At 43.4% G+C, this 61,652-nt stretch overlaps 1 protein-coding gene across 1 annotated transcript; it reads right to left on the reverse strand.

Moving 5' to 3' along the window:
- Positions 1-37,854: 37,854 nt before the first annotated feature.
- Positions 37,855-60,641, reverse strand: tcf19l (transcription factor 19 (SC1), like; the record flags this gene model as incomplete). Its single annotated transcript, XM_079998174.1, has 5 exons — positions 37,855-38,197; positions 41,378-41,906; positions 45,287-45,668; positions 46,479-46,648; positions 60,353-60,641. The coding sequence occupies 5 exons, from the start codon at positions 60,639-60,641 to the stop codon at positions 37,855-37,857; spliced, it is 1,713 nt and encodes a 570-aa protein (XP_079854300.1).
- Between the last annotated feature and the right edge of the window lie 1,011 nt (positions 60,642-61,652).

The raw sequence follows: 61,652 nt of genomic DNA on the forward strand, positions 1-61,652 counted from the left end.
CCTCTCGAAACACTTCATGACCACCGAGGTGAGGGCCACCGGATGGTAGTCATTCAGGCAGGCAGGAGAGGCCATCTTCGGGACAGGAACGACGGTGGACCTCTTGAAGCAGGATGGGACCACTGATTCAGCCAGGGAGATGTTGAATATTGTGGTGAACACCGGAGCTATCTGGTTAGCACAGGTCTTCAGTACTCGCCCAGATATGCCATCTGGGCCCGCAGCTTTCCTGGTGTTCACCCGCATCAAAGCCCTCCTGACCTCGTGCACGGACACTGAGAGTGCGCGCTCATCCCCAGTGGTGTAACTCCAATTAGCCGGCGAGCTAGCGGTGCTGCTGCCAGACTCGAACCGCGCATAAAAGGAGTTCAGTTGGTTGGCCAGGGAGGCGTCCACACTCGTGGCTGGGGAGGAGCTGCTCTTGTAGTTTGTTATTGTTCGCAGCCCCTCCCACAAGCGTCTGGTGTCCCCCCGCTCCATCGGCATCTCCACGGTGTCTCTGTACGTTCGTTTGGCGTCCCTCACCGCCCTCCGCAGATTGTACGACGCCGCTTTGTAATTGTCCATGTTACCAGATACAAGTCCGTCGTTGTAAGCGGCCGTGCGCGCATTCAGAGCGCAGCGGATGGATTTATCAACCCATGGTTTCTGGTTTGGAAATATCCGAACTTTCACCGTGGGAACGATTTCATCCGCGAGCGTAGCCACAAAACTTATTACAGCCTCCGTAAACTCGCTGACGTCACTTGAACTTGTTTGGAACATGTCCCAGTCTACGTCAGTCAGAGCGTCCTGTAGCGCAGCCTCTGATTGGTCCGTCCACCGCTTCATTTCCCTCGTCATCACCAGATCCCGCGCGATCAGAGGCCTGTAAACAGGAAGCAGCGAGATCGCGGCATGATCTGATTTCCCGAAAGCAGGGAGCGAGACGGGCTTGTATCCGTTCTTGTAAGGAGTGTAACAATGGTCCAGAGTTCTGTCTCCCCTGGTGGCACACGTGATGTGTTGGTGGAAATTCGGCAGAACTTTTTTAAGGTTGGCCCTGTTAAAGTCCCCAGTCACCACCACAGCCGCGTCGGGATGTCTGTTCTGAAATCCGCACAACACATCGTACAGAACCGACAGCTGCGTCGGTGTCCGCTTGCGGTGGGATATAAACGGCTGTAATGATGACCGTGCTGAATTCCCGGGGGAGATAAAATGGACGGCATAGTATGGTCAGCTGTTCCAGGTTCGGCGAGCAGGAGTGGGAGAGGAATTTGGTGTTGTTGGCGTTACACCAGCGGTTGTTTACCATTAGGCAGACGCCTCCACCTTTGGATTTCCCCGACTCTCCCGTTCTGTCGCCGCGGAACACGGAGAAGGCCTCGGCTGGACGTATGGCTTCATCCGGCACCAGTGGGGTCAGCCATGTTTCCGTCAGGCAGAGGACGCAACAGTTCCTCGTGTCTCGCTGGAATTGAATCCTCGCTCGAAGTTCATCCATCTTGTTCTCCAGGGACTGGACGTTGGCAAGAAGGATGCTTGGCAGAGGTGGACGGTAAGGTTGCGTCCTCATTCTGACCCGAATGCCGCCTCGTTTACCTCGGTGCTTCCTCCGTGGGCCGGCTCGTGGAACAGCGACTCCATTTTTGTTGTAGTTGTTGTTGCGAGTGTTCCCGCGTAGGATTTCCGCCGGCCACTCTGCTCCCACGGATAAAAAGTCCCAAAGTTGTTCGTTTAGGGAAATTTTTATATCCATGAGTGCATCGCGGTCGTATGAGTTAATTGTCGATGTTTTTCTGGCGAACATTGTGATAAAAAAAGGAAAAAAATACTAAAGAGTGAGAAAGTAACCGGAGCGCCGGCGCAGGCGACCGCTAGGGGCGGCGCCACTATCGCCACCTGACATTTGTCCTGTGTCCCACAAACAGACGGAATGTCCCGCATTTTGAACAATTGTCCCATGTCCCACAACCAGACTGGATGTCCCGAATTTTGACCAATCGTGCCACAACCAGTGGAATGTCCCGCATTTTGACCAATTGTCCCGCAACGAGACAGGATGTCCTGGATTTTGAGCAATTGTCCCGCAACCAGACAGAATGTCCCGCATTTTGACCAATTGCCTCATGTCCCACAACCAGACTGGATGTCCCACATTTTGACCAATTGTCCTACAACCAGACGGAATGTCTCGCATTTTTACCAATTGTCCCGCAATTAGATGGAATGTCCCGCATTTTCACCAATTGTCCCACAACCAGACGGAATGTCCCGCATTTTCACCAATTGTCCCATGTCCCGCAATCAGACTGGATGTCCCGCATTTTGACCAACTGTCCCGTGTCTCACAACCAGACTGGATGTCCCACATTTTGACCAATTGACCAACAACCAGACGGAATGTCCCGCATTTTGACCAATTGTCCCACAACGAGACAGGATGTCCTGCATTTTGACCAATTGTCCCGCAACCAGACAGAATGTCCCGCATTTTGACCAATTGCCCCATGTCCCACAACCAGACGGAATGTCCCGCATTTTAACCAATTGTCCCACAACCATAAAGAATTTCCTGCAATTCGTGCTGTGTCCCACAACCAGACGAAATGTCCCACATTTTGACCAATTTTCCTGCATCCAGATGGAATATCTGCATTTTGACTAATTGTCCCACACCTGGAAAGAATTTGCTGAAATTTGTCCCGTGTCCCACAACCAGACGGAATATCCCTAATTTTGACCAATTGTCCCACAACCAGAAGGAATGTCCCGCATTTTGACCAATTGTCCCATGTCCCGCAACCAGACAAAATGTCCCGCATTTTGACCAATTTTCCGGTACCCACAACCAGACAGAATATCTCGCATTTTGACCAATTTTCCGTGTTCCACAACCAAACGGAATGTCCCCTATTTTGACCAATTGTCCTGTGTCCCACAACCAGACGGAATGTCTCACATTTTGACCAATAGTCCCACAACCAGATGGAATGTCCCACATTTTGACCAATTGTCCCATGTCCCACAACCAGACTGGATGTCCCGCATTTTCACCAATCGTGCCACAACCAGGCAGAATGTCCCGCATTTTGACCAATTGTTCCGCAACGAGACAGGATGTCCTGCATCTTGACCAATTGTCCTGCAACCAGACAGAATGTCTCGCATTTGACCAATTGTCCCATGTCCCACAATCAGACTGGATGTCCCGCATTTTGACCAACTGTCCCGTGTCCCACAACCAGACTGGATGTCCCACATTCTGACCAATTGACCATCAACCAGACAGAATGTCCCGCATTTTGACCAATTGTCCCACAACCAGACAGAATGTCCCGCATTTGACCAATATTCCCTTGTCCCACAACCAGAGTGGATGTTCCACATTTTGACCAACAGTCCCATGTCCCGCAACCAGACTGGATGTCCCGCATTTTGACCAATTGTCCCACAACCAGACAGAATGTCCCGCATTTTGACCAATTGTCCCACAACCAGAAGGAATGTCCTGCATTTGACCAATATTCCCGTGTCCTACAACCAAACTGGATGTCCCACATTTTGATCAACTGTCCCGTGTCCCACAACCAGACTGGATGTCTCACATTTGGACCAATTGTCCCACAACCAGACGGAATGTCCCACATTTTGACTAATTGTCCCGCAACCAGACAGAATGTCTCGCATTTTGACCAATTGTCCAACAACCAGACGGAATGTCCCGCATTTTGACCAATTTTCCCGTATCCCACAACCAGATGTAATGTCCCACTTTTGACAAATTGCCCTGTGTCCTGCAACCAGACGGAATGTCCCGCATTTTGACCAATATTCCCATGTCCCACAACCAGGCCAAATGTCTCGCATTTTAACCAACTGTCCCACAACCAGATGGAATGTCCCGCACTTTGACCAATTGTTCCACAACCAGAGGGAATGTCCTGCATTTTGACCAATTGCCCCACAATCAGACTGGATGTCCCACATTTTGAACAATTGTCCCGGAACCAGACAAAATGTCCTGCATTTTGACCAATTGAAGTTTGTATATTGTGATATATACATTTCTATCAAATTTTCCCGTGGATGCTGCGCGGAGACTCAGTGCAGCAACAGCCTCTATGAGCAAGATGTCTCCTCTTTTCTGCACTGTCAGACTCTGGGACAGGATTGGGAGGGTGAGTTGCTATGGTTACAGGGACACACACACACACACACGCACAGGCATGCACACACACACACACACACACACACACACACACACACACACACACATACACAGGCACTCGTGCTCTCTCTTTTCTCGGCCTCCCTGACGGAAAATTAATTCTTCATTGTCCATCTACTGAATAATTGTACTGAATTATTTCTGAAAACAAATATTTTCTTTTGAAAATTATATAAAAACAGATTTTTCAACAAATTCTCATTTTTTTTCTCCATGTGCAACAGAAAATCATCTGGCGACCCCACAGGGGTCGGGACCCATAGCTTGAGAACCCCTGGACTAGACGCTTTTGCCGTATCTCGGTCACCAGCCAACATCTTCTGCACCGGGTTTGAGGAGGAAGGAACAGTTATCAGAGAAGACACGACTGAGTCGAGGAGATATGGAAGAACTCCCAGAACTCAAAAGAAAATGGCGCTTGGTCCTTTCACCATGTTCAGTCACATCCGGTCCGAAATCCCTGACTTCCTGTCGCCCGAGGAGGCCTTTGCCCTGAATTGTTAGATGGTCTAATGATCAGACCGAGGGCTTTAACTCCAACCTCCTCCATCCCCACAAGCTGCTCCAGGTACGAGGAGGATGCCTCCAAGCCTTTTCCACTCTCCTTCTAATCTGTGTTTATTCCCAAATTAACTCAGAGAAACAGGCCAGCTCCACGTTGCTTCACTACTTTCTGATCTTCTTTGATTTGTCGCCAATTGGGGAAAGCCAGGCCCACGTTCCCTCCCGCAGGGACGTCCTCCACGCACTCCATTTTTCCCACTTTCCTATACCTGTGTTTGCTACAGACAGTACATCCACCATCGCCAGTTTTGTTCTTGTTTTTCATCACAAACAGACGAACCTACTTGGTTGCCGTAATCAGCTTCATAATTTCATAATTAGCTCAGATCATCTGAAGAACAGAGACAGAATATCCTCAAAAAACATTTGTTTGGGTTTTTCCAAACGGGCTGCGGAGGCGGCGGCACTCACAGGGAGCGGCTTCGTTCCATCCACACGTCTACCTGCGCAGTATAGTAGAGCGATCAAAAATGTGAGACAATAAAACGGGTAAACATCCTTCCACTCTTTGCTTTTAAAACGTGAAATGAGAAAGATAAGGGCAAAATAAATCGGTGGAACCATCGAATCCGCTTCTAAAACCGGCCGAGCCGACACACAGTGTTTTCCGGCACCGCTCCCTTCGTCAACACACCGAGAAGGTTAAATCCACCCCTAAAAAAAACAAAACAAAAGTAACACAAATGTAGAAATCATAAAAGAGGCAGTAAGAAATAAACCCCAAAAATAACAAAAGTTGGAAAAAAAAGACTCCCCAGCGCTGGAGTGTTCCCCCCGGTGCAGGTGGAGCTGCATAGTGGGTTCAGAGGCTGCAAATCACAGATCGAGCAGCATCCACTTTCATCCCCATGTAACGGCTTGTTTTCAGAGAGGGTGTGTTTGTTTTGTTCATCCTTAAATGCACTCTCTCTCAGATACGCCTGCGCACACAGGCACGCACACACACACACACACACACACATACACACACGCACACACACACACACACGCGCACACACACACACACACACACACACACTCTCAAATGCAGGCACACACACATACACACAAGCTTGACCAATACACTATCTGTCTATCTTTTTTTTAGACATCTATGCCTAGATGGCCGTAATATCTTTCATTTAATTGTATTTGACTGTTTGACTAATTCATTCGACTGTTTTTGTCTGTTATTAACATTTTGGTAGTTGAGGCAAATAACAAAAGCTTGAATATTGAATTATTTTAAGCTAAAAGTGCACTAAATGTATGTTCATTATGTGCCCCAACACACACACACACAGACACACACACACACACACACACACACACACACACACACACACACACACACACACACACACACACACACACACACACACACACACACACACACATATCCAAATCCATCTACACAAGTGAAGAAACAAAATCAGGCACACACACAACTTGAATCTTCAGGGAAAATGGACATTTTCAGAAACAGTTCTTTCGGATTGAGGCCAGAGAAGAACTGTTTCAAGTTCCACACCACCTTTCAAGCTGAGTTTATTCTAGTTTCTAGAATCTATCCACCACTTTTGCGTTGACATTGCTGTTACATTTTTGTTCACTGTTCTTGTATAATATTACGCAATATATCTAAACCAGTAGCCACTAGGAATGGGATACACCAACAGCATCACAAATTGAAAGACTTGTTTTTCCTTCCCAGCGGTGCACACTACAGGATTTATCAGTACGGTGGTCACAGGGGATCACACATCCCCGGATTCTAGAAAAAATGTAGGAGCCAAGTCTTAAGCCTTAAAACTCCAGATGATATCAAACCAAGCGGATGTTCTCTTGTCCAAGAGTAGTTAGTTAGTCTGAGACTGGTCACGAGAGTTTCTGAGCATTGTTTGTTGAACGATGTCCTACTGAATTGTGGAGTTGGACCGTTAAACTGTTTCTCACCATTTTTGTGGTCTGGAATTTTTTAGGTGGGGCCGGATGACAAGGCGCAGTCATACTTGGTATGGCCCCTCCCCTAACACTATGTAAAGCAGCTCCGATCAGAGCGGTCTTTTGCAAACACTTGTTTTCAGTAACCCGCTTAGTCTCGTTCACCCGACACTCACAAACTGACTCGCAACCCCCCCCACATTTTGACCAACTGTCCCATGCCCCCCCCCCCCCACCCCACGTGCCTTTAGCGTCTTCAGCGGACACGCCCCCAGCATCTCAGATCTTTCATCTTTCACGATTTTTAAACCTAATTTTATATACTTGGCGATTTTTTTTTCAACCATTCAAATCTGGCCTGGCGGTAAATAACACAATGTTCTGTGGTGCTTTACAGGAACTTTAACGACCCTTAAGACGAGAGATTTCCATGTGACTTTCTTATGATTCGTAAAATCCAAGCGAGTCCTTTGGTGTATAGAAGGCCGAAGTTCCTTAGTAGATGTGTAATCAATCTGAAATAAGAACTAAGAAGCAGTTAATATACCAAAGAACCGCATGAGGAACATGAAGAATATTAAGTCTTTTTTTTGGTCCGTGTTGGTTCTTTGTGGGGCCACGGAGACATTTAAAGACAAGCCCAGTTTTCTATGTAGTTAGGACTCCGGAGCGTAATTCCACTGTAGATCGACCGAGAGGGGAAATGATGAGGCGCGGCGCCGCATCGCAGCATACGTCCTCACGCCAGTGAACACATGTAAATACAGCTCCACCACCCGGTTGACAAACATACACAGAAGCACAACAACGTTAAAAATAGTCCTGGCTCCATTATCACAGGATGCAGCCAATTATCTGGAGTAGTTTCCGGGCAGTTACGTTTCTCCAGAGGCTGCAGTGTTCTCACAGATCCACCGGTGTGAACAGAGAGCTATTAACCACCAGTTTACATTCCAGCATCTGTTGTAGAAACAGGTTTAAAGGGACATTCTACCACGGTACAGCTCTTGCATCAGTAGACATGTGGCTGACCCTCGTCCTGCTCCATGTTCCTGCTCCTCCATGCACTGCCACCATGAGAGGTTCATTACAGGGTCTCTTAGGCTATCCAACTCATTATCTAGCAAGCTAATTTACCAGATATCCTGCATTTTCCATGATGGACTTTTAGGTTTTAACCTGCAAAGTCGCAACTCCCTTGTTGCCCCAAAACGTAAAGTTAAAAGATCTTTTGTTTCTTCAGAGATTGCACAGGTTCTTCTGAGATGGTTGAATTGCTTCCTGTACAAGGTGGGCCCTGAAATGGTCCCATGTCTATCCCAACAGACAAACATTACATACATTTTTTGGGGAGGGGTGGGGGGGTTAGGGTTAGGGAAGTAAAAGAAGTAAAGTGTTCTTACTCCTACGCCTAAAAATTGGACCTAATTTGCTTGACTCTGAGATAATTCATAATTATGGTAGGTACGGAGGTATTTGCGGATCGCTCTGACCAGTCCAGAGGGGAGACAGCCATGACCTTTTAAATGGCTTAACTGGTGATTGACAGTGGGATCACTCAAAAGTAAATAACTTTCACACATTTGACTGTTTCAAAATAACTTGCAGACGACAAGTCATTTCAAGTTATTGGCATTTGAAACGACATCACAGGTGATTAAACATTTCGGAGATAAATGGACACATTTTGCAAGTTTTTCTCAAAGGGGACTCGAGATCGGCCTTGTCTTCAATAATTATTAAAAAAGAGCTTTACTTTCCAACGCCGGCAATGATTTTGTTATGATTAGGTGTCATGCCTTTCATCATGATGGAGAGAACATTTTGGAACAAAAACACTTTACATGTAACATTTTAGGATCTTATACGACGTAGTGCCTGGGCATCTAGACACAATCTCTCTAACGGGAATTTTAATTATTCATTCATATTTGAGTTATTTTGACCTACTTTCTCATAAAAAAATATATTTAACAATCCCATATTGTAGGCCCCGTCTTACCTCCCACTGCTGTATAACAATACAATCGCTAAGGAAACAGTGTTTTGAAGAGCTAGGTGTTAACCTTTCTAGCAACTCTCACCTGAGAGGTGTTAGTACATCTGGCAACCCTGCTTCAGACCATCTGGTTCAAGGTGCGGCATGTAGAATTTAGTGGCATCTCGCGGAATGGACAAGAAATGGAACATTGATAAGTATGTTTTAATTAGTGTATATGGGAGCCAAACAGTGCGTTCTCAGAGGACGTATATTTTAACAATCATATGCATTCTCATACATACTGTATTGTGCAGTAGTGGCAAAACCACAAAATTCAAAAAGAATACAATAATCCCATCAAAATAAAAATTGTGTTTTTGCTTCCTTAGAATGAGGGGTTTTTATCTACATAGAGGTAGTTTTATCTACCTGGGGTACACTTCACGGAGGCCACAATGTTGCACCGCTATGTTTCTACAGTAGCCCAGAACGGACAAGCCAAACAGAGGGAGGGATGGAGGGACTTTCGTGTTTTTTTCGTGAGTTTCCACCGTGAGCACTCCTGCACGCTTGGGAGGGGAAGGTGAGGAGAGGAGCAGGTGGCCATCTGCAACCTCACCATGATGGTGATGCCTCAAAATTCTACACGCTGCTCCTTTAACTCATATTTTGGGGATTAAACAAGTTCACCTTGTCTTCACATTTTTTAGGTTATATTTGATAACAATAATAATAATAATAATAATAATAATAATAATAATAATAATAATAATAACTTGGATTTATATAGCACCTTTCAGGAACCCAAGGACACTTTACAATGGAAAAACAAAAACAAAAAACAAACAAATTAAAAAAAAAGATAAATAACAGAAAAAAAAGGGTCAGGGGCAGCAGGCCTCGTTGAAGAGGTAGGTTTTTAGCAGACTTTTGAAGGTGGCCAGGGATGGAGCATTCCGAATGTCAGTGGGGAGAGAGTTCCAGAGAGTGGGGGCTGCCACACTGAAGGCTCTGTCCATGAAGGTTCGGAGGCTCATGCGGGTGGAGAGCAGACCTGCGTCCGAGGACGGCAGCTTCCAGGACGGGGCATAAGAATCTGACCAAGGGGGAGCATATAAATGGTGAAGAGGAGGGGCCCAAGCACGGAGCCTTGAGGCATGCCTTGGTCAACTGTACCGGAGAGGCCAAGGTAGCCAGATGGACGGTTGAGAAGGATAGAGTGTCAAAGGCAGCTGGCACTGAAAATGATGAAATAGTGCAGCTTTGCAGTTTTGATTTTGCAACACAAGTGCTGGTTTCCATTCTTTATTATTTTTTAAGTGGAATTTTAAACATTGGTTGAAAAGAAAACTGCCCTCATGTTCACACTTCCTGTCCTCTTGTTATCCCTCTCTCTATCCCGCTCTCTGTTTCTTTCTCTCTCTCTCTCTCTCTCTCTCTCTCTCTCTCTCTCTCTCTCTCTCACAATTCAATTCAGTTTCAATTCCAAGCGGCTTTATTAGCATGGCAAACAGTCATTTACATTGCCAAAACAAGTGTCAAATTAATAACAAAGAAGAAAAACATGTGAAAATGTGCAAACATACAGGAAGCGTAAGTAAGAAATAACTTAAAATAGAACATAAAAATGTACAGTTGCAGTAAAATAAATGAGTAAATGGTAAATATAAGTGTAGTAATTAAATGTAAACACTGCGAATTGTTGTGTTATCAGAAATATGTGTTGTGTATGTATGTATAGCAAGTGTGTCCATGTACAGAGGTCACACAGAGGTCACATTTGCTGGACAGTCTATATGCTGTTTGTATTCCATTGAACGCCCTTTTCCGGTCACAGCAGCTCACAAATCTTGCTGCTGTGTTTGTACAGTCCTGTATTTCGCCAGGCAGATAAGTCATTTTTTTCAAGATTCAGGATTCAATATTTTTTATTTGTCACATACATATACATACTTTCATACATATATGCAGTGAAATGTAATGTTATTGGGCATGTTTTTTAAGTCCTTTCAGGTGCTTGTAATCCCTGGCGAGTATGTGTCTCTGATGTCTTGGTGCAGTTGGCAGGTGGTTAGAAAGTGCAGCTGGGTTTCCGCCCCCCGCTATGCGGTGGGTGCACGGTCTTTCCTCTCTGGGTTGCCAGGTCTGCCTGTGGAGGGCCTCTCTCCACGGCCAGGCTGTGTGTACTGAGTCTGTACATCGTCAAGGATTTCCTTAGTTTTGGATCGGCTACAGTGGTCAGGGAACCTGCCGCTGGGTATTCGCTGTTTAGGGCTAAATAGCATTCCAATTTGCTCTGGTTTTCAGTTGATTCTTTCTAATGGTTCAAATTGTCTTGTTTTTGTTTTCTTATAATATGGTTTAGTCTTATGGGGTTTCTGTCTGGGGACTCTGCTTGTGATTGTACTCCAAGAAGCAGCAGGCTGAGGGGGCTCCTCCCTGAAGTCTCTCTGTAGGTCAGGGCTTTGTTATGGGGCGTGTCTGGGTCACTTTCTTTTCGGTGATAATTAAATTTAAATTATCTCTTTTGAATTTTTGTAATTAATGGGTATCGTCCTAATTCTGCTCTGCATGTATTATTGTATTATCTCTCTCTCACCCTCTGAGTGGATGTTGGGCATGAGTGTGCTGAGCTCTGGAAGCATTTAGCGTGACTGTATTTTCTTCTAACTTTCTATTTTTTTCTCTTTCTACTTTTGTTTTGTTGCATTCCTCATGAACCCCGTTTATTTTGTGGTGTGTGTCGTTTGTGATCGTTGTTCTAGTTCAGTTTGATTGTTGTGGTATAGTGTGGGGGGGGCTGCTCGAGCTCAGTCGCCGGCATGTGGTCAAGCTCATGGAGTGAATAGTTTGGTGGAAAGCTGAGTCGTCATCCATGACACTTTGGTTTCTCCCTCTCACGAACCCCAGAATGACCATTTACAATGTGCCCCCATTCATCACTAATGAAATGTCAGGAAAGGAATGAGCCAGGTTTGGGCAGATTGTTTCCCCCCTTAAATGTATTTCTTTAGGTTGCAAGTTGTCTCCCCTAAACCTCCAGCCCCACTGAACCCCAGTCCCCCTTGAACCCCCAGTCCCCCCAAACACCCAGCCCCACTGAACCCCCAGCCCCCCTAAACCCCCAGCCCCACTGAACAACCAGTCCTCCCTTAACCCCCAGACCCCCTAAACCCCCAGTCCCACTAAACCTCCAGTCCCACTAAACCCCCAATCCCCATTAACCCCCAGTCCCCACTGAACCACCAGTGCCTACCGAACCCCTAGTCCCCCCGAAACCCCCAGTACCACTAAACCCCCAGTCCCACTAAACCTCCAGTCCCCATTAACCCCCAGTTCCCACTGAACCCCCAGCCACACTGGGGGTTCAGGAGGGACTGGGAGTCCAGCACCAGCGGTGTCATCACACCAAGATTCAAGATTGAAGAGGTTTATTCGTCACATACATATACATACTTTCATACATATATGCAGTGAAATGTAATAAAGAGGCAGGGGATGGTACAGAAAGTAACGGTAAAGAGTTTCAGGAAAAGGCTCAGGTGCAGGCTGGTCAGAGCAGGAGCGCTGGTCTGAGGCAGCAGTCCGACTTGCTCGGGCGGAGGAGGAGGAGGAGAAGGAGGAGGACGTGGTGATGGATGGTGAGCTTGTGAAAATTATGTGCTAAAAGAAAAACAGCAGATGGTAGAAAAGACAGTTCAAAGCCAAAAAAAGTTTGAGAGCTTCACTGAACATGAAATCTTCCATCTCAGGAAACTTGTTTTAAAGGTAATAACACAGATGCTGATGAAGAAGATGAAGAGTGTTTTATACTCTTTTATTTTGTTTGTGTATTTCCTCTTGTACACCTTAGCTCTTTATATACCATGGGTAATTTGAATATAGGCACTTCACAAGGGACAGCATAGAAAGAGCATCTCTTTTTCAGTTGGCTGAAATTAAGAGGCTAGATGTTATGTTTGTACAACAAATGCACAGCACTACAGAAAACGAAACAGAATGGAAGAAGGAATGGAGCAGAGAGATAATTTCGAGTCACAAGTCCAGAAACAGAAACACACACCATGCTCCTGCGAAGTAGAGATGATAGTGAAAGGCTGGTTGTTAAAAATCAGAGCACAATATGCAAATACAAAAATGTTTTTTTAATGAATATTTATGCACCCATAAAGGGGTTTGAAAGAATGCTGTTTTTTCCACTTGCAGACTAACTCTGTCCCAGATGCAAAAGCATACAAATACTCTACATTGTATGCCCAGCATGCTGACAGCACAGGTTAAAAAAAAATAGAATAAAATAAAAATGAAAGAATGCTGTTTTTAGACATTCAGAGTAGTGTCATAAACAACTGCAATGCTGACGAGTATTTATTTCTCGGAGGTGATTTTAACTGCACAGCAAATGACAGAATGGACAGAAATCCTTTGAGCCCAACTCTTCTTGATGAGACGACTGTCACGTCTTTTGGCTTCTTTGGATGTAACCAATGTTTGTAGTTTTAACAAATCACAGGGGCAGTACACCAGGTCACACAGTTGGGACAATGTTTTATCCCTGGCTAGACTTGATTGATTTTATTGTTCGAAACATAATTTTAATGTCTTTGAAGACTGCTGTATTTTACTGACCCTAGTCCCAGATACTGTCTTTCATTTGTATAAAAAATGTCAAAACAAACAGTGCTTATTGGTATTTTAACACAGCTCTTTGAAATGACTTGCTTTTAAGTACTTTTGGGGAGAGTATAGAAACACAATGGCTGATTTAATTTCTTTACAACAGTGCTAGGTTGTTGGTTAAAAACAGATTAAGCAGTTTTGCCAACAATACACTCTCAATGTCTCCGGTGACATCAATGAGAGTTCCGGGATAGAGTTGGTGGATCTGCAGTGTTTGGCATATTCCACAAGAGATCGAGGCCACATTGAGGCACTCACAGCAAAAACAGTCAGCTTTGGCCAGCCTGCCGGGCACTAAAGCACAGCGTGCGCTGATCAGATCCCGCTTCATTAACGTCACGCACGTGGATGCCCCGTCTCAATACTTCTTTAGTCTAGAGAATCGGAATCGACAGAGGTTGGTCCTCCATTCACTTTGTACTGACACTGGGGCAGCTTTTTCGGATCCTGCAGAACTACACAGGTATGCAGCTGGTTTCTATGCAAAGCTGTATAAAAATGAGCACAAAGAAAATCCAACAGTAGCCTAATAATTTTCCGATAGTCTTCCTCAGGTCCAGCCTGGTTCAGCTCTAAAAGCCATTTTGTCTGCAGATGAGCCTGAAGTTCGGCGAAGCTCCTGGTATAGACGGTCTCCCTGTTGACTTTTACAAGCCGTTCTGGTCAGTGATCGGAAGTGATGTGCTCACTGTGGTCAGGCACAGTCTGGCTGGAGGGAGGCTGCCAATGAGTTGCAGGAGGGCGGTGCTCATGCTGTTACCAAAGAAAGGTAACCTGCAGCAGATTAAGAACTGGAGACCGGTCTCTTTTCTCCGCAAAGACTACAAACTGTTATGGAAGGTTTTGGCTCCCAGGCTGGGCAAAGTGATGGCAGAGCTCATCCATGTAGATCAGACCTACTGTGTGCCTGGCAGGCTGATCACTGACAATTACTCTCATTCAGGACATTTTGGAAGTATCCAGTTCATTGAGTGTTATGGTCTTAATTCCATAGATCAGGTAAAGTGTTTCGATTGGGTTGAACATCACTACTTGTGGCAAACACTCTTAGGTGTTTGGTTTCAACCCAGCCATGACCCAGATTCTGTATAGAGACATTGAGAATGTGTTAAAGATTAACAATGGTTTGAGTTCCCCTTTTAAAGTACAGAGAGGGGTACGGCAAGGATGTTCCCTATCAGGAACACTCTACTCCTTGGCCATAGAACCTCTCTTACACAAGTTAAGAAGGGAACTAGCCGGTACAAGTGTTCCAGGATGTGATGGGTCCTTTAAAGTATCGGCCTATGCTGATGATGTTATCACCTGCAAATAGATGCAGTTGTTTAAGAAAAGGCTGTTGGTGAATTTGGTTCCCTCTCTTGGGCTAGGGTTAATTGGGAAAAGAGCTAAGCTCTCGTAGTTGGGAAGAGGCTAGGTGGGAGAATCAGCCTACCGGGAGGGCTAAGGTGGAAGACAGGCGGGATCAAATATCTTGGTGTCTTTGTAGGTAATCAGGATTTTATAGGAAAAAACTTGGAAAATGTTATTTTAAATGTGAAAAAAATAGAAGGATGTTTAAAAAGGTGGAAATGGATTCTGCCACAGCTATCCTATAGAGGCAGAATGCTGGTGATCAACAATCTGGTCTCTATAATGCTGTGGCACCGTCTGACATGAGGTGATCCTCCACCTAACATGCTGGTTAAGGTGCAGGGCATATTAAGTGATTTATTTTGGGACAACTCCATTGGCTTCCAAAGAGCATTCTGTATCTCCCTAAAGGGATGGAGGCCAAGGACTTGTGCACCTGGCCAGCAGGGACACTACCTTCACACTGCAGCTCATATAAAGACTACACTTTGGACCCAAGGACCTGGTATGGAGACCCCTGGCTTGCACAATTTTAAAAAAAAGGTGTGGTGACCTGGGTCTAAGCACAACTCTGTTTTTAATGGACTTTAATTTTTGTACTCATGGCAGTCTGCCAGTGTTTTACCGCAGCCTTTTGACTGTGTGGAACCTTTTTAAGAAGGATTGAGTGAATGGACCCCCCATCTCTTTATTGGCTTCTGAAGGAGCCTGTGGTACTTGGAGGCCGTTTGGCCACAGCCTGCAGGATAGGACCTACACTGCTGAATTGCCTGTGCAGGTCGAAGGTCACTGCTCTGAGAAACTACCATTCATTGATTTTTAGAATGTTCCAGGCCCTCCCCTTTTTTTCCTTGTTGGAAAGACTTATGTCATTTGATTGTTTTTAACTCAACAGACTTTTATTTTTTGTTTTAAATACAGCAAAAAATGGAAGTAAAAATCCAACTTTTAAATTGTGTGCTCAGGCAAGCAAAGATGTCCATTCAAATTAGTAGGAATGGAAAAATTGAAGATGCTTTGAGCGTGGAGGTACAGATTCTGTTAAAAAGATGTTGACGCCCCGGATTATGGCAAATTTCAATTACTACAGGGACATGAAGGATCTAGACTCTCGATCCTATATGTCCCTGGAGTACTTAAAATCTAGATTCTAGAGGGTCTCACCTGCGTCTGGTGTTATGTTGGAGCTCTGTGCTCCATGGAAGGGGAAGAGCGGCTCTACGGAGACTTTTTCACCTGAAAGGCTGAGAGCTGAGCCCTAGAGTATGTCGTGTGTGTTTGTGTTTGGAATGATTTATTTTTTTAAGCATGTTGCATATTTTGATTTAATCTTTTTCTGTTTGTGTTTATTATGTCATTGTGGATTTTTGAATGGCTGCCTTATTTGCTTGTGCTTGTGTAAATATTTTTGTAATTTGAAAAGAGAAAAGATTGAAAAAAGATTTGAAAAGATCAAAATAAAGTGCTTTGAAAAATCTGAGTCTCTCTGTCTCTCTCTCTCTCTCTCACCACGCAAAGTCGTAAAGCGTTTCTCTCTCTCTCTCTCTCTCTCTCATCCAAAAATGACTTATTGGAATTTATTTTCAGAAAATGGCTGATTTCAATCCCCCTTGTTAACCCGTCTTTCCCGCTCCGCTGTCTGGCTGCTCTGCCTGCGGAGTGCTTCGCAGCTCTTATCACATGAGAAGCTTTGGGGAAGTTACACAACACTATTATGATCATCACATCAATCGCTCGCCATCGCCGCCCGCTGCCTGCCGGAGCGCTTCTGACAGTAATTGATGTATGCAGCCGCCTGTGGGGAACTGTGCCGCCTTTGTTTCCCCGGTCGCCGTGGGATCATTAGGGAGTACTTCAACTGTACTTAAACTTCCAGCACGAAATTCTCCAAACGGAAATGGGAAACTGTTGAAACCTCCCCCCGTGCCCCGTCCCGCCCCCACTACATCTGCTACGTTCTGCTTCTTCATCACTGAAAAAAAAAAAAAAAAAAAAAAAAAGGAGAAGAAAGAACACTTGAATTAAGCAATATCTGCCAACCGGGTTAGGAAATTGTACCTTAAAACCAGAAAAACTGATCGTGAACACAGAAATATACCATACCTTATTAAAATGAGATAAGAAATAACACATGCGTACACTATCCATCTATGAATACAGTTAAGGCCAACAAGTGAACCCAATATGGCAGGTGTCCGTTAGGGTTGGAATATGTGTTAACGTTAGAAGACGTGTCTTCAATGGAAAAGCTACTTCCATGACATCAGGTTTGCTTTCCTTAAACCATACCTCTTTGACCTGTAATTGGAGCTGAACCAGCGACCGATGGCTATTCTTTCCAATTGAGGGGCACCTACAGTGCTCCACTTACCAGCTGCGCTATCGAAGGGATCGCATGGAGGAGGAACATGTATAATGTAATTTCAGCAAACAAAAAAGGTATATTTCTGTTGCTATGCAGGTATGCAACCTGTATCTGTAAAATTCCCTAGTATGTGCAGAAATGTGATGGCTTTGAGGGGAAAAGATTGTTTGCCTCATTGCAGAATTCATAGGAACCCGGATGGTAGCAAAACAAAGTCCTGTCAAGAGAGCTGTCACAAGTGTCGAGCGACAAAGTAAAAGTTTGTCTTCAAATAGATTGGAATGTTGGGGAAGTACCAGTGCAACTAAAGACATTCAACAACTTGGATATACGGCAAGTATTCACAAGTCCCAAACAACACGTCAAAACCATCAATTTTCTCCTTGAACTCCTTGAAAGTGTAAACTTCTTGAAAAAGCCCAGGGCTTAGGAGGATATGCATTAGGATTGAATTGTTGAAGAAGCCCGACCCCTGACATTGTCAAGAATATCTCAGACTCCTGGCTTCAAGTCAGAGCCATCGATGAATGGAGGGACATCAATGGAGCCCCAAATGAATCAGAGCGCTCTCCGCTAAAAAAGCCAGTCTATTTAAAGATGCAAAGTTGCCGCTGGATAGCATTGATATGTATGCTAATGACCGTTGATGATAAGTGACGGATAGCGTTGTCCCCCAGCGGTATTAAGCACTTTGAGAGCCTGCCTCCAAAGGAAGCCTGTCAAAAATAAGATGAACATCAATGCCAGTTAATCCTCATTCCTCAAATGCTGTTTATTGTGGCTGGGGAGGTGGGGCGTAAATAATTTCTGCAGCACAGTTGTGATGTGCATACAAATATTTCTGTAAAATACAAAACCTTAAACCTAAAATATATATATGAGGGAGGCTGTGCCCACAAGTGGCAACTGCCCATTGATGTTTCCCCAAGTTGCTCTGAATTGGTGCAATAATATAACTGACAGAAAGTGAAAGTTTGGAGTCTCCGGCCAAAGTTCTCCATTTAAACCCTTCATTAAACCAGTGTCCTAATGTGACACTGCTATGCTTCATATTTGCACGAATGCCCAAAAGATGAAGCTCTTCAGAGGCTCAACGGACTTTACCCCCGAGAAAGGATCCTGGGACTTGAAGAATCCTGGGACTCTGGTTGGTGCTGCACAGGGGGATAGCAGTTTTTGGTCCAGAATACCATAGGAGATAAAAGAAAACTAATTTATTTAAATGGAATTGCAAAAAACACAACGATAAATCATTTACCCCTCCTTCATACCATAATACTACAACAAATCTGCACTTCAGGAGACCATCTGTTGCATTCTTTATTTTGTTTGGTTTCTATTCTTTGTACTGGAAATGTGTTTGTGTCAGGTTTTTTTTTTCTACTGGCTGCAAATCAAGTTTCCCACCTGGGACAATAAAGTGAACTAACAGACAAACTTAAAGCTTAAAAACCCAATAATCTCAGTAAAACAATACAAGCCCTTATAACAACAATGTACCAGACGAGCTTTATGAGTTTCCAGAAAAACTCAGCGCAGGTCCCCCACATACTGTGGAAGGTTCCCCCTGGTCCATTTGGGGTGAACCTGCCACCCTCACTCCTCATGGCAACTACAAGCTTTGTTGTCGTGGCAACATCACGAGCAAATGTCCAATTTGTCTTGTGGACATGATTGACCAATTCACAGTCCTCCGCAGCTTGGCTAAAGCTTGGGCTGTAATAACCATACCTTTCTTTAACACTTACACTTACACTTACTCAGGTCTGGAAGTTGCCCTTTCACACATGTAGCTCACAACCGGAGATTGTCCGTGTCAGATGCATTCACACCTACTGGTAATACTTTGAGGCTGGCTAGAGTCTGCAGGAGGCAGGATGTGAGGTAATGATGCTGCTAAGTTTTAGCACACCCAAGATGGCGGACGAGGCTACAGACTTATCTTTTTCGGTGTTGATACTCTATATTTCTTTCCAGGAATATAAAGGAAAGCAGAAAGGAGTAGGAAGCAGCTACACTCCGTGCCCGAAGAGCCGCACGAAGACACGCCCAATCGCTGTGAATGCTTTGGACAGTTACCGGCTCTGTTCACACATACCACTCAATCGGACATTACACAGGCTTTGTACCAGGGTGCTGGCTGGGTGAAGTCCGGGTTATGTCCGCTCCAAATGATTCTGACATTTACATTCTCATATATAGCTTCTCTGGGCAATGTCTGGATAATTTCGGGGTTGTGGTGCATGTATGAAACCAGCTTTAGTCTGGCCCACAATAATTTCTAAAACCCTGATAAAGGTCAAATAATGGACAAATGAAATGATTCTATCATCTACTTCCATCAAGATATTGAGGAAAATGATGGATTCCCTCATCTCATCATGTTCAGGTAGAGTGAAGGTGGAGTAGAGGGAGGTATAGTAGAGTAGAGGGCGGTGTAGTAGAGGTAGAGTAGGATAGAGGAAGAGAAGAGTGGAGGTAGAGTGAAAGTAGAGTAGAGGTAGAGGCAGAGTGGAGGTAGAGTTCAAGTTGAAATGGAGTAAAGTAGAATAGAGTAGAGTATGGAGTAGAGGTAGAGTAGATGAAGAGTTGAATGGAAGTAGTAATAGTGGGGTAGAGATAAAGTAGACTCCCTCATTGCAGGGATCTGTGGATTCTCTCATCGGTTCCTTGGTGATCGTCATCTATATATATCAAAGTAAAAATAAAATAATCAATTAATCAATAATATTCTCCCTCAGTGCCCCAATTTGACGACTCCCCGAGATGGAGCATGGGGTTCTCCATGGTGTGAACATCCTCCTGTGGTCAACTCAAATCCAAAAATTAAACTCAAACTAAACAACAATAGAACTGCACACTATAAAAGTAGATGGGAACAAGTCAAGAAGAGCAACCAAATTATTACACAAAGGGGCCACAACACGACACCTCCACACTGAATAATATTTCAATCTCCTCATTCAAAAGTCGCACAAGGTCACATAGCACCACGCCTTAACTCCATTTCTCACCAAAAACCACCTCTAGCCCCACTCCTCTAGTCGGGCTCCATCCTGGAAATTGGAATGTTGAGCATTGCTCGGCGGCGACCGGAAGCAATTAAGGATCCGTGGCTCCCTGAGCCTCCGCCGCAGAGGACTGGTCGTTCCGCCCTGGACCTCATCCCGCTGCAGAACCTCTTTCTAATTGCCACCGAGACCCCCATGGCACCCTGGCGATTAGACTGCCCTGCATCGGGGCCCCAAATCAGACCCCTGACCGACCTCCAGCCCAGCGGCCCAGACCGGATAGATTGTTCTGCCTTAGTTGTCACTTTCTTTCAGACTATTTCCAGTTTTCTCTCCGTCTCTCTTAAAAAAACAGTGGAAAAGCGGGCTCTGTCACGAAAAGTTTGGCGAGTTTCGAGATTAGCTCGTGACGAGTCACTGGGTAAATAGAGTCACTCAATTTTCCAACTCCGTTCGTATGATGTGGTTGGTCGAGTCAGAAGAGTCCAATTCTCAATTCATTTAATCAAAATGATTCATTAATGTGAGAGAAGGCAAAATATGGATCGCAAAAATAGTTAATTCTCTTAAAATTACTTACTTTGGCAGAGAATGCAAAGTGTGAATCATAACTTCTGTCGAAGGGGTGTATTTGGACGGATTCTGGCTGTAGTGAAGAAAAGGAACGATCAACTCAATCGACTCCAGACTCCTGAATCACTTAAAAGATTTGTTCACTAGCAGCTAATCTTTTGTGAGCCTCACGCCACTACCATCCACCTATCCATCATCTAATCCTTCGTCTTCTAATCCCTTCAGGGCCTTAAAATATATATTTTCCCCATCTTACTTTGTTCTCGACTCGACTCTCGACATGAAAACCCATGTTTCCCCTGCCAGCAGAAGGGTTTCCTCAAATCTCTCCCTGCCTCAGGGGGCTCCACCGATACACCGAGTGAAGGTGGTGATCCAAGGAATTTGCCCCACTTAGAAAGCCCATCCAAAAACGTAAGAAGAAGAAGAAGAAAAAGAAGAGGAAGAAGAAGAAGAGGAAGAAGAAGAAGAGGAAGAAGAAGATTGAATTGCCTTCAGAAGTCACCTAATTAGTAAATAGAGTCCACCTGTGTGTAATCGAATCTCAGTATAAATACAGCCGTTCTGTGACGAATCAGAGGTTTGTTAGAGAACATTTGTGAACAAACAGCATCATGAAGCCCAAGGAACACACCAGACAGGTCAGGGATGAAGTTGTGGAGAAGTTTAAAGGAGGGTTAGGTTATAAAAAAATATCCCAAGCTCTGAACTTTTCATGGAGCACTGTTCAATCCATCATCCGAAAATGGGTATGAGTATGGCACAACTGCAAACCTACCAAGACACGGCCGTCCACCTAAACTGACAGGCCGGGCAAGGAGAGCATTGATCAGACCACAAATCGGGCCTGTATGGAAGAGTGGCAAGAAGAAAGCTTTTTGTTGAAACAAGGCCATAAGAAGTCCCGTTTGCAGTTTGCCACAAGCCGTGTGGGGGACACAGGGAACATGTGGAGGAAGGTGCTCTGGTAAGATGAGACCAAAATTGACGTTTTTGGCCAAAATGCAAAACGCTATGTGTGGTGGAAAACTAACACTGCACATCACCCTGAACACACCATCCATACTGTGAAATATGGTGGTGGCAGCATCATGCTGTGGGGATGCTTTTCTTCAGCAGGGACAGGGAAGCTGGTCAGAGTTGATGGGAAGATTGATGGAGCCAAATACAGGGTAATCTTGGAAGAGAACCTGTTAGTCTGCAAAAGACTTGAGACTGGGGCGGAGGTTCAACTTCTAGCAGGACAACGACCCATAAATAAACATACAGCCAGAGCTACAATGGAATAGTTAAGATCAAAGCATATCCATGTGTTAGAATGGCCCAGTCAAAGTCCAGACCTAAATCCAATTGAGAATCTCTGGCAAGACATGAAAATTGCTGTTCACAGATGCTCTCCATTCAATTTGGCTGAGCTTGAGCTATTTTGCAAAGAAGAATGGGCAAAAATGTCAGTCTCTAGGTCACGGCAAAAGACTTGCAGCTGTAATTGCAGGGAAAGGTGGTTCTACAAAGTATAGACTCAGGGGGGCTGAATACTTTTGCACGCCACACTTTTCAGTTTATTTGTGGAAAAAAAAAAAACATTTTGTTTCCACTCCACAATTATGCGCCACTTTGTGTTCTATCGCATAAAATCCCTATAAAATACATTTACATTTATGGTTATAATGTGACAAAATGTGGAAAAGTTCAAGGGGTATGAATACTTTTGCAAGCCACTGTATGTGTTTACAAATGGGAAAACATGGAAGCAGAGAGAGATTAGACACACACAGGCCCCCACATACACATGTATAGGTGGTTTATAGGGACATCTAGAAAAACCTTTGATAAAATTTGTGTATTATACTGTATGTAGATTTGAAAAAAAACCACAATTTGTATACAACGTTGGCATGGAATGATGAACGACGTTATAAAGCAGAGGAGAGAGAGAGCGAGTGAGATTTTTGTTTTTTGAAAAACTTTTTTACATATTTTCAAAGGATATCTCCGACCATATGCATTCATAAAAGACAAACATCCAACACAACAAAAAACAAAAAAGTAAATAAAAAATACACAAAAATTTAATAAATAGAAAAATAAATAATAAAATGAATAGAAAAATAAATAGAAAACAAAAATAAAAGAAAACAAACACATACACATAGAGCACATGATTACAAGTGTTAGTAAGCTGTTTTTGTTTAAGACTTTGACACAGTGTTTGTACAGTATTTTGCCTTTTGCCATGTACAAGTCTACTTCTTTTGTCGTTTTAAAACCGCCTGTTGTCTCTTTGAAACCTTCGAAAACAGGACTAAAACCAAGCTCTGGAAAAGGATTATTTTTGTAGGGAAGTTCTGTTCTGTTGCCATAGTCCCTCAGCATGCCTAGCTCCTCCTCTGAAAGATTTTTAATTCACCTGTTTAGAATGTCCCTTGTGTGCCGTGTGGATCAGAGGTTTAGCAGCTGAGTTGTTGACTGGGTGTTGTAGAGTCCTGGTCCGGCTACACCCATTATGAGACGTAGCGTGATGTTCCCAGTGGAAACCAGTCTCTGGAAAAGTCCTGGTGTGTGTTTATCCTCCACATCAAACCTGGCCCTGTGGCTCAGAGGCTCCCCCGGTAACCAGTGCAGGGAAGATGCAGGTTCCAACATTTTCAATTTAAAACTATTTTTTGACCATGTTTTCAAAAGACTGATAAAAAGGAGGTAAAATAGCTATTTCAAAGTATCTAAAATCTGTTAAAAACAGATTAAAATCCAGCCCAAGCCCTCCTATCCATCTTAAGATGGTGCTTGTTATCTCCCTCCACATTACATCACTTGTGCCGGTGAGGTAGCGTTGAATGAATTGCAGTCGGAAAGTTGCAATCCTGCCTTTCAAGTGTATCAGCCCCTGTCTTCCTTCCTCTTTGGGTAAAAACAAGACACTCTAAGGTACCCAGTGGAGTTTGTCCCCCAAAAAAGTAATCATTAGACTGTGAATTTTTCTAATCAGACCTGTATGCGGCTCCAGACAGGCTACCCTGTGCCACAGTACAGAGGCCACCAAGTTGTTGATGATTTAAACTCTTCCTCTATAGGACATCTTGGGTAGTAGTCACTTCCACTTGGCCAACCTCCCCTCCACTTTTTCTTTCACTCCATCCCAGTTTCTCTTCATTGTCTGTTGGTTTGCAAGGTAAGCTCCTAAATATTTAAAACCAGTCCTTCTCTGAGACCTCTTGGTAGTTTAGGACATCCAGTGGGCCAGCTCCCAACACCCAGCAAATTACTTTTCTCCCAGTTGACCTTTGCTGTGAAATGGTTCCAAAATCTTTTACTATTTTTACAATATCCTCTTTTTAGTCTGTAAGGACAATGATATTGTCAGCATAGGCTGATAAAACATATTTCATGCTAAAATCTGGTAAAGGCAGCCCTTCTAAAACATTTTGGATCTTTTGTAACATGGGTTCAATGGAAAGTGAGTACAACATATCAGATAATGAGCAACCCTGTCGGATCCCCCTGTGCACATTAAAAGGCAGACTCAGACCCCCATTTATCTTCAGTACACTCTCAAAGCCCTGATTCAAAACCTTGATCTTGGCTGAGACCAAACTTTTCCAAAGTTTTCCACAAGTATTGATGCTCAACCCTATAAAATGCATTTTGCTGGTCCAAGGAAATGAGACCAGTAGCTAAACCCAATGAAATAGAGATGTCCAAAATGTCCCAAATCAATGAAATATTGTCTAGGATGGACCTACCAGGCACGCAGTACATCTGGTCCTGATGAATGACCTCTGCCATTACCTTCCTCAGTCTGTTCACCAGCACCTTGGACAGGAGCTTGTAGTCTGTGCAGAGGTACCGGGTGCCGGTTCTTTATGTTTTGGAGGTTGCCTTTTTTTGGTAAAAGTGTTAAAACTGCCCTCCTGCAGCTCAGAAGCAAAACCATTTTATTAAAACTTTCATCAAAAACAGTGTCTAAAAGATATTTGTTTAGTTCCTCCCAAAAAGTTTGAAAAAATTCTGCAGGAAGCCCATCTATGCCTGGGGCCTTGCCCCCCTCCATGCTCTGCAGCGCGATGTGCAGCTCCTCTGGAGCCAGTGGCATGGGCATGTTACCAGGGCATGTTACCACAGAATGACTCTTCGTCCTCCACATTGCCACTGCTTTACAGTTCAGTGTAGAACTGCACAGCCCTGCCACGTATCTCTTTTGCATCCCAAAGCTCCTGTCCACTGGTAGAGTGCAAATTGGGGATAAGTCTGCTTTGTCCTTTCGTCTTCTCCAAACTGAAGAAGAACTTGGAAGGTTTGTCCATTAAGTTCTTGGACAGAAAACATGACCAGACCAGCGTCCCCTGCACTTTAGTGCCAAGTAGGTCCGCTAGTGCATCTTTTTTAGACTTGAAGACCTTAATATGTCCTCAATCTCCTGTGGACGCTAATAATCCCTGCAGTTCCACTATCTAAGTCTCTATCCTTCATAGACCTGGTGATGTCTGGTGTGGCATTGAGAGTGTACTGCTGACAGAGTTGCTTAATCTGCACTTTTCCACGTTCCCACCATTGTCTGAGAGAGGCAAAGTCTTGCTTCCTCGTTCTAAAACCCCTCAAAGAAAATCTAAAAACATAGAGAAAATTATCATCACTCAGTAGGGTGGTGTTAAAATGCCAATATGGACTTTTTGGCCTTACTTTTAAGATTGAAACATCATACAAGACTAGGGAATGGTCAGTAAAAGCGACAGGCATCATTTTACACATTTTGAATGTGCTAAAATGATATTTAAAACAATAAAACCTGTCTAATCTTGCCAGGGAACTAAAATTGTCCCTGGTGTGTACCCATGTGTATTGTCTCTTGTCAATGTGCATTCTGCTCCAGACATCTACCAGCCCATGCACCTCCCCTCAGCTCTGCCATGGCTCATTTGGATGCAGCGTGAGGTTCCATGTGATTTCTGTCTGAGTCATTTTCCGTACAGTCAAAATCTCCTCCTAAAAACCAAAACTCTTCTTGATTTACAAATGTTGAAAAGGAGCCTTAACTATTACTACTAACTATATTTAAGAGCAGCACTCTGTCGAGGCCTTTAGTGGGAGCGTACACATTGATAAAAACAACACTAAATCACTCAAACTTGGCCCGGACCACCATCATCCTGCCCTCACACATGTTCAACAGTAAAAGACAAAGGGGTAAAACTCTAAGAGAATAAAACTCCCTCTGCTGGTTGAGGTCATGTGGCTGAGAATCACTTCCCCACCCCACTCACTCTTCCAGTCTGTCTCATTAAGACTATACTGTGCGTTTCTTGGAAAAAAGTGAGTTTAGTTGAGTTGAGTCTTAAAATCTGGAACAGACATGCTCTTTTCCTAATGTCTCTTGCTCCATTTAGGTTGAGTTCTCACTCTAAAACCAGGCATTGTAAAATAAGCAGGGAGACAGAAGACAGTTAGAGACAGAAGAAGAACTGAGGCATTATGCTGTGTCTGTGTCATCTCCATTACTGAGTTCTAATTTCACCTTTTGTACAAGCTTTTTTAATCTGTACATCTCCTGATCTGTAAAAGTACCTTTTTCTTTGTTACTCATCTGGGTTTTGACTGAGGCAACAAATGACTCTCTGTCCTCAAAATGTTCTTAGACCTTTACACCCTTCTGTTTTTTTTTCTGTAGGAACTGCCTAATCTATGCGAGTTGCACCTCTTGTCTTCCTGTTGTATCGGACCTTGTCATCTGGGTCTGACTCTCGCTCTCAGCAGGTTCCTCCTCCATACTGGAGTCAGATGCCATCCTTATTTCCATTTGTTTTCCTTTTTGACCGCCCTGTCACTTTTTTCACCTCTGAGCCAATGTTTCTCTTGTTTTTTCATTTTAGACGAGGTACGGTAAGTAGGGACTCCTTCTCCATCATCTCCTCATCCTCACTGCCTCCTGTCAGTGCTGCCAGAACACCACTCTCCATTTCTCCCTCTTTCCCACCTGCACCTTATACGTCTCCACCAGCCTCTCCCTGTGCTCCTGCAGACTGCCACACAGAGCCATCTCAGTATCTACATCAGCAGCTTCGGGTGATGCCGTCCATGCTTCACCAGTTTCATCCAAGGCTGTCAATGTCACAGCTTCCTTTGGTCCTGCTGTTTCCTCACCCGCTCCCTTCTTCTCTGTCCTGTTCTCCTGAACCACCTCCTCCTGGGTCTGACCCTGGGCCTCCCCTCTATTTGTCCCTGCTGGTGCTCTGCTCTTCTTCCCGGACACAGAGGCTTTTCCTGGACAGGCTCTCATCATGTGGCCCCCCTCACTACAGCCAAAGCACTTTGTTGTCTCAGATGTTATGTAAAGATGGCAGTCAAAGTCATCCACTCTTATTCTAAAACACACATTTAGCTCCTCATTCTGCTTGTTGAGGATCATCTGCACCCATCTCCTGTGAGACACCACAACTCAGGTGCTTTACATCCAGATGACATTTTTTTCATGGTGGAGACTATTTTACCATGTCTCAACAATTCCCTTATCAGAATCTCGTCACTAATAAACGGTGGAACATTGGACAATGTCACTCTTTTTGCTGCGGTTGAGGGAGGCGAAACGGAAACAAACGCATCATTCACTATGACGCCCTGTTCCACCACCGTGAACACTTCTCTAACGAGTCTATAAAAAAATCACAACCACGCTATTCATCCTCGCTGCGGACACAACGCTGCCAGGTCCGACAACCTGCGCCAGAGCCAGCACACACTTCTCCACGGAACATGGGAAAGCAGCGGAGATCTTAACGCCGTGCTTCCGTGTTAACCTGGTGTGGTCCAACATCGCTACAGACCCACACCACCACCACCATCACCACCATCACCCCCCACCCACTGTGTGTACACACCACAACTAGTAAAAACAAAAACCAACACCCGTCACCAAACGCTCACACGCTCCGCTTGCTCACGCCCCCAACCAAGAGGCCAATAGAGCTTAACAGTGACCGGCCACTTTTAGAACGGCTCCGTTTCCGTAAGTGAATTTCCCATTCATTCATTCACTCCATTGACGTTTCAGAAAAATCCTTCCATAAAGAGTTTTGATCCTGGAAAAAAACAACCAACGACCAAGATGAACCGTGACCATGAAACATTTGATTGAAAATTGGAAAAAAAAATATTTGGAAAACAGAAAAAGATACGTAGGTAAGACGGTGTACATAATTATTTTAAGTGTGAGGGAGCTACTCATCCCATAATTAATTTCAAATTATGTCCCCATCACTCCCTCTCTGACAGTACCAACTGTCTGCTTTAGAAGTAGGTTATTTAATTTTACTCTATTTCCTAATGTAACGAAACAAGCACCGTGCGTAATGGGGACACCTTCCCCGTCACTCTATCACCCCCAACCCCCTACCCCCACTTCTCAAACCAAAGTAACGCCCTTGGTTTAGTGGTAGCAGCAACTCACTAGACGACACTATCCAGTAGCAGCAAATTACTAGCCTGAGTGGCTTTGCGAGTGCGGTAAACATCGCCATGGTAATGGTGAGCTCCACCAATCAGAGACGTCGCTGTTACACTGTAGGATTGTGGGTGAATCATCATTTACATCTTGAATAAAACACGTTTTTCTTAGAACAAGTTTGATATCGAACGGACTCGTGGCTCCTACAGGAGCAAATACCATGGTTTCCCAATCTCATAGCTGGTGGTGAATCTATCTTGGAAGGTGAGGGCATTATGGGTAATAATCAAAACCTCCATTCAGAATATGAATGGGATTTTCACTTCCAGAAACTCACTGTTGAGCTCTATTGAAAGTGAGGTGTAACATTGTAGCTGTGTGTGTGTGTGTGTGTGTGTGTGTGTGTGTGTGTGTGTGTGTTTGAGTCCGTGCAGTGTGTGTGGGCTGGTGACAGGTCGGCTGGGGTGTCTGGGTCAGAGTGTGTGTGCATGTGTGTGTATTTATGTACTAATGTAGGTGTGTGTGTGTGGGAGAAAGTAGGGTAAGTGTAAGTGTGTGTGTGTGTGTGTGTGTGTGTGTGTGTGTGTGTGTGTGTGTGTGTGTGTGTGTGTGTGTGTGTGTGTGTGTGTGTTTGGGGGAGGGGGGGGCAACCAAAGGTCAAACTGGTAACGGGGGTGGATGCGGCGGACGGGCGGGGGGGTATAAGCCAATAAGCCGTAATCTCATTTCCTGTTAGCTGGAAGAGAGAGAAGGAAGGAATGAAAAAGGAAGAGTGCAAGAAAGAGAGGGATGACAAGAGGAGTGGAGGAGAGAGAAAGAGAGAGAGATTGTTTTTATTTTTTTTACTTTTATTCAACTCTTGTATTTACTGTGATTGCAATGGCACAAGCACACAAAAAAAACCAGAATAAAAACAAATACATAGATATATTAAAATACAAATAAAAGGCGGGGCAGCAATGAGAGAGAGAGAGAGAGAGAGAGAGAGAGAGAGAGAGAGAGAGAGAGATAAGAGAAAAGGAATGGCAAGAAATCAGGACGGAGTGATTAAGAGGTTGTGATTAAGACGGAGTGACGGAAAGACTGCCGGATGAAGAAGTGAGAGAGAATGAAATGTCAGGGATGAGACGGAGAGAGAGAAGAGGAGGGAAGGAGAGAGGGAGAGAATTAAACGGAAATCAACAGCTGCTCCTGAGATCCTATTAGGATTCACACACACGCACGCGCTCAGAAATACACACACACACCACACAGTCTCTTGAACTGGTATCAAAGTGAGGACTGGGTAAATACACCTGGTTAGTAAGGACACCCATGTTCCTGGTGCTCTTCTATACCAAAAAATTTATAAATTCGTAGATCGGTCCTCACAACTATATAAAAACACACACGCACGCACGCTCGCACGGATGCACGCACACATATTGGAATATAATGTGCCTGATGCACATATAACAAAGAGACACTTATTTTAAGATGTACACACAGCACACACAAAACATGCACATCCATTATGCACACACAAGGCATAAGAACACACTACATCCCTTACATACTTTAAACACATAATATAGACATTATACTCCACTATAATAGTCCAGGCATGGTATTCCTACAAACACAAACACACAATTCTACACACACACACACACACACACACACACACACACACACACACTAATCAGGGCTTGGTATCGATGCCGTGTGATGCAGCTGACTGGGCGGTTTATCTCAGATTGCTTTGCCAGTAAGTTCTGTTCTGCCATCCAGCCCTCCTTCCATCCGTTCCATTACAGAGAGCCCCCCCCCCCCCCCTTTCCCCCCTGGGCTGACCTGACTCTCACACACACTCAGAAACAAGGCGCGACACGCTCTCCCAGAGACAGAATGAAAACATATGATTTTCATTCCGGCTGTAATGAACAGGGAGTGGCCCCGAGCAACTCTCTCTCTCTCTCTCTCTCGCCCCACTCTCTCGTCTTCCTCTGTTCCTCCATCATCATTATCCTCAAAGGCCGTGGGACAAATGTGCAAAGACAACACTGCCCCCTGCTGGTCACAGTTTCCATAAGATACAACGCATCACTGGAGATGCGCTGGATCTGCACGTGTTGGCATTCAAACTACATTTTAAAGTCCATGTTGGAGCAGCATATTGTGTGATTTTTGGGGGGATTTGAGTTGAAAATCATAACAGAGATTCATTATAAAATGCATTTTGACCTGGGGTGTCCACACTTTTGCATTCCACTGTACTGTATATAACTCTGGTCTACATGAATGAATTATCGCTCATAAGTCAAGTCCAGTTTATTTCCATTGCCCTTCAAGGGACCTTTAATGCAAAACTCACATTTTCAGTGGTTTTGCACATACATGCGGGTCTCTGATGGGCCTACGAACACACAAACAAGACACAAATAAGATGACCCAGTCAGTTTTTTGTGAGCTGTGTGTTTCAGAAAACATATTCCCAAAACGAGCCATTCAGCTTTGTGTCTCAGTACCATGTAGCATTGAGACACATCAGAATTGGAACCGCCCTCCATCTGAGTAACTCCACCCTCGCCTGGAGCGCCACTGGACCCACTTGCATCAAAGCTGAGCGCTAAGCATGGGAGCTGCTCTGCTGGCTGCACAGACCAGCACAAATCTTTTCAAAGAAAGAGCAATTAATACCAACTGTGTGTGAAGAAACTGCAGACGAGGGAAATGTAAGTATTTAAAAATTAATTCTGCTGTGTGTGTGTGTGTGTGTGTGTGTGTGTGTGTGTGTGTGTGTGTGTGTGTCCACGGTAGGTTGACTGTACTGTAAGCTGTGACTCGGAAACTTGTGCTCAATCCCCATTAGCTCACAGAACTAGGGGCCCCGGGGGGGGGGCTGTTTCTTCCCACTGAAACAGCCTGTTTTCAGACAGTATGGATTGGACGCAATATTAGAATGGCTCTATGAATAATCTGAGTGTAATTTTCAGCAAAAAAAAACCACGTAAAAACATGTTTTGGGGACCTCAGAGACCATTATTAACTTGGTGAAAAGGAGTAAAATCTTCTTCTTCTTTCAGCTGCTCCCGTTAGTGGTTGCCACAGCAGATCATCTGCCTCCAATACCTTCTGTTCTGCGTATCTTCCTCCCTTCAAGATTCAAGATTCAAGATTCAAGATTTTTTTATTTGTCACATACATATACATACTTCCATACATATATGCAGTGAAATGTAATGCAACGCACCCGGTGATAGCACACAAGAAGTCCTAGGAAAAAGTACTAAAATAAAATAAAAAGTAGAAAATTACTTTCTAATAGACCGACTAACTGACTCCTAAAACGTAATACAGTAAGTGGAATACTTATAGAATAAGATAAAAAATATATAGAATAAAATACAATAAAAAATAAATTGAAATAAAATGGAATAGGTTGAAGGAATATGGCTATGTATATACAGATATGTGCATTTAAAGTGGCATGTGAATTAAAGTGGCATGTGAATGTGAATAGTGTGAGGTAGTGTTTGGGATAATACAGCACAGTATACAACAGTACGGCGCAGCAATACGGCATCACGAACAACCCTGAACAGTGATACACCCCTTACACCAACCGCCTGCATGTCCTCCCTCACCACATCCATAAACCTCCTCTTTGGCCTTCCTCTTTTCCTCTTGCCTGGCAGCTCCATCCTCAGCATCCTTCTCCCAATGTAACTCATCTCTCCTACACACGTGTCCAAACCCTCTCAATGTGGCCTCTCTCACTTTTTCACCAAACTGTCCAACCTGAGCTTGAATGAATGTACTCATTCTTAATCCTGTCCATCCTCATCACTCCCAATGAAAATCTCAACATCCTCAACTCTGCCACCTCCAGTTCAGCCACCGGCCTTTGTGTCAGTGCCACCGCCTCTAAACCGTACAACATAGCTGGTCTCACTACCGTCCTGTAGAGCCTCCCCTTCACTCTTGCTGGAAACCTTCTGTCACAGATCACTCCGGACACTTTTCTCCTCCCACTCCACCCTGCCTCTACTCTCTTCTTCACCTCTCTCCCGCACTAATGCTGCTTTGGATGGTCGACCCCAAGAACTTGAAAAGTGAAAAAGAGCATAATAGGTCCTCTTTAATGGCAGCAAACCCCTAGTCCAGGCCTGTTCAACTATTACTGCATATTGGTCCTTTGAGTATGTTTTGAAGGTTATCAGTGAACGTGAGTTGCATTCATTTCAGAACTACCGGTATGGCTGATCTGTAAAGTACCATCAATCATGCGCCATATTGAGAAGCAAATTCTAGTCTGGAAAAAGCTCTGCTTAAACTCTGCTCTGAGATTTTGAGTCAACCATGAGCATTTGCTAATTAGCGACCACCCACCCAGAAGTCCAAGCGACCGAGTGAAAGCAGCTGGGTCAGTGCGGGGCTGGAGCACAGAATCCTCCGCCTCTGCAGATGTGTCCTCCCGTCTTATCTCGGAGATGCTGTCGATGCCTCAGCCCTTAATAAGGTTGTGTAACAAGCCTCCTCCACGCGACACACGATCCTTTGACGTTTTGTACTCCCTAGGGGGCTAAAGATTTGTGCATCACCTGCCAGTGATGGAAAAGGCTTTAATGGGCAGAGTCAATACAATATGATCAATATGGGATTACAAAGGCAATTTGTGTTGGTCTCTTAACGCCGTGTCCATGCCCCTGTCGTTTAAAGCACTTTAGGGAGCCAGGTCACGAAAATACAGACTCCACACCGGCTCATTTAAACGCCGTAGCTGTGCTTCTCATGGAGCCCTGAAGGTACAACCCCCTCTCTCAAACGTATTATTTATTCCTCTGCTTCACATCAGTTTTGTTTCACGTCGCGTTGTGTTTATCTGAGAATGCCGGAGCCGAGATGACGTTGCCAAGAGAAAACCCTCGAGTGGGCACACATACCTGGCAGTACACTTTCTGCTAGATCCCTTTCTACCTTTCATCCGAAACAAAACAAAAACCCAGACAAGGTGCGGTGAAAGCTGCTGTTGGTAAAAGCAGAATATTCGGGATAACTTCCTGTTCCTGGCTCCGTCTCGGCCCCTCAGACAGAGATCTCCTGCTCTCCGCGCTCTTGATTATTACCCGTGTTCCTTGCTCCCGAGGAGGTTCTACCAGGCAGCCGTCTACCTCGAAACTAATAGAGTCACACACACACACACGCATGCACACGCACAAGCGCACCACACACACACACGCATGCACACGCACAAGCGCACCACACACACACACACACCTCCTCCTCCGTTTCCAACCATCATGGGAGAAAAACAAGGGATCAAATCCTAGATGTATAATACGTCCTGACTGGCTGGTGACCGCTCACACACATACACAACAGGAAAAACAGCAGAGGAGGTTAATAAAAAAAAAAGCCGTTGTTATGGAAATGCCCCCGACAAAAGGAATTGTGGTGCTCACTATTTGCAGGTCAGGGCAGCAGCGTCATCTGCGCAGCTACGGCAAAAAAGGAGATTTGTTTTGGTTTGGTTTTTCGAAGGTCTGGATGGAGATCGTCTGGGTTCAGCTTTAGACCTGAATTGATGCAGCTGCACTTATAACCACATAGATGGAAAGAAAGAAATTCCATGAGGGATTGAATACAATTAATAATATATTATAATGTGGAAAGCTAGAAAGATGGATGAATGATGGATAGATAGATAGATAGATGGATAGATAGACAGATAGATAGATAGATAGATAGATGGATAGATGGATAGATGGATAGATAGACGACAGATGGATAGATAGATAAAGATAGAGATAGAGAGATAGAGATAGAGAGATAGACGACAGATGGATATAGATTAATAGATGTAGATAGATAGACAGACAGGCAGGCAGATAGATGGATAGATAGATAGATAGATAGATAGATAGATAGATAGATGATAGATAGACGACAGATGGATAGATAGATAAAGATAGAGATAGATAGATAGATAGATAGATAGATAGATGATAAATAGATAGACGACAGATGGATAGATAGATAAAGATAGAGATAGATAGATAGATAGATAGATAGATAGATGATAAATAGATAGACGACAGATGGATAGATAGACGACAGATGGATAGATAGATAAAGATAGATAGATAGATAGATAGATAGATAGATAGATGATAAATAGATAGACGACAGATGGATAGATAGATAAAGATAGAGATAGATAGATAGATAGATAGATAGATAGATAGATGATAAATAGATAGACGACAGATGGATAGATAGATAAAGATAGAGATAGATAGATAGATAGATAGATAGATAGATAGATGATAAATAGATAGACGACAGATGGATAGATAGATAAAGATAGAGATAGAGAGATAGAGAGATAGATAGACGACAGATGGATATAGATTAATAGATGTTGATAGACAGGCAGGCAGATAGATGGATAAATAGATAGATAGATAGATAGATATAATATTAAACGTGCGGGCCTATGTCCTTGTAGTGGGGGCTGGGTCTGTGGATTGTCACGTAGGAAAGACACCGGGCTCTCACGACTACTGAGGCGTGGGCCAGGCCTTGATGTCCCGAGCGGCTCGAGTGGCACTTTCACCCTTGAAGTGACCACCTCATATGTACACCTTGGTTCCCACACTGCCTAAAACTCTGCTCGTACATAGGTTCACATCCCAAAAATATGAATAATTAAACGTGAATACCTTGTCACTGAGCCTTCTATCTAAATCGAACAAGACATTTGACCTTTAACCTGTTAACTCAAGTATGACTGTACATTATGGCCTTTAGCTAATTATGTTTTGTCTGGATTTAAAACCTATATGTGGATCATTTTTTGATGGAAAAAATATAAGATAAATCGATTAAAGATAAAATTTTATTGTTTCACTACTCTCGTGTAACAAAATATTTTCATTTTAGTTTTTTTTTTTTTTTTTAAACACTGGTCACATAAAAAAGCACTGTTATCTCAGATTTTACCAGAAAATTTGACTTCAACAAAAAGTGTATCGTAATTCAGTTATATATATTTCTGAAAAAATTGTAATGGAAATTTCGGTATAATCCTGATTAAATACTTTTCCCATAGTACAGTGAGACGTTGGAAGCAATGTATGAAATGTCAGTACATCAATCGAATCGTCAGATCCTGTTTGATTCCCAGCCCCAATTTTCACTGTCATAATTTCAATGTTTCAGCGCTTTTCACGTGAAACACGACACTGAGATCAGTGATTTAAAATGAATTTGCACGAGAACGTGAAGGCTCTTTATTCATTTTACATTTGACATCCGAGCGAAACAATTTGGCCGATTCGAACCAAAAGGATACAAACGCCTTCACCTTGTGACACTGCAAAAAAAACAACACGTTATGTTCGACACAAACTGCTTCAGACAGAATCACAAGCGTCAAACTGCATGAATACTTTTATTTTTCCTCCTTTAAACTTAGTATTCCTCAGAGACGGCACGGCAAGAGGCAAACGGAGCGTTGGTTTGCCGTTACTGCAGCGGTGGAACCCCATTTCTCCAAGTAACAGGATCATTCGTTTGTTTCCATTTTAGTTTGTTTATTTCCTGCAATGACGTGGTTGCCCACAATCCCAGAGTAAAGTACAGCGTGCATCGGGTTTGTACAACAGGGGTGAGGAACGGCCGCACATTTCAACACAATCATTCCAAAACGCAAAGTGAAAGTTATTTAGGGTTAATTCTCAATTATGACACCAAAGATCAACGACAGAAAACAATAACAAAAGTTTGTCGTTTTTTTTTTTCTTTTTCCTTTTATACATATAAAAATACATATTTTACTGCAAAAAGATTGGACCCCCATCATTTAATTACAGCAGAAATTCTCTAAAATCCAACGTGTTGAAAAAACAAAACAGGAATCAGCATTTTTTTGTTCATTTCATTTTTCTGTTTTTCCCCCATCCATGACTTCCCATGCAGAAAAAAAAAAAAGAAATCGCACCATCATACATCCACACAATTTTAAGACCTTTTTTTATTCTCTCCATCAACCCCCGGGGGTTCAAATTGAATTGCTAGGGCTGTCAGAGAGGCTGTGATGGAGGTGGAACAGGACTTTTAACACGGTGGGAGCAAAGTGCCGACGCAAACGAATTGCAGCGTTAACTCCGAAAGCATCGCTGCGGCTCCGTGCACAAGACAAATAATCTAGCTCTTGCTCTCTAACGTAAAGCAAAATAAATCATGTTCTTTCTTTTTCTTCCTTGGCGTTTAACTGCTCCAGGGTGGAACTGGTGGCGGCGAGTGAGGCACACGCTTGTACATCATTATTTTATGTGCTACTGTTTACTTTTCCAGCGTCCAAACAGCCCAGGCTGGAAATCCCACCAGAACCAAACCCCCACCGGGCTTGATTCTGTCTGGTTCGGTACGGCAGAGGCACGGGGATGCGGCTAAAAGGTGGGGAAGATTCGGTCGAAGGGAAAGGGACGGGCGCGGGCGGCTAAAAAGCCTCATCCCCGAAAAGTCGCTGAAAAGGAACGAGGTCCGATTCATAACCCGAGACCTTCCCAAATTGCTTTGTCTGACTCAAACCCCGACCCCCACCCCCATCAGAGTAACTCATAACTTCCTATCGGAGGAAGGGAGGAAATCAAAGTTCGAGGTCTAGCGGGACGGGACCGGCTGGATACGGGTTTGAAGCCTCCACCGCAGAAGAAACACTGAGCCATTGGATCAACGTCCCCCAACGTCTTTTTGGGAGTTTTGAGAGTGGTTCCTCCGTCTGGCGTGCCTGGTTCCGTCCCTGACGATCTCATTTCTGGGAAAGTGATCAACGAGGTCCAAATTTTAGGAAACGACTAAAAACTGAAAAAAACAAAAAAAAAACACGAAACGGACAAAAGCTGGTCACCCGACATCCATCTTTATCGATTTGCTTTGTTATTGTTTTGAGCCTCGCCAGCGCTCTTGCGTGCTGGTGAAACGTCTCCAAGAAGCTGAAGGCTCCCGCCGCTTTATCAATTTTCTGCAAAGTTCTCCTCGGCACCAAACTATTTTTTCGGGGAGACATTTTATCACCAATCCCTCCGCCTCCACCCCCCCAAAAAGACCCATTACGAAACATTGGAACATTTTATTGGACATTTCATGTTACCCGGAACCGGTTGCCCGTAGGTTGGAGACACAGGCTGATGCAGGTCTGGAGGTTTTCTGGTTTACGTCCCAAAAGGTCGTGAAAGGAAGCTTTGTAGGAGCAACAATGAGGGAATGTCACCCTCCCCCGCTGCTCCTTCAAGGTCAACACTAAATGGCTCTGGCTTTGGTTAAGTGTGAGGATTTGAAGCGCGGTGTTGATTGTGCTCGGACCCAGGTAAATATATGATTTCTGAGAACAATAAATGTACAATAATAATAACAATAAAAACATTTTTAAAAATATAGTGGCGGAAATGTTCGCAGCCGACTAAGATGCTTTGTGTCAGAAAGGAAAATAAACAACATTTCATTCAGGTTGATTGAAAGCCAATCCCTGTTTCTCCATAGTAGTAGTTGAGAAGTTTGTCAGCCATTTTTGTCGGGAGCTACCAATTTGCGCAATACGGTTCACCGCAACTTGCGACAAAACGTAGCGAGCAAAGTATGTTGGCCACTAGGGGGGCGAACATCAGTTAAAAACGCTCCGGCAGGAAAGATAATTCATGGAAAGCAGGTCATTTGAGGTTTCTTGAGGAGCGAGCGATGAAGGAACATTTCGGAGGCGGGCGCGGCTCAGCGGCAGCCGCAGTGGAAGTCGGCGTTGGGGTCGAGCGGCATCTTGCGGCGGTCGCCACGGAGACAATCGACGTGGAACCATGCGTCGCAGACGTCGCACTGGATCCACTGCACCGTGTCCTGCTGGGGGAGGCGGCAGCGGGGGGCGGCGCAGGGCTCCACCGCCCCTGTCGCACCTTCACCCCCCTCCTCGTCCTCGTCGTCCTCGGAGCAGGAGGAGGAAGAGCTGGAGGACGACGAGCCCGACGAGCTGGAGGAAGAGGAGGAGGAGGATGGGGGAGGGGAGGGCAGGGAGGGACGTGGGGGGAGGGGGTGTTTTCGGGGACGTCCCCTCCGCTTGCTGGGGGGGGGGAAGAGGAGAGAAGTTTCCTTTTTACTATTTATGTGAAACCGGATACATTCTTCCATTGTTGTTCCTATGTAACGTCTCAAGATGGCGCCACAAACTAGTGTTGCTATTAGCATGTAGCAGCGCGGACCGATTGCAGTGATCAACCAATTGCAAGTGAGCTGTGTAATAATAATACTTCATAATTGCTTTAGTTCTAGGATTGGTTTTTACTAAATTCAACTTCAGCCACTGAAGTGTGATGCGTTCAGAATGGCGTAACACATACTGCATGCTGGTACTATCCTGGAGCGTGCTTTAGAATGCGAGTAAAAAGAGCTAAAGTTAAAATGTGCCATTTCCAACTACTAGAGGGAGCACCAGTTTGTCATAACCTGCTCTGCATCCTAAAAGCTGCACGACGTCTTGAATGTTTCAGTATAAAGGTTGATGTATTCTGGGACACACTACATAGTCACGTAGCAGCACTTCCTTTTAGCACGTTGAGGGTTGTCATGACGACACTGCAGAGACACGCGCCTAGTCCACACAATGCATTGTGGGATACGCTTGCAGCGTAGTGTTTGTTGTTTGCATCCTACAATAATTTGACAGATGCAGTAGATCATCCTGGTACTTTTCACATACAATTTGATGCATACAATTTGATGAATCTAAGATGTTGTGTACTATTTGACGCATACTATCTGAGGCATACTATCTGACGCACACTAAACACTCATTTGGAGTACTGCATAGTATGCCATTACGCCATTTTGGAGGCAGCGACAGAGTTGTACTGCTGCAGCCACACACAGCAAATATTCTAAATTTCTGTTGAAAGCCTGACGGTTGAAAGGAAAAGCACAAAGTGGATTTCAAAAGCAGGGACAGTTATCTTTCTGTGTTTGACCTCTGGGAGGAGTGGATGTAGTTTTGGGCAATTTGCACAAAAATGGTCGTTAAATAATACGCTGCGATAACTAGACCAAGTAGTAGTGATACATACTGAACCATCCGGCCTTAGAAAGTCTCTTGTGAAAATGGGATTCACTACATGCACATTAGTATTCCGGTTACAATCGAGAAGTTTCCCCCGATAACAGTTTGTGGACGACAAACTCATTTCCATGGCAACAAATGGCAAAACACTATAACATGGTAATGTATAGGTGCATTAAAAAGAGGAACAAAGGTTATACAAAAGGTGTTGAGCGCTCAATATTAACAGATTTTCCAGAATGAAAACATGATTGATGAATCAAATATTTATACAAATGCTTTCATTAAGAGCGTTTGGTTAAATATACTTCGCTTTCATGGATCTTTTTAATTACAACAAAATCATTTGGAGGTCATTTCCCCGTTAATAATTATATTTCTGCTGATGGTTTACGACTGTTACTTACTCAGTGGGTGAGACACTGAACGCCCTTGTCTGATGCACTTTTTTAACTTAATGTGAAATAACCGGGGCTATCTTTACACTAATTGTTCTATTGGAGCGGGAGAATCCTCGTCGGCTTTTGTAGTGAAAGGTGGAAAAAAGGAAATGAGAATGGAACAACGGGAAACACCAAGATAACCACTGAGCGGCTTTGTGTGCGTTAGATCACACGTCACATAAGAAACTTATGTTGAATTCGTATTACAACGCAAACCTGCCGCCTCAACCTAAAAAGCTCCACCTGGTGATGGAGCTTCAGCCTGTCCTCACCTCCGCGAGGCTTTTGCATTTTTATGGGATTCTGTTGAGTTACATCCACTCCGCAGTAACCGCCATACATTAGTTTCACAAATAACAGTGAAACTGGGTAAAAAAATTCTACCCAAAAGGTTCATAGATCTTGTTAAAATGCAATTTGGCAATGGGCTGACGTGCGATTGTCCACTCAGCGTGAAATAAAACCTTCCTCAGATTATTCTGCCTCTTTGCGACTGAGCAAATACAGCATTTTGACTAAATGTTCTTGAACACATCAAAATAAAAGTGGTGGGGTCGCAGCAGAAATTCCTCAAAGCTTGTCACTTTCCATTTAGACGCTAGCCTGCAGCCCAGCGGCGGTCATTTAGTGTATTTGGTTTTTGAGACTTTTGACTTTTACTCCACAAAATTTCAAATGTCATTACTTTAGTTTTTAACAAAATCTGGATTCATTTGTATTTTTTCAGGTTTATTATATATATATATATATATATATATATATATATATATATATATATATATATATATATATATATATATATATATATATTTTTTTTTTTTTATTTTATTTTTTTTTTTCCCTGCTCCTGGTTTATTTAATTTTTATTCATTTTTTTAATGGCATATTGTTAATTTCTTAAATTTATTTGGTATTGTTTATTTATTTTTTTATGGTTTATTTTCACTGTTTGTTACTGAGTCATTTATTATTAGGTTTGCATTGTCACATCTTTGTTGTTCATTTTTAATTTGATTTTTATTTGGTTTTTCCGTATTCTTTTTTGTTGATTAACCGCCTTCTTTTATCAAATCCAACGGTTGCCATGGGGATCCTAATGCTTGCCGTTTAACCCACTCCCCAATTTCCAGTTTGGTGGTGAACTGAGGGGAAGAGAAGAAGGAGGGAGAGTTTAAAGAAAAATAACTACCGGGAAGTGCTCATTGCAGTCGGAATGTTTCAGGGAACAGGATTTATATTCATCATCTTTTAGTGGCGTGATGTTATGAGCCAATGATCTAAGAAATTGCGATTTTTGATGAATCTTATCTGAGTTGTGAGAAACTCTGCGAAAACCTTGAGTTTATACGAGTCTGGTATCATACTTTAAATTAGAGTGTGTATAATGCGATGAACCGCAGTTCGAGTGTTAAATGAGAGGTTTTTAATTCGGAAACAGGTATCGCAGGTATGTCGCAGTAGGCACTCGTAATATCATATATCACTTTTTTTTTTTCCTAAATTTTTAAGGTAAGAGATAAGGACGTCCATCAGAGAAAGACAAAAAGGAACTTCAGTAAAAGTATTTTGTCAGACTAGTACCAAGTATATTGAGTTTTGGAGACTTTTGGCCTTTTCTCCACGACAATTCAAAATAAATATCAATACCTTTTACTCTGCTACTCCGCATTTCTAACCCAGTCACGTAACTTAAAAATATATATCTACATATATCTCAGAATATATATCCCAAAAACAAACTAATTACCCAGGAGGCAGGTGGTGGAACCTGTTGATCTGCAGGCGGCCTCCTCTCTCCTCGGCGCAAAGCCTGACGGAGGGCGATGCCAGGTTGTAGTTCTCTCCTCCCACCACCAGGGGGGAGTAGACCGGGGAGCTGAGCCCCTGCCGCCTCCCCCGCGACGCCACCATCTTCATCTTCTGCTGGCGGAAGGCACCGTGGGGGGCCGCCGCCACCCGGACCACGGTGCGGTGTGACTCGGACGCCCTGTGGACCGCCAGGGAGGCCGGGCGGCGGTTCGGGAACTGGGTCTGGAACTGGGTCTGGAACTGGTGGTTCTGGAACTGGTTCGGGTGGAGAAGCTTGCTGTTGGTGACGGCGCCGTGGTAGCTGCCGATGGTGCGGGTTCCGGCGGGGAACGGTTTGGCCTCGAACTTGGCCTTGGGCGGCACTGGCGGTGCGGCGGGCGGAGTCCATCCCTCAGACTCTGACTTGTAGAGACGCCGCCGCTTCCGACTTCGGGACCTGGACCCAGGATCCGGGGCCCCGCCCAGAGCTGCATGGGTACCAGAAAGAAAGTGTGTTCAGTTTTGCAGCATTTTGACTTTTACTACATTTAAAAGATATGTACTTTTTACTCCATTACATATTAAATATCTGTACTTTTTACTTCATTACATATTAAATATATGTACTTTTTACTTAATTAAATATGAAATACCTACACTTTTCACACAATTATATATTAAATATCAGTATATTTTACACATTACATATTAAATATTTGTACTTTTACTGCATTACTTATTAGATATCTGTACTTTTTACGCTATTACATATTATATATTTGTACTTTTACTCTACTCAATTTCTAACAAAGTCTCATTACTTTTGTTTTTAACAAAAGCAGGATTTATATCTACTCATGTCATCATATATTTTGTGCGTTGTGTTTCTTTGTATATTGCCGTTTTTTCTGGTTTCTGTTTATTTGGCTCTTTTATTATTTATCATATATTGTGTTTATTTTTTATCTATTCTTTTTCTTACAGAATGTGAATCTTTTGGTCATTCATCATTATTAGGTTATCCTTTCTTGTTCATTTTCAGGTTTATTGTACACTGCCAATTTTCCACAGCCATTTTCTTCTCCTATTTCATCCTTATTACTTCATCATCATTGGCATTTTGTTTGTATGCTAGCTGGTGTTACACTCCCACTTCCCTCCGGGGATGAAGAAACTAATTATTTTCCATCAAATCCACAGACAGAGAGTGTATGATGGTTTTGCGGAAAACAGAGGAATTACAAAGACGCAGCCAATGTGTTTTTCTTCCCGGAACCAAAGATCAAACCGGCTCCCGTCGTTCTTCACCTGATCCTGTTATTTATACCGCTCCCTGTTTTGTTATTCATCCTTCTGTCGCCTTCCCGCAGCAATTTGACATTTGATTGCCAAGGAAATAACTAACACGGGGGGCTCGGCGTGAATAAAACAAAAACATTTTCTCCAGATGCGGGAATATCGTTTCTGCGACTGAAGTGACTTTTACCTTTGAGGTAAACTGAATTATACTGTCAGTCACAACATTCATTTTCCTGAATTTAAATCGAACTGCCGTCCTCTGAGGATCAAAGATCACATATTGTTCTTATATTGATGTGTTTGTTTGTTTCCCCCAACGCATGGTATTTATCTTCACTTATTCCCTTTGTTTACTTTAACATCGTTTCATTTCAGACATATAGAACTTCTTGGATTTTCCTGTTTCTATGCTCTGCCCGTTGTCCTAATTACACATAAAGTTATTACATTATGATTTTTCCAATTCCGTACAATGCAATAATATAAAATATGGAAATGACAAGTGTTTGCTTTGTGCTTATGCCATGATGTATGAAAAATACATGACGTGAGTGCAGAACTTAAAGGTGCAGTTGCAAAAACATCCCATGTCGTGTTTCCACGACGTCTCGTTTCTTTTCATATATCACATATACCAATACGTTAAAATGACTCAAGTTACAGATTTGTAGGTTGTTTTTCCAAATGCGTGTGTGTTTACTATCGATTTGTTAGGATTTGTAGTCTCGAGTAATTCTACTTTTAAAAAGACAATTTGGTTATCTTTTTTTGCACAACGAATCGCTTTTATTCTTTATTTTTATTCTATTTTAACAAAAAAATACAGGAACAAATAAATACATTACAGCAGCTATGAATTCCAAATTTATCTTCCATCTCTGTTCAAAAATGATAACCGTATCTATGCATATAGATACACACATCTCAGCAGTTTCAAACCTCCCGGCCGTGGCCGCTTAGTGGTCCACGGGTGTACTGCAAGCTACATTCAGAGTCAGTAGAGACCAGGTTAGATGAGGTTTGTATAAAAGAGGAGTCTGGAAGCTATGGCTCGCGAGCCAATTATGACTCTTTCGATGACAGTATATGGCTCGCAGAGAATTTTGAGCTAAAATTTTTCATCACAATTAACAAGTAATAAATAATTCTTCTGTGTCATTTTAAAGTAAAACAGGTAAGAGAAATTACAATTTTGAAAATAAAATTCAAAATATAAATGTGGCGGACAGAGGGGCGTAGTCAAGCACCGGCTGCGGACCACAGAAAGCGCCTTTACTCAGTGCCCTGCCCCTCCGGGGTCTCTGCTCAGGCGCCACTTGTGGGAGTCTCTGCCCACGGGTGAGGGTCTGGCTGTGGTGCGCAAAAATTTAGAGATGCGTGCTTAACAAGTGACCCCACTCAACATTTTGATCGCCAGCAGCTAGCTGGCTGTACGTCCAATCTCCTGTAGTCATTCAAAGCGTGTTTTAGAGAATTTAGTGAGCGCTCTATTCTTTTTAAATTCATCACTCATCCACACGGACAGTGTGGATGAGTGATGGATGAGTGTGCAGTGGACAAAGCCGACCTGACATGCATCCCCAGGGTCTGCATCAGAGACTTGCTGGAAGTTGCTGACCTGAAGGCTTCAGACATGTGGGTAAATAAGTTCAAGTCACTGAATGGAGAGCTGGAAAGACTTGCGTGACAGCGATCAGAGCTGGCAAGTGAACACAAGTGGACAGAAATGGAAAAATCTTCAATATGTATGTGACAAATAATCTCTTGAACTTGAACCTGAAGACCACCTGATTCTTAAAACTTGGAAAGAGCTTCCCGTCACACCACATAATGCAGCAAGTGAGTATTGCCGTATGGACCATGTTTGGCTCTACATACGCATGTGAGCAGTCTTTCTAGCATCTGAGAAACATTAAGAGCAACCTACGCTCACGTTTAACTGATGGAAGCCTCAACGCCTGCATGAAACTTTACCTCACTACGTATGAACCAGACTACAAGGCCATCAGCAAAACCATGCAGCACCCGAAGTCATATTAATGGTAAAAAGTATTTCATTTATTATTGGTTAGCCACAGTATAGCAACAATATTATTAAGAAGGATAAAGAGAAATGTATTATATATAGCGCTTTTAAAGTACTCAGATGTGTTATACATTAAAGATGTATGCCTTACTTTAAAAATGCATGCATTAATTTGCATTCAATTTTATTAAATATTATATGGCTCACAAGGAAATACATTTTGAAATATTTGGCTATTATGGCTCTCCCAGCCAAAAAGGTTCCCGACCCCTGGTATAAAGCTACCATCCATCCATCTACCAGCAGTATATTACACATCTCTAACATTTTCAACCTGGGGGCCAGGCCCACGAGTTGTCTGTGATGGTACTGCAGGAAGGCCGGAAAAATCATTGGCAAACAAAGATTCTAAACACAAATTTCACTATATTATTCTGTCTCCTGTGGTATTTGTGATCGGATGGGATGGCCGTGAGTCAGATAAGGTTGGGAATCCATCCAGGGGAATCAAAATGTCAGAAGTAGTAAAAGTCTCCCCCTAACCTCTGTGCCGCGGCTCGTCAGAGTTGTCGTCCTCCAACAGGACGGTGTGTGCCGACTTCCTTCGGCTCCGGGAAGAGGGGGGGAGGGACCGGGCCAAGGCTGGGGGGCCGGCGGAGGGGAAGGGGGGCGGCGTGGAGGGCGGCAGCAGGGAGGAGAAGCTCACGGCCAGGGGCGGCGAGGAGGCGGAGCCCCGGACAGAGGGGGCGGAGCCATCCAGGCTGGCGCTGCGGCGGAAGGTCCAGGCGCTGCCCTGCACCTTGCTCAGGCTGCCGATAGAGCTGAGGATCACCGTGGCCCGACGCAGCTGGGACACGCCCTCCACCCCCCGCTGGTCCAAGCTGGTCCGGATCCGGTTCTGCAGGTCCGACGAGAAGGTGCCGGCCTGGAGGGGGAACCACAGGAAACTCAAGGTGATGAAGCCGACACTTGTTCTGTGACGGACCAAACGCCCCCAAGGTGGCAACTCAAGATTATTGTCTCATGGTGACAATGGACCATGAACTGAGTAAAGCGGAGTAAAAAAGGTATTACTATTATTTCATATTCATACAACAGAAATAAAATAAAAATGTACGAAATACAAAAGTGCAATAAAGGGAACAGTCAAGCAATAGAACGAGGAGAGAAAAAAAGATAAAAAAGAACTACAGGTAAAATATATAAAGACAAAATAGATTATTTTACATACAGACAGATACAGACACTGTATCAACTTTTGCCGACGCCAAGTTACAAACATTTCGGTTTTTAGCTGCAGCTTAAAGGAACCCACCCCCACACTTGCCTGTTAGACGTCTACTGGTGGAGAAAAAAATGCATTTGATTAGAATTTTTTTTGGAAAAAAACAAAATAATTTGAAAAATGAAATCGCTTGAGAAGCATTCACCACTCAGATTTATGTTGAAAACGGAAAAATATTAAAAATGTTTCTGAGATAAACGGCCAAATGATTTGGCAGTGATGTGGAAATTGCAGGAAAGTTTAAATTGCAACATGGGTGATTCAAATTTTAATTAACTGCTCAAGTGGCCACTGAGCCTACGGGTTCAGAAGCGTGACCTTTACCAGCGCCAGAGGTCCATCACACCAAACAACCTAAAACATCTAACAGGATCTAAGATGATTCATTCCCCGGAATCTCGACTCCGCTCGACTCCCATTTATTTTTGGAGTTAAAAATCAACCTTTCACCTTCGGGATGGTGATGGCGTCGAAGTCGAGCGGCCGCACTTTGACCTTCTGGAACAAAAAGTAGAACTCGGAGCTTCCTGCGGCGGACGCGCCTCCAAAGTTCAGCGTGTCGCCGTCGCAGAGCTCCCACTGGACGCCCGGCTGCAGGCGCACCTCGTTCACCCACGTGCCTGGAGATAACAAAAGAAAACATTGATTTTAGTTTATCCTATATCTTTATCTTTCCTGTCATATCTGAATCTGCTCTATATTCAGTATTCTATGTCATAAACCTTTCTCCTATATCGAAGATCCTATATCTCTCTGCTATATATTCTAAATCTAAGATATTATGGCTTTTTCCTATCCTATGTGTTTCTTAGCCTATATCTATATCTACGATCTTATATCTTTCTCCTATATCCTTATTTATATCCTATATCAAATATGTTATGTCTCTCTGCTATATACTCTATTTTTCCTGTCCTACATCCACGATCTTATATTTATATATGTCCTATATATTCCCTACCCTATACTTGCCATATCTAAGATCATATATCTGTGCAAAGACAATTAGTTGAATCAAATCTAATATCCTATACCTTTCTTCTTTATATTTCTGCTTTGTCCTATATTTTTCCTAATCTACATCATATATCTAAGATCTTATATTTTTCTCCTATATCTATATCTTATATCTACAGTAAGATCAAACTTTATTTAGCTTATCTGCATTTATTTCACTATTTTACACCCTGCCCTCAATGTGCACAGTGCATTGCCATAACCACACATGAAGTCATTACCTTATGATAGGGAATGTGGAAATGACATGTGTTTGCTTTGTACTGATGCAGAACCATAAACACTGCATGAAATTAAAAGATGCAAAAATATCTCTTGAGCAGTTTTTTTTGTCTCATTTATATTAAATTTCCTGCACTTTTAACCGCTCATGTTATTCGGAGGTTTTTACGAGCATGTCATTATATTTTGATTCGCATGGTCTAGAATTTGTTTTTCTCATTGAAATTTCTGTTTGTATACGACTATTTTTGGTTCCGATTCTGTAAATTGCCCGACTGACGTGAAAACATTTTCTGTGATACATTTGTTAAATGATTTGCCGGCGATTTGAAAATTGCAGTGTAGTTTAGATAAATAGACAGAGATACTTTATTATTAATCCCCAAAGGGAAATTCCAGAAATTGCAATATAGACTTTCTGTCCTGTTTAATTGTTCAATCTGCCATTGAGCCTCTGGGTTCAGGAATCGCGACCTTATCTCGGCAAATAATCGAACAACTCTAATAAAGACCACTCATTATAAGATGAGCTTTTCCTTTTGAACTTTATTCTGCAGCATCAGTTGGGTTCATAACAGCAACATGTTGGTTTAACTCCCAAACCAGACCATTTGGCTTCACAGCGGCTGAGCAGATTTCCAAAACGGATAAAAAATAAATATATTAATATATTTAAAAAATAAGTTGAAGACTCTTAAGAGACGAACTGAGGAAGCCACAGACTGACCAAACGGACGTCGCAGAAGGCGAAAGGAAGGTCATTTGGGGACTCCCGTAGTGTTAAGTGCGTCCCAAAATCCAGAAACGGAGCCCGATAGTGAGGAACTGGAAGTGCACGAGAGCAGAATGAGAAAAACGCAGGTTGAATGCTAAACTGGACAATTTTATTAAATAAAAAAATAATGGTAATAAAGAGGAGAACGTGTGAAGCGGCCTGTGAAATTGCCTGAAGAATTAGGCGGCGGTGGCAGAGTGGTTTAGAGTTGGCAGCGGGCGTAAAAAGTCCTGAACTGTCATCCAACATCCCCTGCAACGGGTTGAACTGGGATTATCATCCCATAACTATCAGTTTGTAGATGGAGAGATGGAAGACAAACACACAGGAGGAAAAGGAAATAAAAAATAAAAAAAAAATTACAACCGCATCTTGTGTTATTAGTTAGCGTAACAGCGTAATATAAATAGCCCATAATACTAGTAGTTTTGGGTTTTATACATAATGAGAATTACTACCATCTGACATACATTGCAATCATTTTTTATTTATAATATAAATAATTTAATCATGGTTAATATAGAATTTCTATATTTCAATTGATTTGTGATGACTGCGATGTTTAATTTAAGCGTAAAATGACAGCAGCATTGTTTTAACTGAGTTTACTGATTTGTTAATTTTTCATTATTAATATTTATTTATTCATTTATCCATTTCTTATCTATATTGCCATTTTTTCCTATTTTTTACATATTTTACCATTTGTTTCTATTTTCCGTTCTTTATTTTGTATTGTCTATTTCTTCTCAAGTGTGCTGTCAGCAGAGCCGTTTATATTTCAGTCTCTAAAATATAAAGTAGGACAGTTTGGAAACACATGCGTGTGTGTGTGTGTCCCAATGTCCTCCTGTCTGGAGATGTCAACAAACAAAAACGTGTGTGTGTGTGTGTGTGCGTGTGTGTGTGTGTGTGTGTGTGTGTGTGTGTGTGTGTGTGTGTGTTTGTTTGATGCTTTCCTAAAAGTCTCTTTTGTATTCCGGTCAGTCAAACCTCACTGTGTGTGTGTGTGTCTGTGTGTGTATGTATGTGTGTATAAAACCTAAATTCTGACTACACTGGACGCTGTGTGGCAGGTCAACAAATGGAACTTTAAGCATCGGTGTCCGCGAGGTCGCTATGGAAAAAGCAGATAAATCTCTTCTCTTTCTGCTCCATCCTTCCTCTGAAAAACCACAGTTTGGTGTTGTCCGAAACAACGTGTGGCTCAGACGAATACATTTGTTTCTGTGTTTCACATTTAAACTTGTTTTACAGTAGATAATAATACAACCGAGGCTAATTTAAGTTTTCCAATTTTCTAAGTCTGGTTAGGTTGTCGAACATTCTTCACACAGTAGCCGTAAATTTCCCAAAATGCAAAAGTGGTTAAACAATTTGAAACCAAATTTGCGTAAAATAACCAGAGGAGTGAGAATAAACTTGAAACCTGAAACTTATAGTTCAATCCAATCACCTGCCCCTGGTCTGTGTACAGTGTATTATTCATATTTATAGTATTCCATTTAAACAGATTTGAATGAAATGCACTCTGTGCAAAGGAAAACTGCAATGTTAATGATGTGCAGTCGCAGAGGAAAGAAAGGATGAAACAGCCGTCCAGTTATTTTGATTGGAAACACAGTGATGAAGTTGCCACCCTATGCTTTAATTTACTATTTTGACTTAATGTGTGTGTCACTTGATCTCTAGTCCAGTGTCACTGTTAAAATGTACATGTATGTAGTGTCATAACCACTGTAAATGTGATTGATGGTAGATGTGTCACTGATACTCTGTGTCCTCAATAGTATGTCCATGTCCCTCCCCATGTCCTCAGTAGTGTGTGTCTCTCTATGTCCTCAGTAGTATCAGAGTGTCTCTCCGTGTCCTCGCTTGTGTCTCTCCATGTCCTCAGTAGTGTGTACATGTCCTAGGTCGTCTCTCTCCATGTCCTCAGTAGTGTGTGTCTCCCCATGTACTCAGGAGTGTGTGTCTCTCCATGTCCTCAGTAGTGTGCAAGTATCTTTCCATGTCTTCAAGCCGGCAAATAAATGTATACATAGGACTTAAAACAGCTTGAAAGGTATTGACTCCTGGAGCCACAAACATCTCACTCACTATGCTGGCTAGTGAGTGAGATGCTATGGGCCTGTAGTTATCTAGGCTGCCAACTTCACAAGCTTTGGCACAAACAGAACCGACAACATTGAGTCTGGTGAGAAGCCGTGAGTCATAAATCCAGTGAAACACATAGCAAGGACAGGAGCTCTCTTTAGACTGGTATATTTAAGGAGCTCAGGAGTAATATGATCTAGATCACCTGCATTATCAAACAGCTTGTTTACAGCTTGGTATACTTCATGTGACATAATCATCATTGAGTTATTACTCTCAATGTTGTCCGCCTTATACAAATCACTTTGTATGCGGTTGAATAAGGTACTATAATGCTGCCGTATGTCATACTAGTATGTCAGTGTCTCTCTCCATGTCCTCAATAGTGTTAGTTTCTCTCTCACTCTCAGTATTGTGTCAATGTATCTTTCCCTCTCTCCATGTCCTGAGTAGTTTGCCAGCCTCTATGTCCTCAGCAGTATCTCAATGCCTCCCTTTATGTCCTCAGTAGTGTGCAAGTGTCTTTCTGTCCTCAGTAGTCTTTCCCCATGTCCTCAGTAATATGTCAGTGTCTCTTTCCACACTCTCAGTAGTATGAGTCTCCATCTCCATGTCCTCAGTAGAGTGGGAATCTCTCTTTCTCTATGTCCTCAGTAGCTTGTTAGTGTCTCTCTCCATGTCCTCAGTAGTATGTCTCCCATGTCCTCAATAGTGTGTACCTCTCCATGTCTTCAGTAGCGTGTCTCTCAATTTCCTCAGTAGTGTGCGAGTGTCTTTCCATGTCTTTAAGCCGGCAAATAAATGTATACATAGGACTTCTAAAAAACAGTTTGAAAGGTATTGACTCCTGCAACATCTCACTTGCACCACAACATCAAGGTCTCCTAAGTAACCTTCTCATGGCATCATTATAAGCGACTCAAAGTTTCTATAGTCTTGCTTTTTTATGGTTTGACCACACGTGTGCAGTATAGAGTGGTATACTAGGTAATACAGTATGCTCTGAACAGGGACATCTTCTCATCATCTGTACACATACTTAACTTTCGTGAGACTGTTTGCTGGTGCGTACATCATGCGGCATTGTCTAAAAATGTCATCATCTGTCATTGGTTCTGCAATAAAATGTCCAAGATATTTGACCCTATTACAGACACCAAGATTATTATCAGACAATTTGAAATCACAACATTTTAGACATTTGTCGTCTTTGGTTGGAGAGATCACTCTCACTGGCATTATTGATATCAAGTTCCACACCATACGCAGAACATATAGAGAGGAGCTGCTGGAAAACAGCGCTATATGGGACTGAAGACCACAAGATAATCTGCATACATAATATGGTTGACAAGAGTATGATCAGTCATGTACCCAGTATGTCTTTGACTTTAAATTTCTTGGACAATGATCCATATATAGATTAAAAAGAGCTGGGGACAAAATCCCCTTGTCTAACACTATTGCCAATTCCAAATGGGGCTGAGACACTATGGCCCCTTTTTACTTGCCTAGTCTGGTGGGCATACCAGTAGGCCAGAATTCTCAAGATTTGGGCACTCCTCTTTGACTCAATATAAGAAACAGCTTTCTATGATTTATACGATCAAAGGCTTTGGAAGCATCAATAAAACATAGGAACTGGTGAGTTTTGGCCTCTATACTTGTTTACAATTTCCCTTAAGGCATATATATCAAAGTCAGTGCCATGTTTAGCTTTCAAGCCAAACTGGTTATCTGAGGAGTTAATAAACTCATTTACTCTATCCAGCAGGATTCTTTCTCAGACTTTTGACAGTATGCTGGTTAGAGCTATGGGCCTGTAGTTATCTAGGCTGCCAACTTTACCAGCTTTGAACTGGCACGAACAGAATAGACAACATTGAGTCTGGTGAGAAGCCGTGAGTCATAAAGCCAGTGAAACACATAGGAAGGAGAGGAGCTCTCCTCAGACTGGCATATTTACACCGTGTTCCAAATTATTATGCAAACGATATTTTTCTCTGATTTTCCTAAATAGTCGATGCAAATGACAGTCAGTATAATTTTCAAGTCATCAACCGTTCGGGTAGAATTTCAATGTTATTGAACAAACCTCCCAATGATAACAGTATTTTCTTCAAAAATAAAAAACTCAAAATGCATTGTTCCAAATTATTATGCACAACAGAGTTTCAAAACATTTTATCGGTTCTAAAGAACTGAAAATGGTCATTTGTTGAATTTGCAACATCAGGAGGTCACATTTACTGAAATCAAATGCTATTTCAATCAAAAACATCTTAACAGGCCAAAATTACACGTTAACATAGGACCCCTTCTTTGATATCACCTTCACAATTCTTACATCCATTGAACTTGTGGGTTTTTGGAGAGTTTCTGCTTGAATTTCTTTGCAGGATGTCAGAATAGCCTCCCAGAGCTGCTGTTTTGATGCAAACTGCCTCCCACCCTCATAGATCTTTTGCTTGAGGATGCTCCAAAGGTTCTCAATAGGGTTGAGGTCAGAGGAGGATAGGGTCCACACCATGAGTTTCTCTCCTTTTATGCCCATAGCAGCCAATGACACAGAGGTATTCTTTGCAGCATAAGATGGTGCATTGTCATGCATGAAGATGATTTCGCTACGGAAGGTACGGTTCTTCTTTTTGTACCATGGAAGAAAGTGGTCAGTCAGAAACTATATATTTTGCCGAGGTCATTTTCACACCTTCAGGGACCCTAAAGGGGCCTACCAGCTCTCTCCCCATGATTCCGGCCTAAAATGACTCCGCCATCTCCTTGCTGACGTCGCAGCCTTGTTGGGACATGGTGGCCATCCACCAACCATCCCCTACTCCATCCATCTGGACCATCCAGGGTTGCACGGCACTCATCAGTAAATAAGACTGTTTGAAAATAAGTCTTCATGTATTTCTGGGCCCACTGCAATCATTTCTGCTTGTGAGCATTGGTTAGGTGTAGCTGAATAGTAGGTTGATGCACAACTGCAAGGCTCTGGAGGATCGTACACCTTGAGGTTATCTAGGCACCAGCAGCTTCAGATACCTGTTTGCTGCTTTGTAATGGAATTTTAGCAGCTGCTGTCTTAATCCCATGAATTAGTCTGGCAGAAACCTTCCTCATTATGCCTTTATCTGCACAAACCCGTCTGTTCTCTGAATCAGCCACAAATCTCTTCACAGTACGATGATCACGCTTAAGTTTTCATGAAATATCTAATGTTTTCATACCTTGTCCAAGGCATTGCACCATTTGAAGCTTTTCGGCAGCATTTTTCTTTCCCATACTGCGTGAAACCTGTGGCCTGCTTAATAATGTGGAACGTCCTTCTTAAGTGGTTTTCCTTTAATTGGGCTCATCTGGCAAACTAATTATCACAGGTGTCTGAGATTGATTTCAGTGATCCAAAGAGCCCTGAGACACATTACCATCCATGAATTTACACCAGGAAAGCTGCGGCCCAGATGGCATATCTGGGCGAGTACTGAAGACCTGTGCTAACCAGCTAGCCCCGGTGTTCACTAAAATATTCAACATCTCCCTGGCTGAATCAGTGGTCCCATCCTGCTTCAAGAGGTCCACCGCCATTCCTGTCTCGAAGATTGCCTCTCCTGCCTGCCTGAATGACTACCGTCTGGTGGCCCTCACCTCGGTGGTCATGAAGTGTTTCGAGAGGCTGATTAAGGATTATATCTGCGCCTCCCTCCCCCGCACCTTGGATCCGTTGCAGTTCGCGTACCAGCAGAACAGATCCATGGATGGCGCGGTTTCCCGGGTACTGCACAGCACGCTCACGCACCTGGATGGCCAGAAGGGGGCCTATGTGAGATTGCTGTTCATCGATTACAGTTCAGCTTTCAACACGATAGTCCCCACCAGACTGGCTGTCAAGCTGAAGGAGCTCGGACTGAATACTCCGCTGTGTGCCTGGATCGTGGATTTCCTCCCGGCCCCAGGTGGTTAGGGTGGGGAAGCACATGTCCAGCTACCTCACTCTGAACAAAGTATCCCCCCAGGGCTGGGTCCTCAGCCCCCTACTGTACTCCCTGTACACACATGACTGTGTGGCCAGGTCCAGCTCCAACACCATTATCAAGTTTGCTGAAGACACCGTTGTCGTGGGGCTGGTCACCGACGGCGATGAGAAGGCCTACCGCGAGGAGGTGGCTGACCTGTCACTCTGGTGCCGGGACAACAGCCTCCACCTGAACGTCAGCAAAACTAAGGAGCTGATTGTGGACTTTAGACATGGATTACAACCGAGGACGCACGCGCCCATGGACTTTACAAACAGACACTCTGGTGAGAAAGGCGAGGCAGCGTCTTTACCACCTCAGGCAGCTGAGGAAATTCAGGGTCTTGGTGAGGATCCTCAAGTCCTTCTACTGTGGAGCAGTGGAGAGCATCCAGAAGGGAACATCATTGCCTGGTTTGGGAACTGTACTGCTCAGGACAGGCAGGCTTTGCAGTGGGTGGTGCGTTCAGTGGAACTACCCTCCCCTCCCTGCAGGACTTATACACCAGGAGGTTTAGTAGCAGAGCCTGCAGGATCATGAAGGATCCTCACCACCCCAACAACTGACTGTTCCAGCTGCTGCGGTCAAGCAAGTGCCTCCGCAGTCACACAGCGAGAAGTTTCTTCCCGCAAGCCATTAAAACTGTCAATGCTGACCTCACCAGGGGTCCTCACTGAGCCACACACATAGGCCCAACTACCTTACTGTACTTTATGTAGCATACTGTACCGCATACTGTGTCACTGTTCTGGGTTGTTCGGTGTTACCGTATTGCCGCGCTGTACTGTTGTATACTGTGCTGTATATCTCACGAACACTACCTCACTTTATTCACATGCCACTTTAATGCACATATCTGTATACACGTAAACAGCCTTTACTATACAGTAAAGGAAATAATTATTTGATCGCTGATTTTGTAAGTTTGCCCACTGACAAAGAAATTAACGGTCTTTAATTTTAGTGTTTTTTTTGGTAGCTTTATTATAACAGTGAGAGACAGAATAGAAAAAGAAAATCCAGAAAATCAAATTAAAAAAAAATATAAATTATTTTGCATTTCATTGAGTGAAATAAGTATTTGATCCCCTACAAACCATAAATAATTCTGGCTCCCACAGATTAGTCCTCTCACTTTAAGAAAGTCCAACCTCTCCATCATGGGCAAGACTAAAGAGCTGTCTAAGGACATCAGGGACAATATTGTAGACCTGCACATGGCCGGAATGGGCTACAAGATCATTGACAAGAAGCTGGGTGAGAAGGAGACAACTGTTGGCGCAATTATTCGAAAATGGAAGAAACACAAAATGGCCGTCATTCTCCCTCGGTCTGGGGCTCCATGCAAGATCTCACCTCGTGGGGTATCAATGATCATGAGAAAGGTGAGGGATCAGCCCAGAACTACACAGGGGGAGCTTGTTAATGAACTCAAGGCAGCTGGGACCACAGTCACCAAGAAAACCATTGGTAACACACTACGCCGTAATGGATTAAAATCCTGCAGCGCCCGTAAGGTCCCCCTGCTCAAGGAGGGACATGTACAGGCCCATTTGAAGTTTGCCAATGGACACCTGAATGATTCAGAGAATGCTTGGGAGAAGGTGATGTGGTCAGATGAGACTAAAATCAAGCTCTTTGGTATCAATGCGACTCGCCGTGTTTGGAGGAAAGGAATTCTGACTATGACCCCCCAAGAACACCATCCCCACCCTCAAGCATGGAGGTGGAAGCATTATGCTTTGGGGGTGTTTCTCTGCTAAGGGGACAGGTCGACTTCACCGCATTGAGGGAAAGATGGATGGGGCCATGTACCGTGAAATCCTGGGTGACAACCTCCTTCCCTCAGCCAGGACACTAAAAATGGGTCGTGGATGGGTCTTCCAGCACGACAATGACCCAAAACATACAGCCAAGGCAACAAAGGAGTGGCTCAAGAAGAAGCACATTAAGGTCATGGAGTGACCTAGCCAGTCTCCGGACCTTAATCCTATAGAAAATCTGTGGAAGGAGCTGAAGCTTCAAGTTGCCAAGGGACAGCCTCGAAACCTTAAAGATTTTGAGAGGATCTGCAAAGAGGAGTGGTCCAACTTTCCTCCTGAGATGTGTGAAAACCTGGTAATCAACTACAAGAAACGTCTGACCTCTGTACTTGCCAACAAGGGTTTCTCCACAAAGTACTAAGTCATGTTTTGATAGGGGATCAAATACTTATTTCACTCAATGAAATGCAATTTATTTAATGTTAATTTTATTCTATAGTATTCGACTTACTGCATTACGTTTTAGGAATCAGTTAGTTAGTCAAGTAGAAATTCTTAGGTAGCTATTGTGTTCAGTCTAGAACATGCGTTGCATTGACATTTCACTGCATATATGTATGAAAGTTTGTATATGTATGTGACGAATAAACCTCTTGAATCTTGGTATACTTCATGTGACATAATCATCATTGAGTCATTACTCTCAATGGTGTCCTCCTTATACAAATCACTTTGTATGCAGTTGAATAAGGTACTATAAGGCTGCCGTATGTCGTACTTGTATGTCAGTGTCCCTCTCCATGTCCTCAGTAGTGTGTAAGTGTCTCTCTCAGTGTTGCGTCACTGTATCTTGCTTTCTCCATGTCCTGAGTAGTGTGCCAGCCTCTATGTCCTCAGCAGTATCTCAGTGTCTCCCTTCATGTGCTCAGTAGTATGACAGTGTCTATGTCCTCAATAGTGTGTGAGCCTCTCTCTCTGTCCTCAGTAGTGTCCTTTCCCATGTCCTCATTACTATGTCAATGTCTCTCTCCATGCCCTCAGTAGTGTGTCTCCATCTCCATGTAGAGTGAGAATCTCTCTTTCCCTATGTCCTCAGTAGCTTGTTAGTGTGGGGGTTGGTGAAGCCTGAACTGCAGCTCAGCTGGAGCGCAGCTTATACCTTCTAATAATTTAAATAAAAAGTTTGATTCAATAAAATGAAGTATTTTATAATATGTCCAATTGATTTGTCCACTTCAGAGGGCAGAACAGAGACCGGAAGCTTGTGAGAAGAGTAGTTAACATTATGGATATGATTTGGATTGTGATATCAAAGATAAGATAATAATGTTAAACAGAACATGATGCTGTGATATGATGAGTAGAATTTGGAAAAAAGTTCAGATTAGAAAAGAACATACAGAGCAGACAGGCACAGTGGGCTGAGAAGAAGACAAGCACTTATTGCAGTGTTGAAAGGTTTGTCTCTTACGGCCCCAAAGCATTTCTTTTATCTATGAAATTGTACAAAAAATATTGTTTTTCTGTATTTATTCCACTACAAAAAAATAAGATTCTTTCTAATGATTTAATGTGACTGGACTCAAAGTTACAAATTGAGAAACAAATGTTTTTCTTTACAAATCAAGACTCGATGGGGTTAGGGTTAGTGCTGAAGAAAATACATGGTTAAATTGATAATCGAATCATGTATTGAGAGATGCACACTTCTTTACAACAATGACGATAACTTGTTTAATTCTGAACTGATTTTCATGAAATTTAGTTTTTTCATAAATGCGAGAAATACACGTACTGTTGCTGGAATTAAATCCAGTTACTGGGGGCAGATTTAAGCATACTTTTTCATTGACTAACATTAAAGGAAAAAGGTATCACGCGTGCCTCATATTGCACTTTAATTTAACAATTGAGTATTGAATATTTTAAGATATTATTTATACATTGGACATCTTGTATGTTGTTTTCATTTAATGCCTTAGGCAAAAGCTCCCTTAAGTGTTTTACAGAATAAATGGAAAGCAAAGTTATATTTATCTTTGGCTGATCCCACCCGTGAGTCAAAATCAGGATACGATCCGAAACGTGAGTTTTGTTATCTGTTGCACCTCTAGTCCTCGGTAGTATGTCAGTCTCTCTCTCCATGTCCTCAGTAGTGTGTTAGTGTCTCTCTCCATGTCCTCAATAGTATGTCAGTTTCTCTCCCTATGTCCTCAGTAGTGTGTTATTCTCTCTCCATGTTCTCAGTAGTGTGCGAGTCTGGCTCTCTCCATGTCCTCAGTAGTATGTCAGTCTCTCTCTTTCCCTATGCCCTGTATAGCGTATTAGTGTCTCTCTCCATGTACTCAGAACTGTGTTAGTCTCTGTCTCCAGGCCCTCAGTAACATGTTAGTGTCTCTCTCCATGTTCTCAGTAGTGTGTTATTGTCTCTCTCTTTATGTCCTTAGTAGCGTGTTAGTCTCTCTCTCAGTATTGTGTCAATTTCTCTCACTCTCTCTATGTTCTCAGAAGTATGTCTGTCTCTCTTTCCATATACTCAGTAGTGTGCGAGTCTCTCTGCATGTCCTCAATAGTGTGTAAGTGTCTCTCTTTCTGTCTCAGTATTGTGTTAATGTCTCTCACTCTCTCCATGTCCTCAGAAATGTGTCGGTCACGCTTTATGTCCTCGGTAGTCTGTTAGTCTCTGTCTCCATACCGTCAGTAGTGTGTTAGTGGCTATCTCCATGTCCTAAGTAGTATGTCAGTGTATCTCTCCATATCGTCACTAGAGTGTAAGTCTATCTCCATGTCCTCACTAGTGTGTTAGTCTCTCCATGTCCTCAGTAGTATGTCAGAGTCTCTCTCTTTCCCTATGTCCTCAGTAGCGTGTTAGTGTCTCCCTCAGTATTGTGTCAATGTCTCTCACTCTCTCTATGGCCTCAGTAGTGTCAGTCTCTCTCTCCGTGTCCTCAGTAGTATGTCAGTCTCTCGCTTTGTCCTCAGTAGTATGTCAGTCTCTCTCTTTCCCTATGCCCTCAGTAGCGTGTTAGTGTCCCTCTCCATGTCCTCAGTAGTGTGTTATTGTCTCTCTCCATGTTCTCAGTAGTGTGCGAATCTCGCTCTCTCCATGTCCTCAGTAGTATGTCAGCATCTCTCTCTTTCCCTATGTCCTCAGTAGCATGTTAGTGTCTCTCTCAGTCTTGTGTCAATGTCTCTCACTCTCTCCATGGCCTCAGTAGTGTCACAATCTCGCTCCCTCCATGTCCTCAGTAGTATGTCAGTCTCTCTCTTTCCCTATGTCCTCAGTAGCATGTTAGTGTGTCTCTCAGTATTGTGTCAATGTCTCTCACTCTCTCCATGGCCTCAGTAGTATGTCAGTCTCTCTCCATGTCTTCAGTAGTATGTCAGTCCCTCTAGCTGTCCTCAGTAGTATGTCAGTCTCTCTCTTTCCCTATGCCATCAATAGCGTGTTAGTGTCTCTCTCCATGTCCCCAGTAGTCTGTCAGTTGCTCTTTCCATGTTTTCAGTAGTATGTCAGAGTCTCTCACTTTCCCTGTGTGCTCAGTAGCGTGTTAGTCTCTCTCAGTATTGTGTCAATGTCTCTCACTCTCTCCATGCCCTCAGTAGTATGTCAGTCTCTTTCCCCCCGTCCTCAGTAGTATGTCAGTCTCTCTCGCTTTGTCCTCAGTAGGATGTCATATGTCAGTCTCTCTTTCCCTATGCCCTGTATAGCGTATTAGTGTCTCTCTTCATGTACTCAGAACTGTGTTAATCTCTGTCTCCATGCCCTCAGTAACATGTTAGTGTCTCTCTCAATGTCCTCAGTAGTGTGTTATTGTCTCTCTCTTTCTCTATGTCCTCAGTAGTGCGGGAATCTCGCTCTCTCCATGTCCTCAGTAGCATGTTAGTCTCTCTCTCAGTATTGTGTCAATTTCTCTCACTCTCTCTATGGCCTCAGTAGTATGTCTGTCTCTCTTTCCATATACTCAGTAGTGTGCGAGTCTCTCTGCATGTCCTCAATAGTGTGTAAGTGTCTCTCTCTGTCTCAGTATTGTGTTAATGTCTCTCACTCTCTCCATGTCCTCGGTAGTCTGTTAATCTCTCTCCATGTCCTCAGCAATGTGTCGGTCTCGTTTATGTCCTCAGTAATCTGTTAGTCTCTGTCTCCATACCCTCCGTAGTGTGTTAGTGGCTATCTCCATCTCCTAAGTAGTATGTCAGTGTATCTCTCCATATCGTCACTAGAGTGTGAGTCTCTCTCCATGTCCTCACTAGTGTGTTAGTCTCTCTCCATGTCCTCAGTAGCGTGTTAGTGTCTCCCTCAGTATTGTGTCAATGTCTCTAACTCTCTCTATGCCCTCAGTAGCCTGTTAGTGTCCCTCTCCGTGTCCTCAGTAGTGTTTTAGTGACTCTCGCCATGTCCTCAGTAGTATGCCAGTGTCTCTCACTCACCATGGCTGCTCCTGTCCTTGACGTGGACCATCCAGCCGTCCTCCTGCGCACCCACGGCCACGCCCCCTCCTGCGCCCCCCCGCCCGCTGTCCCTCTTGGCGCGCAGCTCGGCGTGGATTCGCGACACAGCCGCCGAGTCCAGCGTGACGTCACAGAGCTCAGCGGCTCGTCCCAGACGGAACACAGAGTGGCTCAGCGCCGGGCGGAACGTGTACAGGTCCCGCGCCGAGTCCGGCCCCGACGAGCCAATCCGCAGCAGCTGGAAGCAGGGCTGCACTCCCGACAGCATGGCCGACACCGACGCCGGACCCTGCACCCCCTGACCCTTGACCAGACCTCTGCGACCCCCTGACCCCCCACCGCACCCTGAGGACGCCGGGAGCTAGGTTATAGCGAGCTGCAGTCCATCACAGGGTTCGGTCTAGATGATAAAATGAAAATGTATACGTGCTTAATCTTATAGAGGCTTGTATACACCGTGTTGGAAAACAAAATGGCCGCCCAGTAGATCTGTATTTTATTACAAAACTCTATAAGAGTCCAAAGCAGAAAATGAGACCGCCACCAGCAGGTGTTTGTATTAAAGCCGCTATATTACTCTTCAATGCAGCCAAATATATGAATGAATAAATAGCACATGTGGGAGCCTTGTTACTGTCTGTTCAAAATGCAAGCCAAAGTCTCCACCTTGGGATGCGGCGTTATAAAGCTCCTGGACTCTGAGGGGCTTGTTTACAGTGTGGAGACAGCGAGTGTATTGATTTTTAAGCAACTATGTACAAAAGTCAGCGTTCCCTGTATCCCTGTATAATTTAATGAGAGTTCTGCCCAGCATTCGCGTGTGTGTTTCAGATCCTGACGGGGAGCGACAGCTGCTGTTTGATCTGAAAGAAAACAAAGGAAATGTCATCGAACAAGGAGATGTTGCTGCTTAATTGCTACATTTTTATTTTTGCATATAACAGATCTAGCATTTTATAATGACTGAAATTTATTTATGACTGTAGCAGAAGAACAGAAATACACCCAAAACAGTTGATGGGGAACAATAGTTTTCCCCATTAACGTTTAACAACAATTCTACCTTTATTAAACATCATAAATATATATACCTTTTACTCTACTATATTTCTAACAGTCACCTTTAAGTAAAAAAACAATATATCCATATTTTTGTTTATGGCTATGACGCCATCTGTACTATTTGTTTTATTATAATCAGAATCAGTGTTGACAAGTACTTTAACTACTTCACATACAATAATAATAATAATATAATATAAGCACTTGTTTGTAAATA

This window comes from Zeus faber, assembly GCF_960531495.2.
Source record: "Zeus faber genome assembly, chromosome: 1".
Classification (NCBI taxonomy): Eukaryota; Metazoa; Chordata; class Actinopteri; order Zeiformes; family Zeidae; genus Zeus; species Zeus faber.